Raw genomic sequence first — 72,089 nt, 5'->3', positions numbered from 1 at the left:
AGCGGGACAGTCTTGATACCAATCTGGTGTTGAGATGGAGTGATGGGTGGCTCACAATCCTCGAGCTCGGCGTTCTAGGAGGTCGGGCCGCGACAGCGCCAGCAGGACCCGATGTGGCAGTAGGTTTCAGAGGGCCGCGGCAGCGCCAGCAGGTCCCGAGAAGGAAGTAGGTTGCAATGGGCCGCGGCAGTGCCAGCAGGTCCCGACGAGGTTGTAGGTGGCAAAGGGCCGCGGCAGCCCCAGCAGGTCCCAACGAGGATGTAGGTGGAAAAGGGCCGCGGCAGCGCCAGCAGGTCCCAACGAAGATGAAGGTTGCAGGAAGCCGCGGCAGCGCCAGCAGGCAGGACGATGGTTCACAAGGCAGGGCTGCGGCAGCGCCAGCAGTCCGTCAAGGATGAGTTCTTCACGGTGTCTCTCGACTCCAGGATACAACTGCCTTCCTGCTCTGGAGCTGCCCCAGTTATAGGTCTGGCCCCCTTTGATGTCCGGACCCTCGCACTTGGAGGTCGGGAGGTCCGGGATGAGGGAGTCCAGACACCCAGCAGGGGGGTGGAGCCAGCGCCCGGGGAGGTTGGGGGCGATCGGCACCTGGTGGGGGAGAGTCATCGACACTTCTCTCTCCCATTGACATGCCAAGTGGTCCGTTCACCTCCTGGGTGGATGGTGGTGCCGGGATGTTGGGGCCTGGTCAGGCCCGGGGTTGGGGTCGAGCTGAGCCCACGCGGCCTCGTGGTGCAGTGTCCAAGATGGCGGCTGGGCAATGGTGCCGACGTTGTCCCGGGCCAGTGACACAGAGATGTCCGGGAGCAGGGGTCCCGTAGGGGACGGGTTGTGCGTTGCTTCTGTGGGTTGCACCGGGAGAGCCGGTGTCCGGGCTCTGTCATGCGGGGGGGGAGCGAGCCCTTCCTGAGGCCTGTCCAACACCCTCAAACTTGTGAATGTTCTGACCCTTCGTTTCATTTGCATGCACGGGCACTCCCTTTCCATGGCCCGATTCACAGAACTAACTGAAGACAAAATCCTAAAGTTACTACCTTTGGTATTCACAGAAGTTAGGATTTTGTCTTAAGAAAGATTTAAGACAGACTTAAGACACACTTAAGTTAGGATTCTGTCTTAAGTCTGTCTTATGACGAACTTAAGACAAACTTAAGTCAAAATCCTCACTTCTGTGAATACCAAAAGTAGTAAGTTTAGGATTTTGTCTTAAGTTAGTTCTGTGAATCTGGCCCCCAGTGTCTAACACTAGAATTAGGACTGTGAAAACATAGCTAGCTGTTATTTCAGATTTTCCCTCATGTTCTGTTCACTTACATTTGTAATAATAGACAAATATGCAGAGTTTAGCTTTACAAATTGCTTTTCTGTGCAGTAATTAACACGCAGGTGCGCAAAAACTTTCGTGAATCATAACTTTAGAAACCACCACAGTTCTCGGGCTATGCATGGGAGAAGCAGCTTACCAAATGAGGCACAAAAACACGTGAACTGTAGATTCTAGGGTCAAAGTTCAGAAGCTGAAAGAGCATCCTCTATTCTTGTAGCCCTGCAAGACCCGTTCTTTAAATCTTCCCTAAATAAACGGAATATTTATGTTTCTTTTACAAACAAGTGGATGCCAGCTAGCGGTGCCCGCATCCTCTTTCATGTCAGGACATTTGGAATGCAGATGTCACGCGCGCGGGGCGCTCCGCCTGTAAGCCACCATTTGCGTCTCTTCCAATCTGCCACCGCGAATCAAAGGAGCTGACACGCGGGCTGCGAGCCTTTCTTCGGATATCACTCATACCATTTCCAGGCTGCCTGGTGACAATAGGCTATAATTAAGGTGTCAGCATATCATTTAGCCTTTTCACTACCGAGCTGGGAGACAGGCTGGGAAATCGCGCGGCTTATTTAATAAGAAATATAGGAAAGGGAAAGGGAGACGATGAGATGGAACTTGGCAAGTGAGGAGACAAAGCGCGCCAGTACCCAGTCGCTCGCTCTTCTAAAGGGCACCCTCTTGTTACTCTGTGATCAGTCACTGCCATCTTGGAAGTAGGAGGCTGCCATACACCGGCTGATGGTTTTGTTCTGTCCGGACATTCAAATGAGGGTCTTTCCCTAGCTGTTTATTGTCTTCCTGTCTGAGAGCGCATTTGAATTTATTTTCGGATGGGTGACGGAGTTTGTGATGCTGGCCTTTTATGTATCAGCCCGTTTCTCCATAGACACAGAATGAGGGGGAAAAAAACTTCGGCACATCAAGCCCTTTATCTGCACAAGTGGTCATATACTTCCTGGGGTATGCTAATATCTCCTTCAGATGCATGTGTGGGAGTGTGGCCAGGAAACTGGGAGTGGAAGGACCTGAACTGCAAAAAAAAGTCATAAATAGTCCACCTCCGGTCTATGACCTCACCTGGGTGCAGATTTACACATTTTTGGAATTCACAAGGCAGGTATAGAAACCTACAATTATCATTTGCAAATGAGCACATGTGACTGTGTAAGGGCATTTCTGCATGCGCAATTGAAAATATTACACAGATGTGCAATGTGAAGTACCCTTGTAATCGCACAGTGACACTTTTTTTCTTCACATCATTCCCCATGGAAAAACAACTTCCATTCCACCACTACTAAATTTGGGCATATGCATATACCCTCCTATTCTCAATAAGAATGGGAGCACATTTTATTGCGAAGGAATAGTCGGAGTAATTTAGGTAATTCCACGTTACTCTTTGGCACACAATTATTAATAATTAAACAATTACACCGGCTCACGTAATTAAGAGTGATTTGGGGGGAAATTAGCTGAGAAACCACTAATTAACCAACTCATTTTTTGGAAGAGAGGGGGGCATTTTTGTCCTAAGAAATAGCACTGAATGCAACATTACTCTTCTTGCATAATTACATGTAATCTCACTGAATTGTTAGGTAATCACGCGAGTAACGCACTCCCCAAATTATCACCCTTTAAATGTATTTACTTCTGTCCTTGAAAGGAGTAAATCTCAGACCTTTCAAGGGTTAGAAATGGCTAAAATAAAATTCGAGTGCACCCCAATCTGAAACGACTTGGCATAGGATTTTCTCAGGCACAACATTACACCGCTGAATAGTACTATTGCATATGAGTAAGGTGAGCAAACAAGTCGAAGTGGGCTGGATAAAGCTCTAGTAATTATACATGTAACATAAATTTTTATTGATTTGGCTGACCCTCCTTTGGAATTGCTGCCCTTTGAAAATTCCCTGCCTTGTTTAGGCTACAGTCAGAGAGATGAAAGTAATGACGGATGGAAACACAGTACTTAATAATTTTTACTCCTGTCAATCCCTCCTCTTACCAGACCTCCATTTTTAAGTTGAGCCTACAACGCTTGCTCTGAGGTGATCTGTTGTATGTACTTTGCGGGGTTAGACTCCTCCCATGGCTTTTGATTTGTCTATTCTGTTGTCTTGTAAAACTCCGGCTTTGTCAGTGGGTATTTGGACTTACTTGTCCTCCTCTTTTTGTAGCTGTTCACTCCCCTGGAGCACTGATGCAGAATCTTCAGGCTTCCGCTTTTTCTTTATTACACTGTTGAGGGACTTTTTTAGTACAGGTTTGTACAGATGCATCTGTGTTCTCAGTCATTTTGTATGCAAGCGTGTTTTCAAAGGCTTTGTGCGTGTCTTTGTACAGCTACTGTACAACAAAAACATCATTTGACTCGGGCCTCCCTGCAACAAGCACACACCTATGGTTTCGGCGGCATGTGCAGTCAATAATTTGCATTTTAAATGTATTGCCTGTGTTGCTTGTTTCAAACCCCAACCAACACTTCTCTGTGCTTCTGCCCCTGTCCTCATAAGCCCCCACCCCCTATCTTGCACACACACACAAACACCACTGTCTTTTTCAATTAGTTATTGCTGCTTCTTTTGTTTCCCTCGACCTCCCTGTAACACGCAGACACCTCCAGACGGGGCACTAGACGCAGCGAGTAATCTGCATTTATTAATTGAAATAAGAGTTTCTCTGGCCCAGACAGCGCCCGGCTCTAACTCAATCCCCCACATACCCCATTGCTGCTTCATCTTGCACCCCCACCATTTCATCTCACTTTTCCAGCCCCTTCCCCAACCAATCCGTGCCCATATTTCGTGCAAGAGGTGTATACAGGCTCACGTATCACGTTCAGCGAGTAATCTGCATTTTTAATACAATGCATGTGTTGCTTCTTTTAAATGCCAATCAACAGTTTTCTGTGTTTCTGCTGCTCTTACCCCACAAGCCCCCCCACCCTCCATGTTTGCATACCTACCTACCCACGTATTTTTAGTTATTTATTGTTGCATTTTTGTCGCCCACGACCCCCCTGCAACACACAAACATCTCCGACCTGAGTAATCTAAGTAATTTCATGGGCGATTCTGTTTTAAAAGGCTCAGGTCGCAGCAAGTAATATGCATTTTTAATGTATTGCCTGTGTTGTTTCCTTCAAACCTTAACCAACACTTCTCCCAACCAACACTTCTCTGTGTTTCTGCCCCCCTTTCCCACAAGTCCCTCACCCACCGTGCTTGCATATTCACCCACCATGGTCTTTTCTATTTATTTATCATTGCTTTTTTTGCCTCCCGTGACCTCCCAACACCGAGTTGGGAGACCTCCCAACACTGAGTAATCTGCATTTATGAACTGAAACAAGCATTTTCCTGGCTCAGCGCTGTGCCTGGCTTTATCTTAATCCCTGATGCATCCCTTTCATCTTGTTTTTCCAGCCCCACTCCCAACCAGTCCATGACGGTTGTTAGGGACAGGAGGTGGATGGTAGGCACACGTGTAGTGTTCCTTGTTTCTGTTGTTTTTTGGGTGGCCCAGGTGGCATGCATAGGTCCAGGAAGTTCATAGTACACCTCTTAAGTCATCCAAGACTTCCAGGCACATTCCAAGGAATGCCCCAACATAGTCCCTATGGACAGGCCGCAGGCAGATTTACTTGAGGTGTATAAGGGGCATTCAGAGTTCAGCTGGAGGCGGACAGGGAGGCTCATTAAACTACTGTTTCAGGCACAGGCAGAATGTGGGCTGTGCCTAGTAGGGCAAAGAAAACAATCCAGTGGGGCTGTTCATCGCAGGAGGCAAATGCAGACTTTACTTACAGTGAAGGGATGGTTGTTTGGCTCAGAAGCTGCAGTTCACAGCGTGCCAGCAATTTGTTTTCATAACATTAGCACTAGTTCTTGTTTATGAGTCTGACATGATTGAGTGTCTTTCTGACAGCAATGCAATGTTTCCTAGGTCAAGGCGTATCTAGCTCTTCAGTCCAGTTGTTTTAATTTGCATTCTGGGACTTGTAGATTTTTTCATAGTGCACAGCTAAATATCACAGAATGCAAAGAAAAAGCATTCCTGACATTGCTACTGACGTGGGAAACTTCCTACAATCAAGAACTATTTTGCCTTCCAGTACCACCCAAAATATTATACTGCATAGCTAAAAACTTTAAAAGTCCCAAATGCAAGACCTATTGCATTGAAAATGCTTCTTGTATTTGAATTCCATGTTCTCTTGTTTACACGTGTCTATTGAACACCTTCCATGCTGAGGATAGAAGGGTTCCGTCCTCAGCCACTGTGGTCGTGTGCTGAGGACGGAACTGTTCCATCCTCTGCACACAACCAGGAAATCCCTCTGCTATATGCAGCAGAGGGATTTCCTTTTTTGTTTATAACCCACTGGAGCTGGGGAAGAGCTTCCCCAATCTCTGACGCATTTTTTCAATGTAATAATGATGGTGTGTTGATGTCCTTACATTGAAAATGAAACTGAAATGAGCCTATAGGCTCATTACACTTTCACTGCCTACATGATTGAAGGGCTATCTCAGTACCTGGAGCACCTGAGCAGACATGAGAGGTATCATTAGAATGGGGAGAATCTTCCCTTTCTGACAGTGCCCTTCACTAGTGAATCCCTTCTTGAGGATAGCCAAAGGAGGGTGATCACTAAGCAGGGATCCACCCACTAGACACCAGGGAGGGGGAGGTGGCCCCTTGGGCAAGGACTTTTACTCCCCTGTAAATTATGGCCATATTCAGTCTTTCTGCCCCCCAGATCAGGGGCTTCTGCCCACATCTGCTCCACCGGGCAACGGAAAGCCCACTAGGAATCAGGGATTTAATTTTAAATATAGTTAGGGGTCAAAGCTGCCTTGATATGGAATTATAATGCTTCCACCCCTCCCAAAAATTGCCAGTGTTTCTGCCCTTGGGGGCATATGGGGCAGTAGCCCCCGATCTGCCCCCCAGGGGGGCAAAAAGCCCACTAGGAACCAGGGTTATTTTTTATATATATATCCAGGGGTGGGGGCTGCCCTGAATGGGCATGCCAATGTTCCCACCCCTCCTAAAAAAGTAGCTACAGTCTTTATGCCCCCCCTTAGGGGCAGGTAGAAGCAAAAGACCCCGATCTGCTCCCATGGGGCAGAAAGCCGACTAGACACCAGGGATTATTTCTTTTAGCCAGAATAGGGGTGGGGGATGCCCAGAATGGGCAGGCCAATGCCACCAACCCTCACAAAAACAAATGGGCACAGTCTTCCTGCCCCCCAAGGGGCATACTGGGCAATAGGCCTTCAATCTGTTCCCCCTGAGGGGTAGAAAGCCCACTAGGCACCAGGGATGTGTTTATGGTCATGTCAGGGAGCGACACCTTAGGCAAGATTCCCTCCCCTTGTTATTGGGCACATATTTTGCTGTTTCTGTTCCCCTTGAGGGCAGATCTGCAATATTTTTAGGCTCATATACCTCCAAGGGGGGGGGGGGGGGGGAGTGGGACAGAAAACCACTACACACTAGGGAAAGGTTTTGTGTAGGTGTGAACTGGAGTATGCCAGACAGTCTGTGGGTACAGGCATTAAACAGGATATGTGTGTACTGCCATTTTGCTGGCATGTGTGAGAACTTGCACTTGGCTGTCAGTGTGTTGAACTAGAACTTGACTGGCAGTCTGTGTGGACAGTTGCTTGGCTAGTGGTCTGCGTGGATGGTGCTTGGCTGACGACGTGCATGGACTGTCGCTTAGTTTGTGGTGTGCGTGTACTGTTGCTTGGCTGGTAATGTGTGTGGATGGCTCTTTGGCTGGCTCTGTGCATGGATGGCACTTGGCTGGTGGTGTGCATGTATGGTGTTTGGCTAGTGGTGTGCATGGAAGATGCTTGGCTGGCAGTGTGCTGGTGGTGTGCGTGGATGACACTTGGCTGGCAGTGTGTGTGTACTTTCACTTGGGTGGCAGTGTGCTGATATTGTGTGTGGATGCCACATGGCTGACTATGTGCGTGCATGGCACTTGGCTGGTGGTGTGGCTTGCGTAGATCCTCCAGCGTTTTATTTCCCAGAATCCCCTGCAAACCTCACATTTAGCTAAAAATTCAACCTTCCCTCACATTTCTGTGTGGAAAAGTTGTGGGATAACCGCACTGGCACAAATATTCTACTGCCCAGCATTTCCCTCGGCCTCCCAATAAAAATGATATGTCACTTGTGTAGGTGCCCAAACCAACAAATGTAAGACAGTGGGTAAAATGCCCTCTAGTTCACATGCTGGTATGGGTACCCATACATTCTGAGTTGTGAAAATAACCACTGCTTCTAAGCACAATATATTATTTCCATTTCAAAAATAAATAGGTTTCCTTGATACCTATTTTTCACTCTTTATATTTTACTAAATGAATTGCTGTGTACCAGGTACACAATGGAAAACCATTTCAAGGTAAAGCTCAGGTAATGCCTCTGGGTGCCTCGGGTTCTTGATGAACCTACACACCCTATATATCCCAGCAACAAGAAGGGTCCAGCAGACATAACAGTATATTGCTTTAAAAATTCTGCAATAGTTAGAAGAAGTTACAGTTGGAAACGTAGGCACAAAGGGCTGGTTATTTTTCCAAATCAATTTCAATATTTTTTGTATTTCAACTGTTTCTTTCTCTAAGAAAACCTTTAAAAATCTACACAAATGACTACTTACTGACTTAAAAATGATGTCTACTTTTCAGAAATGAATAACTTTCTGGGATTCATTATTGGTTTCATGCCCATTTCTATCACTAACTGGAAGGAGGTTGGAAGAGCAAAAAATAGGCTACTTCCCAGTAAAATTGCAAAACTGTGTAGAAAATGTATGTTTTCTGACAAAAGTCTGCCTGTTCCTGAAAGCTGGGAAGATGGTGATTTTAGCAGTGCAAACACTTTGTTGATACTATTTGCACAGAACTAAATAGACGCTTTCTTCTGCAGCACTTTCCACCCCCCCCAAAAAAAAACATTTACCCATATTTTGGCTAATTTATCAGTCCCCTCTAGGGGAATTCAGAAACCCTGGTTATCTTTAGAGTCCTCAAGATATTGGAAAAAAGGATGCACATTTGGCATGGATATCTTATGTGGACAAAAATGTATGGGGGCCTAAGCATGAACTATTCCAAATAGCCAGAAAAAGGCTTAGCATGGGGGGAGGGGGATCAACCATATGCAAAGCTTTTAAGTGCAGCCGAACTGCTATGCCATGTCCTCCCATGGCTATACTCAGGTTACTCAGTCTTCCTACATCTTCTCTTTTTCATTAGCGATCTGACTTGAACTTTCTAGACTCTTTTTAATTGGACTTTCAATGACCCTTGGCACTGGCCTCACACATTCTGACTGCATTGTAGCCTATTTTAGTAGACCCCTAATTAATGATTGCTTACCCATTGAACTAATACCTACTCACCTAATCTCGTTTACTACCTTTTCATGATACATGGTTATTTTATTATATTGCCCAGCATCCATCTTAACTGAAGTCAATAAGTGCCTCAATAATATCTCAAGACAACATTCAATCCTCTTAGCATAACAAATCACTGAATATGAGGACTTAAAAAAATAATTTAAAAATTAGGTTACAAAGGTGGAACAGGAGAGGGGTTGGACTGAGCTAAGTGTTCCATCAATCAATAGTTTTCATTGCTGAGAACATGTAGCACTTATCTGTTTAATGTGTACACTCCATTGTGCTGCAATTGTTATTGCCTAAGCCAATATTTTGGCAATGTTTATATATACATATCTACAAATTCATATTTATAACCATGTATACATGTCCATACATATAAACACATGTATATGTACACTATATATATATTCACTGAAAAAAACTAAAAGTTACAGGGATGTTATAGTTAGGCTCACATTTCACTCGCCAAAAACCAGGGGAATTCGGCAGTTAAAGTTACCTGAGCTAACAATAACTTAAGCACCTGCAATGCACTGCTTACCACCTCACATATTACATCAAATGACATCACTGATAACATCATGGAAGATATCATCCAATTGGTGTGAATGTTTTCTAAAGGTTTTTCTCTGTTAAACATATATACCAATGTACTACAAAAGTTAAAAGAGTATACTTTCTGTACTACTAATGAGTGATACTATTTATGACATATGTTATGTGAGTGACTGTGTGACTGTGAATATCATTGTGTGTGAGTGGGTATGTGAGTGCCTGTACGGGTGTTTGTGAGTGGCTGTATGGGTATATAAGTAGGTGTGTGAGTAGCTGTGTGGGTGAGTGAGTGGATGTGTGAGTGACTGTTTTGGTGTGTAAGTGGGTGTGTTAGTGGCTGCATGGCTGAGTGAGTGGCTGTGTGAATGGTTGTATGGGTGGGTAAGTCAGTGTGTTAATGACTGTTTGGGTGAGTGAGTGTCTAAATGACCAAATGAGTGAGTGACTGGCTGTGTAAGTGGTTGCATGGGTGAGTGAGTGCCTGCTTGAGTGGATGTTTGGTGAAGTGAGTTGGTGCACCAGTGGCTCGATTGGAGATTAGGTATTTGTGTGAATGTCTGAATGGGTTAATGAGTGGACGTGCAAGTGGTTATATGGGTGTGCGAATGGGTATGGAAGTATTTTTGTGTGGGTGTGTGAGTGGTTTTATGGGTGAGTTAGGGGCTGAGTGTGTAAGTGGCTGTATGGGTGAGTTAGTGGCTGTGCTGAGAGGCTGTATGGATCTTTGAGTGGTGTGTGTGGCTGTATAGGTGAATAAGGGTATGATTGAGTAGCTGTTTGGATGAGTGTGTGGGTGTGTGAGTGGCTGTAAGGGTGAGTGATTGGTTGTATAAATAGCTATATGGGTGAGTTAGTGGTTGTGTGAGTAACTGTATAAATGAGTGAGTGGGAGTTTGTGTTGACCTTGTGGATGAGTGAGCGGTTGTGTGACTAGCTGTATCGGTCTGTGAAAGAGTATGTGAGAGGTTGTGTGGGTGTATGTGTGGATGTATGAGAGTTGTTTAGGGGTGTGATCGCTTCTGTGGAAGTTGTCATCAGTGAGGTCATGAGTGATGTAATTTGAGATTTCATCAATGATGTCACTGAACATGTTATAAGTGATGTAATATGTGAGAAGATAAACAGTGCATTGTGGGCCTGTATGTTCTTAGCTCAGGTAACTTTCACTGCTGCATTTCTAGGTTTTGTATGAGTGAAATGAATCTATAATGTCCCTATAACCTTTGGTGTTTTCATTAAATTTCTAAGGTTTTTTAGATTACATTTCCTAACTATACAATCCTTGCAACCTCTTATTTTTTGTGAATTGTTAAAGTTTTATTTTTAATTGCATTTGCTAACTATTAAGTCCTGGTAACCTTTGTGTTTTTTCACGAGTGTGTAGGGTTTTGTAGGGTTATTTGGTAAGTGTGACATAACTTTATCATTTGGTTTGTATACAATTGATATGTTTTGAAACATTATTTTGTACCAATAATATTCGTGGACTCTGTGGGTGAGTGCATGAGTATGTCACTTAGTCTGTGACTGGTTGCATAAGTGTACGAATGGGACTGTGACTGAGTATATGAGTGTCTGCTTGTGTGTCTGAGTGGGTGCATGAGTATTTGAGTATGTTTGTGAGTGTGTGAAAGTGTTTGAGTGGGTCCGTGAGTGTCTGAATGGACCTGTGAGTGGGTGCATCAGTGTCTGAGTTGGTCTGTGAATTGTTATGTCACTGTCTGAGTGGGCCTCAGAGTTGGTACATTACTGTTTGAGTGGGCCTCTGAGTAGTTGCTTCAGTGTCAGAGTGGGTCTGTGACTGGGGATGTATGTCACAGAGTGGGCCTGTGAGTGGCTGTGAGAGTCTTAGCGTGTCAGTGAGTGGTTGTCTGAATCTCTTAGTGGGTCTCTGAGTGGGTGGCTCTGTCTCTGAGTAGATCTGTGAGTGGGTGTCTCAATCTCTGAGTGGGTCTGTAAGTTGATGTATTAGTGTCAGAGTGGGTCTGTAACTGGGTGTCTGACTCTCTGAGTGGGTCTGTGATTGGGTGTGTCAGTGTCTGCTTGGTCTGTGAGTGCATGATTCACTCTCAGTGCATGCGCCAGTGTCTGAGTAGGCCTATGAGTGGGTGCATCAGTGTCTGACTGGGTTTGTTAGTGAGGGTCACAGTCTCTGAACGGATCTGTGAGTGAGTGCATCACTGCCTGAATGGGCCTGTGACTGGATGCATCAGTGTCTGAGTAGGACTCTGATTGGGTGTGTCAGTGTCTGAGTGGGCCTGTGAGTGGGTGCATCAGTGTCTGAGTGGGTCTGTGAGTTGGTACGTCCCGTCTAAGTGGGTCTGTGAGTGGGTGCATCAGTGTATGAAATGGGTCTGTGAGTGAGTGTCTCAGTTAATGAGTGGGTCTGTGAGTGGGTGTATGTGTCTGAGTGGGTTGCTGAATCTCTGAGTGGGCCTCTGAGTGGGTGTCTGAGTCTCTGAGAGGGTCTGTGAATTTTTCTTGTTTTCCGCTAGGTTTGCGGCTCAGCCGCAACATTACCTGGCGCACCGTGCTAAGCATGCACAATGGAATCATGACTCCTCGTACACAGAAAAAAGATCATCACATTTTAATACTCATAACCGTACTCTTACTCAACCCTACAAGGCCCTATTGGGTCAAGGTACCCCTACCCTGACCCTTCTATAATACTTGCCATAAAATATCATCATTCCTGACACATGCTCCCACTCAACAAATGGCGGGAGCAACTTTCCTTTCAGAGTCCGGACAGCCAATAGCGGCATTGCCCTTGGCTTGTGGATCCACAACGCACCGCGTAGAAGGCCATGAAAGGACGGTGTCCCTACACCCCACAACCACTGAACGGATTTATACTGGATAACAAAATTGTTTCTTTCTGGATCAAGAGCTATCTTTCTGCCAAATTTGTGTAATTCCGTCCAGCCATATGGGTTGCATTTGTGTCTAAAAATCTGTACGGAAATTGACATTGCAACCACACTTTTTTTAGCTCACATTTTTCTCAGCCCCGCAACACAAATTGCCCCAAAAGATTCCACATGCATCAAGATTAACTAGTGAACGTTTGTGGGACATTTTTTGAAGATTCATTAAACAGCAGCAAAGATAGAGCCAAGTCGAAAAAGACTTTTCCTATGGAAACATGGTCATAGTAGACTGCCAGCAGGTTATATATATATAGATACATACATATATATTACCTACTGGCGGTCACAGTAGGTAGTTATAGTTAGGACCTATTTTCCATAGGAAATCTGCAACATTCTATTCCCAATATATTTGGCGCCTATTGATGAATCTTCGTGAAATTTTCAAAACTACCCACCACCACCCGCAACAGAAGCTGGAGCAAGATCAACGCCGACCTGCTCACCACCTCCCTCAGCCAGAACCCACCTACCAGCACACCGGACCCCAGCGAAGCAGCCCGCAACTTCACGCATTGGCTGACAGCCTGCGCTGACGACCTCGCACCACTGAAGAACCCCCCAGCAAACCGAGAAGCAAGAAGGCCCCCTGGTTCACCGACGAACTCAAGGACTCCAAGAAGACCTGCCGCACCCTCGAGAAAGCCTGGCTCCTCGACCGGACCACTGACAACATGACCGCCCTCAAACACGCGACCCGCAAGCACCACCAGCTCATCCGCACCACCAAGAAGAAATCACTGAAGGATCTACTGGACAACAACGCCCACGACAGCAAGGAACTCTTCAGCATCGTCAAGGAGTTCTCCAACCCCAGCACCGGCAACAACGACATCACCCCTTCACAAGATCTCTGCGACTCCCTCGCCTCGTTCTTCCACCGCAAGATTGCCGACATTCACAACAGCTTCGGCACACCATCCTCGCACCCTACCGTCGAACCAACGCACCCCGCCACGACCCTCCGCACCTGGACCACAGTGACCACCGAAGACACAGCCCGCACGATGAACACCATCCACTCCCGATCTCCGACTGACCCCTGCCCCCACCACGTCTTCAACAAGGCTGACTCAACCATCGCACCCCAACTCCGTGACATCATCAACACCTCCTTCGACACCGCCACCTTCCCGGAGAGCTGGAAGAACGCCGAGCTCAGCGCCCTCCTGAAGAAACCAACAGCGGACCCCACCGACTTCAAAAACTTCCACCCCATCTCACTCCTCCCGTTTCCTGCCAAAGTCATCGAGAAGGTCGCCAACAGACAGCTTGCCGCCTTCCTCGAGACGAACGGATCCCTCGACCCCTCGCAGTCCGGTTTCAGAGCCAACCACAGCACCGAGACCGCCCTCATCGCAGCCACCGACGACATCCGAGCCCTTCTCGACAATGGGGAAACAGTGGCACTCATCCTCCTGGACCTCTCCGCCGCGTTCGACACTGTCTGCGACTGCACCCTAGTCCAACGCCTCAGCAACACCGGCATCCAAGAGAAGGCATTGAAGTGGATCATCTCGTTCCTCGCTGGAAGAACACAGAGAGTCCGCCTCCCCCCGTTTTGTTCCGAGCCCACCGAAGTCATATGCTGCGTCCCGCAAGGATCATCACTCAGCCCCACCCTCTTCAACGTCTACATGAGACCTCTCGCAGCCATCGCATGCCAACACAACCTCAACATCATCTCCTAGGCCGACGACAGTCAACTGATCCTCTCCCTCACCAGAGACCCCGACACCACCAGAACCAGCCTCCACGAAGGGGTGAAAGACGTCTCCGAGTGGATGAAGAACAGCCGCTTGAAACTGAACTCAGACAAGACGGAAGTCCTCATCCTTGGACCATCACCCTCCGCCTGGGATGACTCCTGGTGGCCCCCAGCCCTGGGCACCGCCACCGAGCCGACAGACCACGCACGCAACCTGGGCTTCATCCTGGACTCCTCCCTCTCGATGACCAGACAAGTCAACGTCGTCTCCTCTTCTTGCTTACACACCCGCCGCATGCTCCGCAAGATCTTCCGATGGATCCCGATCGAAACCAGCAAGACGGTCACCCAGGCCCTCGTCACCAGCCGGCTGGACTACGGCAACACCCTCTACGCCGGAACCACAGCCAAGCTACAGAAAAGACTTCAACGCATCCAGAATGCCTCAGCCCGACTCATCCTGGACATCCCTCGACGCAGCCACATCTCCAGCCACCTGAGGAACCTGCACTGGCTCCCCGTCAACAAGAGGATCACCTTCAGGCTCCTCACCCACGCACACAAGTCTCTCCACAACCTAGGCCCCAAGTACCTCAACGACCGCCTGACCTTCCACACGCCCACCCGCCAGCTACGGTCCGCCAGCCTTGCCCTCGCCGCCGTACCACGCATCCGAAGAGCCACCGCCGGAGGCAGATCCTTCTCCTACCTGGCGGCCAAGAAATGGAACTCCCTCCCCATCCACCTTCGGCTGACCCAGGACCACATTACCTTCAGGAGACAACTCAAGACCTGGCTGTTCGAGCAGTAGCGGCCCCCTCCCCCCAAGCGCCTTGAGAACCTTCCGGGTGAGTAGCGCGCTATACATGTGTTTTGATTGATTGATTGATTGATTGAAAACTAGTGGGGCACTCCGGTCTACTTCTATCCTGAAAGTTTGGGGGTGATTCGTCAAGCGGGGGCCGCGAAAAAAGGGGGTCCCAAAACATGTTTTCCCCATGGAATTTTCCGTAGGAACCTTTACCCACAGCTACAGCTCGAACTGCTGAACGGAATTATATCAAATTTGGCAAAGAGGTAGCCCTTGGATCACACTCCTGCCTTTTGGTTAAATGGTGTATATCTGTTCGGTAGTTGCAGTGAAAATCAGAAGTAAAATCATAAATATATTTATGAGAATGGTGGATCCGCGCACCCTGCGCACTCCCTTCTGATCACGAGCTGCATGCTAATTGGCTGTCAACTGGCTGTCAACACTCCAAACCAGGAAGTGTTGGCAGCCATTTTGTGCCTCGGTAGAAGCGAGGCTCAAGAAATCAGTGGAACAAGTGCACAAAATGTATAAATACCCTGACCCTCTAGACCTGCTTAGGGGGTCGCACAAGGACCCCCAGGGCCCCAAATGTTTTTTTTTTTTTTTAAACAGCAAGATGTGCGCAGGGTGTGTGGATCCTGCCATAAAAAAAAATTCAAACGAAGCACGTGCTCCCGTGCTTCTTTAATAAATAGCCCCTGGGGGGCAAAAATATTAAATTTGATGGTGGGTCCAGAGGGGCCCCCCAGCCCAAGGGACCGCCACCCCTGGGGCTACAAAATGAATGGATTGGGGGCTCAAAGGCCAACCACCAGCAAAATATATGGGTGGGGGGCTCAAAGGCCTCCCAGTCCCGGGGACCACTACCTCCGGGGCTATAAAAAAATGGGTAGGGGGCTCAAAGGCCCCCCCAAGCCTCGGGGACCACCATCCCGGGGTTTTGTACATTGTGGGAGGGGAGCCGTCAAGGGACCTGGGGACTGCCAACCCCCAGGGCTGGCTCCTTCAGTGTCTCGAGATGCCCACTCAAGGCCACTGCTGTTTGCTACGGCAGGGCAGGAGCCTCGCGGCTCCTGTCCTGCCATAGCAAATTTGGTAAGGATTTTGTTAGAGAGAGCAGGGAAACATGCCTTCTCTTTCAAAATGCAAACCAGATTGCTTTTCCACACGGGGAGCTGCATGTTAGCAGCTCCCCATGTGGAGAAGCAATTCCGGCTCCCGAAGGACGCTGGAAGATGGCGGGACCATGGGGGCATTGGGGCTCCCCCAACGGTCCCCAACGTTATATATATAGGACCCGGGGGATGGGGTCCCTGGGGATGATATCATTTTGAGGTAGGTGCTAAAAAAAAATTAGGGTCAAATTAGGAGACGCGCACCCAGCGCGGCCCTCAGCGCGGGCCCCTGGTGTGCACGCGCTGGGTGCGCAACTCCTAATGCATTGGGTGCACGACTCCAAGCAAAAAAAGTAATATTTTTCAGATATATATCAAGCTTATGTGTTTAGATATTGGGTGGCTCTGAAAAGAGCCCTTGTGTTTATTGAGAGATTTTGGTACCTCTAAGTAAGTACCAATGCAGAGTCTAAATTTCATGAGGAAGACTCTGTTACCCTCGTCTGTAAAATGTAAACCATCTCTTCTATAGATGCCATCCATATTAAACGCAGATTTTTGTGGGAAATGGACCCCATCCTATAATCTCGGAGATAATCAGAAAGAGCTTTATTGACATGTTTCCTAGCTTTCTCAATCTGTGGACAAAATTGATTGGACCAGTTTCATTTCTGTCTTTGGCATATGTTAGAATAGACTCAATTCTCCAAAGGTGTTCTTCATAAGCATTTCCAGACCTACCCCAGTCAAAGTGCCTAGTTCATTGCCATCCCAGTGCACAATTATGAGGTCAGGGCATTGGAGCTGCAAAAAGGATTTAACCAATGGCATCAATTGGTGCCACTTTAATCCTCTCTGACCAATCCATTTAATGTCTACATTTGGCAAAGCTAGGTCTTTGTCAAAACCTCTGTTTTCTGCATACCTTTTGCTACAGAAAATATAGCTGTGTACCACAATCCACACTCTAAGCATCTTGAAGGGAGGTCTGGATGCACTCAGAAGGTGTCTGTTTGTGAAATGGCAGTTTGAAAACTAAAATTTTTCTAAAATGGTGGATAAGATGCAGTTTTGAAGAAAGAATAGAAACAATTGGCTGTTTGAGAACATTATAGACTGAAAAGTAGGGTGGATGTTTCTGTGTTTTAAAAGCATGTTTCTTATTGGTCCGTAAAAACTGTTTGAAAGGAACATTAGATAGGATAAGCTGATATTTTCGAAAGACAAGCATACTTGCTGTTTGGATTAGCAACATTGTGTGCTGAACTTGTGACCTGTGTGTTCAGATGAGTGTTTTCTATGAACTGTTACTATGGTAACAGGCAGTAAGCAGATTGGGGGTAGGGTTCAAAGTTATGTCAATTGGAAAGGGTTAAAATGTGTAACCAATAGAAATATGTGTTAGCTTTTGAATTAATGTGGGAAGCTATGTGATTGGATATTTACCTGTATATGTGTGCAGAATGGGAGGGAAAGTTTGCCATTTTTCGGTTTTGCTAAGAGCAGTGCAAATCCGGTGTGTGATTGAGATACTTCTCAATCTACAAATTAATTTGAAAGGTGAGTTATTAAGTTGTGAGGGGGGGTATGTGGTGCCTTTATTTTTAATAAGACTAATGTGTTTCTCCTGCTAAAGTCCAGGGAGTAGTCTTGCTTGTCTGGAATCACACTGTGAGTCAGTGTGCATTTTGGCAACCATTGTGTGAGAAGCATTTGGTTACTTCATGTCTTTGCAGACAGATAACTGCTTTAAAACGTATAATGTTGTCAAGTTTATGTAGTATTAGAAGCCAGTCATTGCTTATGCATTCGCAGAATGAGTCAGGCTTTCACACTAGAGTGTAGTTCTGAACTATGTAGAACTATGTAGAATGCATGTAGTCACCTTACCCCTTCCAGGCCAGCGAATGTGTTTTGGTAAAGTCCAAGGAACAGTGTTGCTTGTCTAGAATCACACTGTGAGTCTGTGTACATTTGGGAAACTATTGTTAGAGAAGCATTTGGTTACTTCATGTCTTTGCAGACGGATAACTGCTTTAAAACCTGTCATGTTGTCAAGTTTAAGTAGTATTAGAAGCCAGTCATTGCTTATGCATTCGCAGAATTAGTCGGGCTTTCACACTAGAGTGTAGTTCTAAAATATGTAGAAGGTGTGCAGTCACCTTACCCCTTCCAGACTAGTGAATGTGTTTTGGTAAAGTCCAAGGAACACTGTTGCTTGTCTAGAATCATACTGTGAGTCTGTGTGCATTTGGGCAACCATTGTGAGAGAAGCATTTGGTTACTTCATGTCTTTGCAGACAGATAACTGCTTTAAACCTGTCAGGTTGTCAAGTTTAAGTAGTATTAGAAGCCAGTCATTGCTTATGGATTCGCAGAATGAGTCAGGCTTTCACACTAGAGTGTAGTTGTTATATATGTAGAATGTGTGCAGTCACCTTACCCCTTCCAGACTAGTGAATCTGTTTTGGTAAAGTCCAAGGAACAGTGTTGCTTGTCTAGAATCACACTGTTAGTCTGTGTACATTTGGGCAACCATTGTGAGAGAAGAATGTGGTTACTTCATGTCTTTGCAGACAGATCTAGTCACTAGGAGTTTGAAGCAGTCCGTGTGCTAAGGCCCTAGTAACCAGAGTCTCTTTGGTTAAAGTCTACAGAATAGTGTTGCTTATCTAGAATCACACCGTGAGTCTGTCTGCATTTGGGCAACCATTGTGAGAGAAGCATTTGGTAACTTCATGTCTTTGCTGAAACATAACTGTCTTAAAAACCTTTCCTGTCGTCAAGTTTTAGTAGTATTAGAAGCCAGTCATTGCTTATGTATTTGCAAAATGAGGCATGTATTCACATTAGATTGCAGTAGTAAAATATGTAGAATGTGTGAAGTCACTTTGCCCCTTCCAGACTAGTGGTTCTGTTTTGGTACAGTCCAAGTAATAGTGTTGTTTGTCTAGAATCACACTGTGAGTCTGTGTGCATTTGGGCAACCATTGTGAGATAAGCATTTGGTTACTTCATGTATTTGCTGACATATAAGTGTTTAGAATCTTATCCTGTTGACAAGTTTTAGTAGTATTAGAAGCTAGTCATTGCTTATGCATTTGCAGAATGAGTCAGGTATTCACACTAGAATGCAGTAGTGAAATATGTAGAATGTGTGCAGTCACTTTACCCCTTTCAGGCTAGTGAGTGTCTTTGGTTAAAGTCCATGGAATAGTGTTGCATGTCTACAATCACACTGTGAGTCTATGTGCATTTTGTGTAACCATTGTGAGAGAGGCATTTGATTACTTTATATATTTGCTGACACATAAGTGTTTCAAAATCTATTATACCACTTGCATTTCTCTAGTGACCCATTCAGCATCATGTACTAATTCATTCACTGCGCCAAAAACCCAACCACTTATAAATTCCCCCAGGCACTCTCTATGCAGTACTCTAATAATTCAATCAGTACCTAAGTACTCATGAGGTGATCCAGGGACTTATCATATGGACTGCTACAAACTTCTATGCACTATGCACGTAGTCCTCTAACCACCCACACACTTGTTTTTCAGGCCTTCAATTCCCCAGTCAGTATCCATACACTCCTGAAAGCACCCTGTTACTCCCTTTTCGCTCCTCTAGTGACCCTTTCAACACCATGTACTAATTAATTCACTGCAGTAAAACACAACCAATTATAAATTCACCCAGTGTCTCTCCTTGTAGTACTCTAATCATTCCGTCCGTATCCAAGTACTCATGCAGCAAGCCAGGCCTTAGCACATGGACTGCTTTAAACTCCTATGCACTATGCACGTAGTCCTCGAACCACGTACACACTTGTGTTTCAGGCCTACAATTCCCCAGTTAGTAACTATACATCCCTGCAAACACTCTGTTACTCCTCTTGCACTTCTCTAGTGACCCATTCAGCACCATGTACTAATCCATTCACTGCAGTAAAATACAACCAATTATAAAGTCACCCAGAGTTTCTCCTTGTAGTACTCTAACCAATCAGACAGTATCCAAGTACTCATGCAGCGAGCCAGTTCTTAGTACATGCACAGCTTCAAACTCCTATGTACTATGCATGTAGTCCTCTAACCACCTACACACTTGTGTTTTAGGTTTACAATTCCCCAGTCAGTATCCATACACTCCTGCAAATGAAATCAAATCAAATGAAATGAAAATTACATTTCTATAGCGCATATACTACCCTGAGGCCTCGCAGCGCTAGTATCTGAATCAGAAGAGTACAGGGATTTGTGCTAGCAGGATTTACCAAATAGGTGGGTTTTTAAGAGCTTTCTGAATGCCAGCAAGTTATTGGTCCTTCTAAGCGAGAGGGGGTGGGAGTTCCACAGCTTTACAGCATTGAATGTAAATGAGCGGCCTCTCCAACGGGCTTTGTTTATCTTGTTCGAGGTGGCCAAGTGGAATGAACTGGAGTGCAAGGCTCTGTGGGGGAGGTAAGGGGTAATCAAGGGGTGCATTATGGCAGGACCGGTCCTCCAGATTGCTTTCTGTGTAAGACACATAGCTTTGAACTGAATCCTTGCTGTTATAGGCAACCATTCCCCAGTTAGTAACTATAAATTCCTGCAAACACTCTGTTACTCCTCTTGCACTTCTCTAGTGACCCATTCAGCACCATGTGCTAATCCATTCACTGCAGTAAAATACAACCAATTATAAAGTCACCCAGAGTTTCTCCTTGTAGTACTCTAATCAATCAGACAGTATCCAAGTACTCATGCAGCGAGCCAGTTCTTAGTACATGCACAGCTTCAAACTCCTATGTACTATGCATGTAGTCCTCTAACCACCTACACACTTGTGTTTCAGGTTTACAATTCCCCAGTCAGTATCCATACACTCCTGCAAATGAAATGAAATGAAAATTACATTTATATAGCGCATATACTACCCTGAGGCCTCGCAACGCTAGTATCTGAACCAGAAGAGTACAGGGATTTGTGCTAGCAGGATGGACCAAATAGGTGGGTTTTTAAGAGCTTTCTGAATGCCAGCAAGTTATTGGTCCTTCTAAGCGAGAGGGGGAGGGAGTTCCACAGCTTTACAGCGTTGAATGTAAATGAGCGGCCTCTCCAACGGGCTTTGTTTATCTTGTTCGAGGTGGCCAAGTGGAATGAACTGGAGCGCAAGGCTCCGTGGGGGAGGTAAGGGGTAATCAAAGGGTGCATTATGGCAGGACCGGTCCTCCAGATTTCTTTCTGCGTAAGACACATAGCTTTGAACTGAATCCTTGCTGTTATAGGCAACCAGTGTAACTTCTTAAGAGCAGGCTTAGCAGATTGCCTCCGTGGGAATTGGTAGAGCAATCGGGTGGCACAATTCTGTGTGACCTGAAGTTTATTAATTGTAGCCTTTGGGGCTCCCAGATAGAGAGCATTGCCGTAATCCAGGCGAGAGAGTATCAGGGCCTGAACCTTGACTCTCCTCGCCTGGAACGGAAGAAGAGGGAGGATCTTACGGAGCATCCTCATCAGACCGTAACAGGTAGATGAGGTCTTAGTGGCCTGAACCATAAAATCCAGGAAGCTATCTAGCCAGACTCCCAGGCTTTTTATCTGTGTTTTTGGGGAGGGAGGGGGTCCCATACACTTTGGCCACAAAGGGACCAGAATGTTGGGTGCGGGGTAGCCTAGTAATATAATTTCAGTTTTTTCCCCGTTGAGTCTAAGGCAGGAGAGCTCCATCCACTTGGCGACCGCCTCAAGACAAGGGCCCAGGGTGCTAGACGACCCCCCAGCCTGGTTTAATGAAACCACAAGCTGGGTGTCGTCTGCATAGGTGACAATTTTGACGCCAAAAGGATGGAACACCTCCGCCAGAGGTCTCATGTAAATATTAAAAAGGGTGGGGCTCAGGGCAGAGCCCTGAGGCACCCCACACATAAGTGGCTGCTTAGTAAGCATGGGCGGAAAATCCGCTCCGCTCGCGGATTTCGCAGATTTTCGGTAAATTTGCAATCCGCGAGATTCGCGAATTTCCCGCAAAATCCGCGAACGGAAATCTGCGAACGGGGATTGGGTCAAAAGTTCAAGCTGACTTTTGTAACTCTTTTAGAATGGCGCCAGCAAGCTGCCAGAGCCATTCTAAAATAGTTACAAAAGTCAGCTTCAACAGGAAGCTCTAATAGATAAAGTAAAGCAGGTGCTGCTCAAATTCAGTTACACAATCATTAATCACCCCCAAACTTGGGGTGATTAATGATTGTGTAACTTAATTTGACCTTCAACTGGAGCACCTGCTTTACTTTATCTATTAGTGCTTCCTGTTGAAGCTATTTCTAGCTATTTTAGAATGGCGCTGGCAGCTTGCCGGCGCCATTCTAAGTGGGGCTGAGGGCAGAAGGGCACAAAAGTGGGACAGAGGGCAGAAGGGGACAAAAAATGAGTGGGGCAGAGGGCAGAAGGGCACAGAAACAAGTGGTACAGAGGGCAGATGGGCATAAAAAACAAGAGGGTGGCAGTGATTAGGCAGGCAAAAAAAAAAACCTGCAAAATTGCAAAGTGCCTCGCGAACACCCGCGAACACGCAGAGCGCCTCGCGAACACCCGCGAACAGGCAAAAACAAAAAAATCCGCAAATTTGCGAGAATTCGCGAATTTTGCAGATTGCCAATTCGCAAATTTGCGAATTGCCAATTTGCAAAATTCGCCCATGCTTACTGCTTAGTGGAAACAATGTCTCCCTCAAAGATCTGGAAGAAACGCTCCTCCAGGAAGGAGGTCAGCCATGTCAGTGCCACGCCCGACACCCCCATGCCACTAGACGATGTAGTAAAATGGCATGGTTAACCGCGTCGAACACGGCACTGAGATCTAATAGGATGATGGACGCCTTGCCTCCCCGGTCTAGCAGACTCCTTGTCTCCTCTATCACGGCCAACAGAGCTGTCTCGGTCCCGTGCTGGGGACGAAACCCCGTCTGAGATGTAGAAAGCAGTCGGTTTGATTCCAAATGCTCGACCAGTGAGTTGTTAATGTGTTTCTCCACCAGTTTGCTCATCCAGGGCAAAAGGGAGATAGGGGGATAGTTGGACAGATTGCTTTGGTCCAAATTGGGCTTTTTTAATAAAGCCCTGACGATAGCGCATTTCCATGATACAGGAACTATACCTGAGGCAATTGAAGATCTTCCGGTGGATCCCCACCGAGACCAGGAAGACCGTCACCCAGGCCCTCATCACTAGCCGACTGGACTACGGCAACGCCCTCTACGCCGGTACCACCGCCAAGCTCCAGAAGAGACTCCAGCGGATCCAGAACGCCTCAGCCAGACTCATCCTCGACATCCCACGAACCAGCCACATCTCCGGACATCTGAGAGACCTTCACTGGCTCCCCGTCAACAAAAGAATCACCTTCCGCTTCCTCACCAACGCACACAAAGCCCTACACGACCAAGGCCCGAGCTACCTCAACAGCCGGATCAACTTCTACGCTCCCAAACGCCACCTCCGATCAGCCAACCACGCCCTCGCCGCCGTCCCCCGCATCCGAAGAGCGACTACAGGAGGAAGGTCCTTCTCCTACCTGGCCGCCAAGACCTGGAACTCCCTCCCGACCGACCTGCGCCTGACCCAAGACCACCTCTCCTTCAGGAAGAAGCTGAAGACCTGGCTGTTCGAGCAGTAGCGGCACCCCCCCTCCCCCAAGCGCCTTGAGACCCTACGGGTATGTAGCGCGCTCTATAAGTGTCTTTGATTGATTGATTGATTGAAGTGTTAAGGACATCAAGGATTACTGGGCGAATCGTGTCGATGACCTTAATTAGAGATTGAGGGGGCGCTGGGTCTCTCGGGGAACCCGAGGTGACCCTGGGATTTATTTTCTCCAAGGAAACGGGGTCCATAGGAGTGAATTGTTCCAACATGCAGATGGCCGGGGAATCGGAGCTCACCGTTCCAGCTGTTCCAAACTCGGCACTGTTAGGGGTAAAGGAAGCATAGATAGTCTGTATTTTTTGATGGAAGAAGGTTGCCTGGTTATTGCATCGTGTCAGTGCTCCCTCTGTGGAAACCAATTCTTGGGGCGGGGAGATCAGTGATTTAGCTATCTTAAAGATCTCCTTGGGTGAGTTGGCAGCTGTGTTGATTTTGGTTTCATAAAAGAGGGCTTGTGCTGCCTTGCTTTCAGTTTTGTAGAGACGGACCGCTGCTCTGTAGTCCGCTTTCCTATCTTGAGAGTAGTCCCGTCTCCACCCCCTTTCCATCTTACGGCAAGATTGTTTCATGTCTCTTAGTTTAGATGTGAATGAATGAAAGCAGTCTTGTATTGCGCAGACTTAGCCCGTGGGCATCAAGGTGCCTAACAGAAAAAGTTCTGAAAATGTATGTACCCGGAGCCAACTTATGGATATGCCTATGAGAAAAGCCATGTTTTTAATGCCCTCCTAAAGGGACCGATGGCAGGTTGAATTTTTAATTCCAGGGGAAGAGTGTTCCACAGCCTGGGGGCCACAACCGAAAAGGCCCTTCCTCCCCACCTGACTTTCCGAACCCGAGGGACAATCAAGAGGTTATTACTGGCGGAGCGTAGGTTTCTACAGGGAGTATAGGAGGCTAAGAGAGATCAAAATTTTCAGAGCCATCTCCAAATAGAGCCCCATGGACCAAGCATAGGATCTTAAAGGAGATCCTGGCCTGAATCGGGAGCCAGTGTAGACTCTTCCTGGCTAGAGTAGCAGATGAACGGCTGGGGACATCCAGAATAAATCTAGCTGCTGAGTTTTGAACAGTCTGAAGACATTGTATCAGGCCTAGGTTAATACCCGAGTAGAGTGCGTTGCAGTAGTCTAGCCGGGAGGTAACCAAGGCCACTACAGTCTGTTTACGGGCTTTCAGGGATAGGTAATGAGTGATTTTCTTCAGGGTCCTTATGACACCCCAGCAGGTAGAGATCGTTCTGTTTACAAGCTGGTCCATGGCAAGAGAGGAATCAATCAATACACCTAAATTCCGGGCCTTGGGCATTCTCCGAGGGATGGGGGCCACCAGTCGCTTGACCAGGCATCCTGGTCTCCCCCGAAGATCAAAACCTCGGTTTTCTCCCTGTTCAGCTTCAGCGAGTTGCAGATCATCCACCGTGCAACTGCCTCCATGCAGTTCCTGAAGCTGAGAACGGAGGTACTCACCGAGTGGGAGAGAGAGACCAGGATTTGGGTGTCATCGGCGTATGACACCAACTCCATCCCAAAAGATCGTACCAGCCTGACACAGGTTTGGAAGGGGACACAAAATCACCTAGCTTGACCCTCTGCTCTCGCTGGTTGAGAAAGGAAGACAGCAGACTGAGTGCAGATCCCTCTACCCCTATCTCCCTAAGACGCGATGTTAGATTTGAGGGAGATAGGGTGTCGAAAGCTGCTGTCAGATCTAGCAGGACCAATAAAGTCGTCTGCCCTTGATCCACCTTTGTGCGAATTTTGTTAACGACCACAGTGAGGGCTGACTCAGTACTATGGTGTTTCCAAAACCCATGCTGCAATGAATCCAGGAGGGCGGTGGAATCAAGAAAGGCAGTTAGGTGTAGGTTGAGATGAGGTTCCAGCATTTTTGCTGGAGCCAGCAGCAGTGATATTGGACGGAAATTCTTTAGAATCTCCGGGTCCAATGATGGCTTTTTCAGTAGAGGCTTAGCTTCTGCCTTTTTCCAGGACACTGGAAAAGTGCCCTCCTTTATGGCAAGGTTCATCACTTCAAGATGGAGAGGCAAAAGAACCTCCCTACAATCCTTCAGAATCCTAAGGGGGCAGGGGTCCAGTAGAGAGCCAGATTTGGTCCTGTTCAGGAGCAAGTCCAGTTGCTGGAGAGTAAGGGGAGAGAAATTGGACAGAGTCCGGCAATCCGTAGGAGATGGATTCGGTAGGGGTAAGGGATCCAGTAGATCCCCTTTGGGATTCCAGAGAAGCGTAAATATCTGCTATTTTAGTGTGAAAAAACAGCGAGATCTTGTCGCACAGTTCTTGAGACCCAATAACGGGGTCAGGAGTATGTAGGGTACACAGGGAATCCACAATTTTAAACAGTTCCCTTGGTGAAGTGAGGGAGGCCGTAAGGTTGGAAAAGTAGGCCTGCTTTTCCTCAATTAACATCCTCTTATACTTTCTCAACAAGATTTTGTGCTTTTCCCTTTCTCTGGAATCCCAACCAGTTCGCCAGAGCCTCTCATGCTTCCTACAGTCCTGTCTGAGAAGCCTAAGGGTCTCAGAAAACCACGGGGCTGAGGGTTGTTTCCTAGCAGAATAGCCATAGGAAACAGTGGCTAGGAGGTCTACCGCCCTAGCTAAAGCATTAGAAAGGTCTAATGCAGCATCATGGGACTCCGCCAAAGGAGTTACCCTGATGTTAGACATAAGGGGGGCCAAGGTGTCATTAGAGATGTTCCTAAAGTTCCGCTTGGGTTCCCTTCTCCTGGGGGGACATAATCTCGTGGAAGCAGAGGAAGATATTAATTCAAGAGGGACAGCCAGGTGATCTGACCATACCAGAGGGATGGGGGGCCCTGTTTTTAGTCGAGGATCATTAGAAAAAACCCCATCCAGTGTATGCCCTGCTTGATGAGTGGGGCTGTCCACTAATTGCAAAAAACCATATGCAGCTAAAGAGTCCACCAGGCATCCGGTGTCGCCAGGACCTGAATCCTCCAAATGGAAATTAAAATCACCTAAGATCGTCAGGTTAGACCTACTAAATTAAGGCTCTAAAATACTAAGTAACTTGAGACAAAAACCCGATCTTGGGCCCGGGGGCCTATAAATCAGGAGGCCTGAAAAGGAGTCCGATGAAGAGATGAAGAGGAATTAAGGGAATAGAACCGAGCCTGGAAAGGATCCGAGGGGGAAGAAAGGGTTTCAATACGGCAAGAGACCGAGATTTTATATAAGATACCCAAGCATCCACCTCTACGACCAACTCTATCCATTCTGGCTAGAGCATAGCCTTCAGGAACAGCGTTAGTCAATTAAGGACCGGAAGAGGCGGTGGCCCATGTTTCTGTGATAAAAACCCATGAGGGCTTCCTGGCTGCAACAAAATAATTGAAGACTATGTTGTTTTTTTATCAATGATCTAGCATTGATAAGAAAGCCCTCTTCCGTAGTCATATTGAGGGTCACCAGAGCCTTAAGTGATCGTGTATCAGGCGTAACAGAAGGTAGAGGCTCCATGAAGCCAGTATGACAGCCGCAGTGAAGAGACCCTCGAAGGGCCTCAGGAGGAAACTTATAATGGCAAGGGAGTTTTGGAGGTTTCAAAGCAACTAGGTCCTGCCATGAGTAGGTACCACTTACTAGAAAACCTCCCGGCATGCCCCCACTTCACCAGCCCCCAGCGTGTCTGGCGCGTCCTTGGCGCGTCCGCTGATCGCGGAGAGAGACATCGATGATTAAATAGGGGCCGACCTAGTAGGCAAAGCCCTCGTGACCCTAGCAGCCAATCAGGCAGGAGCAAGGTTTTTCGCCGCCGCCCTCCACAACAAACGGGAGATCCCATGGTAGAACGAGGCGCTGGCAAGGAGGCGAAGGGAGAAATGCCGCTTCAGACCTTACAGTGTAAGTGCAAAGAACACAAAGTAAAAGTAAACAATTTACACAGTTTTAAAATTTAGCATGCCACATCGTAGTCATGCAGCATGGGAGGAAAAAAACAGAGCACAAAACGCTACAGCGTTCCCCACAGGCAACCAAATGTAGCCCCAGCACAATCAACTAAGCAGCGCCAAGTGCAAACATCGATGATTAAATAGGGGTCAACCTAGAAGGCAAAGCCCTCGTGACCCTAGCAGCCAATCAGGCAGGAGCAAGGTTTTTCGCCGCCGCCCTCCACAACAGACGGGAGATCCCGCGGTGGAACGAGGCGCTGGCAAGGAGGGGAAGGGAGAAATGCCGCTTCAGACTTACAGTGTAAGTGCAAAGAACACAAAGCAAAAGTAAACAATTTACACAGTTTTAAAATTTAGCATGCCACATCGTAGTCATGCTATTATTTAACAACAAGGGGTGGTGATGGACAGAGTTTCTGAATGAAGCAGAATACTCTCACCCAGTCAAGAGATCAGGGCTAGATCCAACACCGTTATTTAGCTCACTGCACCATCCCAGCTCAGAACCTGGCTATATGCAAATTAGTCTGTTCCTGTCCCAGTGCATGATGGGAACAGGGCAAACCAAACTACCAAGCCAATTCTTACACTGGGAAGGAAACAAGCTTCCGGGGACCGGTTAAGGCATTTCAGCCGTCGTCGGCCCAGCTTGCTTGAATCCTGATGGTGCAATGAGCAAGGGACTCACATCTGAGTATACCCTTCCACGCTTAGGGTGGACAAAATATTTAACAACAAGGGGTGGTGATGGACAGAGTTTCTGAATGAAGCAGAATACTCTCACCCAGTCAAGAGATCAGGGCTAGATCAAACACCGTTTTTAGCTCACTGCACCATCCCAGCTCAGAACCTGGCTATATGCAAATTAGTCTGTTCCTGTCCCAGTGCATGATGGGAACAGGGCAAACCAAACTACCAAGCCAATTCTTATACTGGGAAGGAAACAAGCTTCCGGGGACCGGTTTCTGGCATTTCAGCCGTCGTCGGCCCGGCTTGCTTGAATCCTGATGGTGCAATGAGCAAGGGACTCACATCTGAGTATACCCTTCCGCGCTTAGGGTGGACAAAATATTTAACAACAAGGGGTGGTGATGGACAGAGTTTCTGAATGAAGCAGAATACTCTCACCCAGTCAAGAGATCAGGGCTAGATCCAACACCGTTTTTTAGCTCACTGCACCATCCCAGCTCAGAACCTGGCTATATGCAAATTAGTCTGTTCCTGTCCCAGTGCATGATGGGAACAGGGCAAACCAAACTACCAAGCCAATTCTTACACTGGGAAGGAAACAAGCTTCCGGGGACCGGTGTCTGGCATTTCAGCCGTCGTCGGCCCGGCTTGCTTGAATCCTGATGGTGCAATGAGCAAGGGACTCACATCTGAGTATACCCTTCCACGCTTAGGGTGGACAAAATATTAGTCATGCAGCATGGGAGGTAAAACAGTTAGAGCACAAAACGCTACAGCGTTCCCCACAGGCAACCAAATGTAGCCCCGGCACAATCAACTAAGCGTTGTGTGAACCATGGAGCTACTTTTTGTCTTTTGTCTCTTTATGTGCTGCAACCGTTCTTTTTGAACGACTAGATCAAGGGAGTTCTGGATCCAGTTGTCAAAATTACTCCTGGCCTGGGTGGGATTGAAGACCTTTACTGGCTTGAGATCAGCAAGGGCAAACTCCCAATAACTAGGGGAAAGTTTTGACCACTTCCTACCCCATTGTTTTCTTGGCTCCTGAATAGACATGGAGCTCCCTGTTACCCAATTCAAGGGAATCAGGTAATGGTCAGTCCAGGGCAGAGGGAGAAGCATTTCAGTGGTTAATGTATCGATATTACTGAATACGTGATCCAGTAAATGGCCCTTATTATGTGTCGGGGGAAACCTTTTTGTGCCAGATCGATTGCTTGGAGACTCAGCCGCAAAATATTGGCCGAGGGGTCAAAAGAGTTATCCAGATGGAGATTTAGGTCGCCTAGTACCGTGTAGTTGGCCGACACCAGTGCTGAGTCGGCGACTAGGTTGACCAAGTTGGGGATAAACTGACCCAGGGCTCCAGGTGGACGATAGACCAGGATACCCGAAAAGGTGTTTATTGGAGAAAGTTCTAATGCAAAGGACATGTTTTGCAGTCTGAAAGTATGGTGGAAATGATACGACATTGATATCTCTCTCTATAAATGATAGCTAACCCGCCACCTCCTCTGCCAGAGATGCGGTCGACTCTTTTTATCGTGAAACCTTGCGGAGTGGCCCAGACAATAGTTGGGTCAGCTTCCGGTTGGAGCTATGTCTCTGTCAAAAAGAGAACATCAGGCTCAAGCTCCTCTATCAGTAGGGATTCCTCAGTGTAGTGTTTAGGCAAAGATCTACAATTGAGAAGGAACAACCTGCAACGCCCATGGGTAGTGTGTTTTCCAGAGGTATTGGGAGATAGTTTCAAATTGCAATGTCTGCAGTGGGTCGTAATGTCTAAGTGTATGGAGTGTAGGCATTTAACGTTGACAGCAGGTCTTAAGTAATTATACTGCTTATACTTTATATTATAGGATCGAAAGTCTGGGGCACTGGGCGCGGCTGGACGCAGACTGACGCAGACTGGCTTCTCTTGGGCGCCTCTTCGGCGTATCTGCGGCGTGCCCGCTGCGCGACAGCATCATGTGCTTTAATGTAGATTGGGTTCTTGGGAAAGCTAGAGCGTCACCTTACAAGATAGCCGCCCGCTAATTGCACTACCAGGAAGTGCAATGCACTGTATTCTCCCTCCACAACAAACAGCACAAATGAGCTGTGGTGGAACGGGGAGTCAGCGTGGAGTTACAAAGTGCACAGAACAGTTTAAAATGTGAGTAGCAATTTAAAACAATGGCAACAGTGTAACGGATAATACCCCCCAAGCGCTAGCGCATCAAAGACCTGAGGCTTCAGAATCAAACTTGCGTGTCGGTGCTCTGCAGCTATATATAGTCAGGGTTCCTGGGAAAGCTAGAGCGTCACCTTACAAGATGGGCGCCCACTAATGGCACCACCAGGTAGTGCAATGCACTGTATTCTCCCTCCACAACAAACACCCTGCTACTTCCCTTGGGCTCCTCTAGTAACCCATTCAACACCATGTACTAATCCACTCGCTGCAGTAAAACACAACCAATTATAAATTCACCCAGTGTCTCTCCTTGTAGTACTCTAATCATTCAGTCACTATCCAAGTGCTCATGCAGCAAGCCAGGCCTTAGCACATGAACTGCTTCAAACTCCTATGCACTATGCATGTAGTCCTCTAACCACCTACACACTTGTGTTTCAGGCCTGCAATGCCTAGTCAGTATCCACACACTGCTGCAAACACCCTGTTACTCCCCTTGCACTCCTCTAGTGACACATCCATCACCATGTACTAATCCATTCACTGTGCCAAAACCCAACCACCTATAAATTCACCCAGGCACTCTCCTTGCAGTATTGTAATCATTCAGTCAGTATCCAAGTACTCATGCAGTAATCCAGGGCTTACATAATGGAGCGCTACAAACCTCTGTCCAATGTGCATCTATTCATTTAATCAGCTTTACATTTATCTTACACAGGTTCATTTATCCAGGCATTATCCATATACTCCAGCAAACACCCTGTCACTGCTCTTGCAGTCCTACAGTGACCTGTTCAGTACCATCTACTAATCCATTCACTATACCAAAAGTTAACTATTTATAAATTCACCCATACACTCTTGTTGCAGTACTCTAATCATTCACACTGGTACAAACCTTTGTCCATTAAACATGCAGACCTATAATCACCTATACAGTTATCTTTATACCTTGAGTTACAATTTCAATTAGTGATTACAAAAGAAAGTGGTTATATGGTTTTTATATATAATTTGTTTGTATAGTAATAGAAAAGTATAATTTATAAATGTATTAAAATACATTTATTTATGTTTATTTTTTACAGAAATTGTTTATCATCATTAAAATAACGTTATCATGCCTGAAAAATCAAGAAAGAAAAAAGGACAGAAAAGGGACAATTATTTGAAGAAAATTCAACAAGTATTGGATGACCAACATCATGTGGGTAAAAAGAAAAAGTGTAAGACAACAAAACAATTCATTAAAAAACTTTCAAAGCCTAGAAACAGTGTGCAGAATGTGGAAACTACTGAAAATGGTTCGACCAGAGAAAAGAATATGAATAACAGGAAAGGAGAAAAAGAAAAATTCTATTCTAAAGATTCAATATATAGAAAAGAAGGCAAAATCAGTATAAAAAAAGCCGTAAACATTTTATTTTGATAATAAAGTGTTTTTTAACTTGCTTAAAGAGGTAAAAAAACAAAGAAAATGAGCATTATTTTATAAAAAGAAGAAGCATATTGAATCCATTGTTCAAAAGACTTTTGAAGTACAAAGGAAACTATTCATTTTAGTTTTAAACAGAATTTGATCACTAGATAAACCAATCCATTTAATGAAGGCCAAAAGTAAGAGGAAAAGAGTAATTAACAGAACTACTTTTTGTTATTTTTTTGGGTGAATGGAAACACTGTTCATGTTCAGAGCCTTTCTTAAATGAAGACAGTTATTTTCAGACCAATAATTTATTGCATGCAGTTGATATCAGTGGTCGAGCTTATGAGGTTAGAAATGGTTGTCCAATTGAGAAAGAGAAGATGGTTCCCAGAAATGCAGAAGAAGTGCTAGCTGATGAAGTTTTAGGGAGACGTCCTGAAGCCCCAGTGTACACTTGGGATTGCAGTAGTATTTGTAGTGTACGACAAGAATTAATTGATATTTTACGCACTTTCTTATGAGAATGTAGTAAAAAAAGTGTTAAACAAAAGATTAAGATATTGCAAGGTATCGCCGACGCCTTGATTCCTCTTCAGCGGCTCTCAAGGACCTTCATTGGCTGCCCATTTCCCAGCGCGTTGAATTCAAGGCTCTGTGACTGGTCTACCGGGCTCTTCAAGGCCTGGGACCGATTTCTTTGCGGGAGATGTTCTCCTGGTACACTCCCACCAGATCCCTTCGTTCTGCCTCAGCTTATTTAGTGGCAGTCCCTAAAATCCGGAGGATACGGATGGGCGGTCGCTCCTTTGGTTACGCGGCATCCAGGTTGTGGAATGCGCTTCCACTGTCTCTCCGGAGTATGGGAGACCTTTCTGCTTTCAAAAAGGGACTAAAAACTCACCTTTTCCCAAGGACAATATAGATGGCTGTTAATGTAATGTTTCTTGTGTTCAGGCCATGAAAGATCACAGCGCCAGGATACACGTTGGGTGACAGCTGCGCTTTATAAGTGTGCCTTACAATACAATACAATACAATACTAGACCCTTGCAGAGTGAGAAAAAATACTGGTTTGCAAGGTCATTCTCTGGCTTGTCTTTCTAGAAAAGTATGTCAAAGTGTTTTTCACCATTTCAGGATGTTAGCAGTACATCATTCTCAAATGCGGAAATTAGTAAGAAGATTGTATTATGTAAAAAGTCCAGCACTAATGTTAAATTAGTTGAACAGTGCTCTTTTGCGTGATCAGTATCAGATGTGAAGAAGGTTTGTGATGAAATTGAGTTTTGTTACTTTGGTCCTGAACAAGAGAGCGCAGAAACTGACACATTAATAGAAGAAAATGTTGAAGATAATGTGCAACATAGTACTACAAACATTTTTGAAGAACAAATTACAAAGTTTGAGTTGATTTCAGGTGAAAGGCCAAAATATTCTTGTATTTGTTGTCGGCGAACTCACTATAAAAATCAGAATAGGACTGTTGATCTGTATTTAAAAAGTGAAAGAAAAAAAATAATGATAAGTGGAAGGAGTTTGCAACTTATTTGTTGGTAGAGAATTGTTTTGATTTGGGTTCTGATCAGCGTATTTGTAGATTTTGTTATTATATATTAGATGAGAATAAAATACCCGCTAGAGCTGTCCATAATAATCTAGAGTTGGTAACTATTCCTCCAGAACTGATAGATTTAAATACCTATGAGTCTATTCCCATTCAATGTGTGCACCCATTTCAAGCTATTGTTCGTATGGAGCCTAAAACAGGTAAATTGCCTCCTTCAGATTTACAGAGAGGATTAAAAGGAAGAGTTGTATATTTACCTCTCGATTTAAAGAAAAATATTTTAACTGTTGGTGTAGAGAATGTAGAAAATGAACCACTAGTTATTCTAGTTAATGGCGTTCCTACTAAGAGTAAGAAAATCTGGCAAGAATTAGTGGATGTTAGGGAAGTGCAAAAGGCAACATTGTATCGATAAAAATAGTGCTATGAGTACTATAAAAATGTGTATGTGGGAGAAGAAGAAATACTTTTAGCAGAAGATACTGAAACATCAAGTGTGCAAATTGAAAAAGTGGACATGTCTAAAAGTGAAAAAATCTATGAACATTATAGTGTACATCCATTTCATTCAAAAGAAGTGATGGGGAATACTATTGAGTTATTCCAAATGAAAAAAGCAAAGGGAAGTCCCATGAGTATAAGGGAAAAAAGCTTGGAAGCTCGTTGTTTTCCGCAGTTGTTCCCAACAGGAAAAAGTGGACGATATGATGAACGACCTGTGCAGATTCCTACATCTGAATATCGGACAACAAGATTGTATGCAGAAGATCCAATATTTCGACAATGTATCCCATATATATTTCATCTTTTGTTTGAGAGTGACTTGTCTGGACTTTCATATGCAGTCAATCACATATTGAAAACAGGAGTACATCTTCAAAATGTTTCTGCAAAGGAATTTATGGATAAAGTGCATCAGGGAGATGATCATTTAGAATCTCAGCTGATTATTCTGATGGCATGTCAGCGTGGCACTAATGAGTATTGGTACCATCGTCATGGAGAACTTAAATGTATGCTAAAGAACTTACGAACTCCTACGCTGTGCTGAGTAAGCTTGAGATGATTTATTTAATTTTCTTCGAGAGGCAAATTCGAATATAAAAATATTGAATACAAGACACCTGGAGAATTGTGCTCTTTGGATCCCGTTAATGTATGCAGGTATTTCAATCATAGATTTGAAGCTATGATGTCTTTTATCTGCAATAAAAGAATCCTCCACTTGGAAAAGTTGTGGATTTCTTTTGGAGAAAGGAGTATTAAGCTAGAGGTTCTCCTCATATACATATGCTGATATGGATCAAGGATGCCCCCAAATTCGGAACTGATTCCGATGAAACTGTTTTTCGTCTTTTATTGAAAAGTATGCCACATGTGCTATACCCAAAGGAACAGAAGAAAACAACTTAAGACAACAAGTCTTATGATTCCAAAGCCATTGATGTGGAAAATACTGTTGACGAAAGTACAAGTCTAAGGAAAAGTTTTAAACCAAATGTCATTTTGGATTTCCACGTCCTGTAATATCCAAAGGAAGAGTAAACAGTTTTATGTCAGCTTTGAGACATACCATCACTAGAAATTCTCCCAAAAATATATACAAATTGAGAAGAAGTGAAGAATCAAATTACAAAAATGATTACAATACGGTTATTCTCTCAATGTGGAATGCTAACATGGATATTTAGTACGTTGCAGAAAATTCCATTGCTGTTGCTCGGTATGTAACATCTTACATTACAAAATCAGAAAAGACGGATTTGAAAGAAATGTGGGAAGAGATTTCTCACGAGAAGAGTCTAAGTAAGAAATTATACAATTTCAATTTGAAGATGTTATTTCGTCGAGAAATTGAAGTACATGAATGCACAGATCGGTTATCATCTGCAAGTTTATACTCAAAATCTAGAAGAATCATTTGGATGAGTCTAGGTCTTGCTGCATCGCAAAATTGAGTACTTAAATATGTTCAAGAAATCGAACATTTAGCAGAAAAATATCTGGAAAGTACAGATATTGTGAAAACAAACATGTTGGACACATAATATCCAAATAGAAGTCATCATCTTGAGAACATATGTCTCTATGAAGTGCTGTAAAACTACACTTTTAAACGGAATACTACAGAAAACATCAATGATGGAAAATATGCAGTGATTGGTTCTGAAGGATGTTTGGTGAAACAAAGGAAAGGAAATTTGAATAATCACAGAAAACTGAGTTGCTACATCTTGATAAAAGGGAATTTTACTATTTAGCACAATTCCTTGGAGATTTTCAGAGCTACGAAGATTCCTTCAATGCTTGTAAAGATAGCATAGAATGTACTGTTTTTGCAAATTATGTGAAAATGTTGAACTATGAAATTGATCAAGAAGCTACTATTGCAGCTGAGATTGCTAGACACAGTTCTCAAGACAGTCAAAGTTATGTTCTACTGAGATCCACTAGGACAACCAATTGTTGAAAATGAAGCAGCAATCACCATGAATGAGGTGGAAACAGCAATGCATCAAGCTCAAGAAGATATTATGGACTTAGGAAACTTGGAATAACAACTAAATGTTGAACAGAAATAAATAAATCAGCAAGTGAGACAACAGATTGACCATGGATTTCTTCATGAAAAGAAAGAATGCACATGCACATCATTTCAACCTATCCCACTGTATGTCAGTGGTCAAGCTGGAACAGGAAAAAGTTTCTTAATTAAAGTATTGACTAGTTATCTGCAGCAAACAACTGATTCACATTTGTCTTGTGTTGTAACTGCTCCAACAGGGTTGGCAGCACATAACATTAAAGAAATCACATTACATAGTTTACTAATGCTACCTGTAGAGCATAAAAACAAATTGGAATATCACAAGCTATCTGGAGAAGTTTGTTATGAAGAGTGCTAAGGAAAAATAAACTTCTGATTATTGATGAGGTAAGCATGGTCTCAAACTTAATGCTTGCTTTTGTGCATTTAAAAAAGCAGCAAATTCTTAAAACAGAATACAATGTCTTTGTTGGAGGAACACATGTCATAGTTTTTGGAGATCTACTACAACTTACTCCTGTAAAAGGACAACCAGTATTTAAATTACTTGTGCATGAAGACACCAGAAAGTCTTTGGGAAGTGTTGAAAACGTTAATATTTGATCAGATTTTGAATCCAAAGAACTCATTACAAATTTGCGACAGGCAAATGATGTTGATTATGGAACTATTCTTCAAGATATAAGAATTGGAGTTCCAACAGAACAAGGCAAACAAGCTTTGCAAAGTCGACTACTTACGAATTTGTTTCCAAACGAAAATATAGTTCCTGAAAAAATATATATGAAAATTGCAGAAACTGAATCTATAATCTGTTTAATGCCAACACTGCACAAGTGTTCTATATTCAATGAACAACTTTTGAAGCTTGAAAATGAAGAAATACTAAAAATGGAAGCCATTGATAAAATAGAGCATGAAAGAATCACTATTATTTTGACAAAAAAATTTAAAACAACATTGGATTCTCTAGAAAAATCGATATCTAAAATTGCTGGTTTAGAAATGAATCTATACGTATGTATAAACTGTTGGGTAATTTTTAGGCGTGACTTGAATGTGGAAAAAGGTTTAGTAAATAGAGCAATGGGTAAAGTTGTTGATTTTGTTAATTATCAAAATAGAGATGGAATTGAATTTTTTAAAATCAAATTTGATCAAATTGAAGAAGTAAAAAAAATTGGTTATTGTTCAGTTCATGTTTTGCTTGTTAAAGATTTATATGTCCGTTGGGCGCTAGGTGGCGCATGAGCGGAATGGCCGCAGATCTCTGGGGCTCCCGCTGTCCGGCTGAAATTTCTCCATTTACCCTGGCTTAATGACCCAGCTGACAACTGTTCAAGCGGCGATCTGGTGCCGTACAACGTGCTGCAGGCATCGCATGGCAGATTGACGAGCGAGGTGCGATTTGAACTCTGACTGATGTCTGTGAGAGGGAGCGCGGTTGGCACTGGCAGATGCGACGGAGCCTGAGGGCGGCGATCAAGGGTTCGCAAGCACCGAGGCTCACATGTGGGATATGGGTTATGCGCTCAAAGAGTCCTGAAAAATCGGCGAGTGAGGATCTGCGACCTGACTGTGCTGTATACGGTGGTGAGATCCCTACACTGACGGCTCGGGAGACTCGCCTGCTAATATCCGACACACAAGTAAGGAAGGGTGACTTTGGAAGTAACGTGGGCAGCGGCGACAAAATGGCGGACATCACCGGGGCTATTGAAATGTGACTGCCTGAGGGACCGCTGCCTTACTATCGCAGTAACTTTATATGCACTACGCTTCTGGGGCTTACTGATCTGCTGACTGGTACTCTGCTGTATGCACATAAAGTGCCTTTTTTTGCTGGCAGAACTCTTTAAACGCCTCATAACTCCCTGATGCCCCTACACATATTGCTCCCGGCTGCCGACTGATACCGCTGACGCTGCACACATTAACGGTGAGGCGTCTATGAGGATCGCTGACATTTGGTGGCTGACTGCTGGAAGTGCCATTACCAACTGACCCCTTCTAACAGTATGCTTTATTGAGCAGCCAAGGCTATAGAGGCTGTTTCTAGATGGCGGCTGGGGCTGCACTGTCCTGAACGGGCGTGAAACGATGATATCAAGGACGCCTGATGCAGCTTGGGTGGATTGCCTGCACTCTAGCAATTGTGCTGATTGAAATCCTAAATAACCCTGCTGTGGCGAATTGAGGCTTGCTTCTTTGTGCTGCTGTACCCCGGCTGCTGAGAACTTTCCTCCTAGTCATTTGAATTGCTGATTGTATCCCTGGTTCTACTCCTTGTGCCCTCACAGTTCCTTCCCCTGAGGCACTGGTGGCGAATATTTACGGCCCCACCGCATGGGCTTGACCTGGCTTATTGCTGCCGACAGGTCAGTTTTCGACGTTATTCCAAACTCTTTTGCCTCTTCCAAGCTAACAGATCCTTTGCTCCCGCAGTGTAATATACACTAGTAGGGGATTGATATTCTCAGAGTCTTGACGCTTGGGATGCCATGGGAAGACCATACCTCAAACAACCGCGCCTTACTTTCAAAAATAAAAAAAACTGCCAAAAAGGTACCTGAGATTGAGGAGGAACAACCCAATGAGACAGCAGGTGCGTCATCTCCTGCCCCGGACTCCGACTTATGCACCGTCCTTACTGAAATGCGACAGGGATTCGTGACCATTGCGGATAAGGTGGACACGCTGAAAACCCATATGGACAACATAGCACATAAACTAGATGCGCACAAGGGGTGACTCAAGGAGGCTGAACGGCGCATATCTGTCTCGGAGGATGTCAATGACCAGCTCAAGAAGGCAGTCACTCAAATGGATAAGCTGATGCGCATCATAGATGCTAAGAATGAGGACATAGAGGCACGCAGAGGAAGAAATAACGTTCGAATTTTGGGTATTCCCGAAAGCACCAACACTGGATGTCTGGAGAACTATGTTGAGAAGCTACTAATGGCCGTTGCTGATAAAGGGACCCTATCAGCCCAATTTATAATTGAGCGCGCGCATCGTTCGCTCGGCCCGAGACCGAAACCGGGAATGACTCCGAGACCCATTATATCGCGACTGCTTAACTATTGGGACCGTGATGTTGTCCTTCGGGTGGCTCGTTAGAAGAAGCAGCTCAATTATTAGAGCATCTCATTTACCATCTTCCCTGATTTCACTGCTAGGGTGCAGGAGGAGCGTCGAAAATTCGCTGCGGTGAAGCAGAAGCTGCGGCAGGCCCAGGTGGACTACGCCTTATTATATCCGACAAGATTGAGTATCACGTATCAGGGAACACAAACTTTTCACACCACGCCGCAGTCAATTGACAAGTTCCTGAAAACACTTAAGAAATGTTCTAACCTCCGGGATGATGCTGATGCACTTGATGAAGAGTCACTATCTGGGGTGGAGTGAGAGAGGTTGAAGGAGTTGCTGTGGACTGCTTCTCTCCGTGTGCGTCTGGGACTCTGCTGCTGCGATGCAGGCCGATGGAGTCCTCGCAGATACCAGACTGTAATGTATAGTTTTTGTTCTGTTAGCTGATATTGCGCACCGGGTTGGTGCCCATATGCAAAGGTTCTTTCTGAATATGGGGTTTGAGGGCCAATGTCCTTATGGTATGTCGGACGCCCCTGCTGACATTGGGACTTGATAAGACCCGAGGTGTCGCTAAGTACCAGCAGGGTTAACGTATGCCAACTAGGTGTTTACCCCAATGGGTGTACCCCCTTGGCGTTTTGAAATACCTTTGGAAAGGGTGGGAGGGGGAGGGATGGGTTGCTGCTGGCATGATTGGGATGCAGCAGTGGGAGGGGGGAGGTGTAATTCTGTTGGGGTTTTTTTCTTCACAGGGGGGGCGGGGAAGCTGCATGTTCCATATGGGGATCTGCTTCATTGGAGGAGAGACTGTGCTGAGAATGCATACATGGCACATCATAAGTATATGTTGTTCTTTGAGATATGGCAGGGATAGTGACGGGCTCACAATTGAGATGTATGTCTTGGAATATCAGGGGGCTTAATGATGCTCGGAAGGGCCGAAATGTACTTGCATATTTAGAGCGCCATCAGGTTCACATCAACATGTTGCAAGAAACGCACTTGACACCACATTCACGCGCGACATTTGCTAGTAAATGGGCTAATGCTCGATACTTCTCTTCTTATTCCGCTTATGCTAGGGGGGTTGCCATCTTGATTAAGCGTACTGTGCCATTCCAGGTGATAGGTGATATCCTTGATAATGCTGGGCGATATGTCATTGTATGGGGTCTCCTTGGAAGTGATACTGTTACTTTAGTGACTTGTTATGCCCCCAATGTTGACACACCAATCTTCTTCACAATGTTATGGGGTAGGATTGTGGATATATGTTCCCAGCACATTATTTGGGGGGGTGACTTCAATGTAGCACTGATTCCTGCACAAGACAGGGCAGACAGGACTGGATTATTTTTTGATGACCAGGGGTATTGCTTCGGGCTGTTGAGGGCAGCATATCTGCCCAGAACATACTCTGATCACAGCCCGGTCCTGACTTATGCATTCCGGGGTGGGACAATCCCAGACCAGAATGGCGACTGCAACAAACGGCCTTGTTAGATGACGTATTCCGTACGGAACTTGGGGAGGAAATTGCTGACTTTTTCCCTCGAAATAAGGTTACGGTGGACACTGTTGAAGTTATTTGGGAGGCCTTCAAGATCACGATTAGGGGATACTGCATATGAAAGAGTTTTGGCGTCTTACGAGATATACAGAGAACAATACGCACCCTGGACCGCGAAATGAAGGAACTGGAGAATCGTTTGTTGGTGGGCGAGTGGACACAAGCACATGCAGAGTTTAGGGACAAGTTGACGAAATATGAGGAGGAGGCTGCGAGAGAAGCCAAATTCAGGGTAAATACTGGACGGCGAGAAAGTACTGCGAGGGTGACAGGCCTGGGAAGGCCCTAGCAGTTTTAACTCGTAATCCACATCTTAATAATACGATTCTCGAAATTACTGATGGGGAGGGTCAGGTTGTCAGGTCCACTGAGGGTATTTTAAACATATTTACATCGCATTATAGTACCTTATATACCACTACCAATTCAGGTGATATGCAGTATGATGACTTCCTTGGTGATGTTGCTCTTTGTTGGCTTAGCGACGTTCATAGGACCTTCTTGGGCGCCCCCTACGAGCTGGACGAAATAAGGGAAGCCATGATGTCACTGAAAAATGGTAAAGCTCCAAGCCTGAATGGACTCCCTGCGGAGTTCTACAAGAGATATATCTACACAATGGCCCCTGTTGTTCGTGAAGTCTTTGAAAAAACCCTGGGTGAAAGGATTCTGCCCTGCTCTATGTGGAAGGTCATAATAACATCCCTCTTAAAACCCGGTAAAAACCCTAGCTCCTGTGATTCGTATCGTCCACTCTCGCTGATAAATTGCGATGCAAAAATACCAGCCAAGGTACTGGCCACTAGACTGTCCCTCTTGATGACTAAAATCATATTGCCAGATCAATCTGGATTTATCCCAAGACGTTCCACTTCCCACAATCTCCGAACCCTGTTCTCCTTGATTTGGACAGTGGCTCCTGACTTCTCCGTGGCAGCAATATTCTTAGACGCCTCTAAGGCGTTTGACTCGGTAGAATGGAACTACCAATTTACTGTGTTGATCCGCATGGTATTCCCTAGATTGTTTATATCCTGGCTTCTACTGCTCTATACACAACCTTCTGCGAAAGTGCTTATTAATGGTTGTCTATCCCCCTTGTTTGCTATTACACGAGGTACTAGACAGGGGTGCCCACTGTCCCCCCTCTTTTTCGCTATAGCCGTGGAGCCGCTTGCCTGCCGTCTGCATCAACAACACCCGGAAGGGGCATTTCGATGCTTCCAGCATCAGATTGCTGTGTCACTTTATGCAGATGACATGACGCTCTTTGTCACAGACCCAATTCACAACCTAAATCCCTTGTTGCTGGAGTTTGTGGTATTTGGTAGACTGTCCGGGGTACAGATTAACTGGACCAAATTGCAATTCTATCCCCTCACTGATGCAGTTGCAGAATTCTCTTTGGATTTCCCCTTGGAGTGGTGTCACTCAGATCTAAGATATTTGGGTATACAGATTTCTAGAGATAGAGACTTGACACTTCAGCTTAACTATGGTGTTGCTATCACCAAGTTGACCACATCGATTGACCGTTGGCTCTCCCTTCCTTTATCTATGGCGGGTAGAGCATCGCTTATTAAAATGGCGGTGCTGCCCTGGTTCCTGTATCTGTTTTTAAATATTCCCTATTATCCGGGTGCCTTTTTCTTAAAAACATTGAGAGCCGAGTTGTGTTGTTTGTTCTGGGGGGGTGAGCAACCGAGGCTTCGGTGGTCGGTACTGGTGCAGCCATATGACAGAGGGGGTTTCGACCTTCCTGATTTTGAAGTTTACTACATCTGTGCTCAAGCGCACTACGCTTATCACTGGATGATACCCAAGCCCTTTATGCCTCAGCTGGCGGCAGAAGACTGGGTGGCAAATCCTCTTCCTCTGAGTGGTCTTATACACTGCCCTGTGGCGGCCATAGAGATGCCATTCACAACTGTCACGTGTACGATTGACACATGGCGGCGCATAGCCAAGACGCTGTGCTGTACCTTGTTATATTCGGCGCGAATGCCCCTGACATATCATCCCAGATTTTAGCTTCTTCAGAAAAAGGGTTTTCAATTGTTGTGCCAGCGACTGAAAGTGAACACATGGGGCGATCTGTTTACTGATGGGCAATTTAATACCAGGGATTTGTTTTTTAAAACTCATCAGCCCACCCCACTTGACATTTTTTATTATATACGGCTGCGCCAGGGGATGAAGGAGATATTGCCGGAATTCCCCAAGGAGCCTGAAGTCTTGACCCCCCTGCAATTTATGCTAGGCTCACAGGATGGCTCGCACCTTGTATCGGGCATGTATGGACATGTCAGGGCGGCACGATAGGGCTATGAGGGATCTGCCCGCTCACTTTGGGATGATGATTTGACTCTCGAGATCACTGATGAACAGTGGTTTTATTGCTGTAACATTAAGGCTAGAATTTCTGCCAGCTGCAGACTCAAGATGATTCATTATAAGTTATTACAGCGATTATACTACACTCCTGTAAAAAAATATAGGTTTCATTTATCTGATGACGACAGATGTGAGCGCTGTCACGTGGAGCGTGCTGGTTTTCTTCACTTGTCCTGGAAATGCCCCGGTGTTCAGGATTACTGGCAGCAAGTACATGAGGCACTGGATGTTGTATCGGGTTCCCAAGGCCTACATGTTCCGAAGATAACCCACATACATTGGAAGAACTGTTGGCACGGAAACTGTAAAAGTCAAAGAACAAGTTTATTAAGACCCCATGGGGTGGTGGTACACTCATACAGCACCCTTCGGTAATGCAAGAGGTATCACACCGAAAATCGGTGTGACCCCCTCTTTTATACAATTCTATAGGTAATAAAACGAACACGCGGCACAAAGTTACAGAACATTATGTACATATAAGGGCATGTTTTGGAATACTGCCAGCTCATTGGAGGGTTTCAAACCCACTGGTCAGTTTGCGGCACATTCCTAAGGAGTGACTGGTCAGTGTGAACTGCGCATGTGTGAGCTTGACCAATACTAAAAATAGCCTGTTGCTGGGCAGACTCGAGTGGTCAGTGGAACGGACAAAGGACTAAAGGGCACGCTGGCCACGAGGCCGCTCATGATCTAAGATGGCCGCCACTACATACAAAATGGCGTTTCTATGTATAGCTAATTTCAGCGAGAAACGTGTAGCAAAGCTAAGCGCTAACCCAGCCATCGTCAAAATACGACAGACGACCCTTTTAGCGTTTAGCTGAAGCTACCTCATAGTGGACATAGTCAGGGTGTTCATCTTCTATATCAATTAGCATTATTTGTGTTACTTCTTTATGAAGCATCATTTTGTCATGAGCAAGAGCTCGTCTCGATGGTACACAGACTGATAAGCACATATAACATAAAGCTGGACCACATTGGATACATAAGCATACAAAGAACAGAATCCCCACAATGATACATAGAATCGTTAACAGTTTCCATCCCCAGGTGGTGAGTATTGACCAGAACCATCCTGACAGAGTCCAAGTACCATTATCCGGATGTATTTCAGCGGCTATCTTATGTAGCTTCGTGATAGCATCGTATACAGATGGTGAATTGTCAGGTATATAGACACAGCAGCTACTTCCGATAATTCTACATGCCCCCCCACGGTCAGCTAACACTACATCTAGAACCATCCGGTTCTGGAGCGCAACAATTCTAGAAATCTGTACTTCTTCAGTGATATTTCCAAGTGCTATTGCAGTATCATTAGCCACAGCCTCAACAACACGGGTTAGTCGTCGGATCTTTCGACTGTTCAAAGCTGCCCCAACGAAAGAAAACAGGCCCAAATTAAAGTCCACATACTGCTGCAAAGTAGTGTCCGTTTGATCTATATTATCCAAAACAACAGAGCGTTTGGCACGGTTTAAAACAAAGTCATGATATAAAATGTAGTTATTGTGATACATTGGTGGGGCAATGAATACAGGAGGTAATACAAAAGACACGTAGCAAGTGCCTGACCATCCCAACGGAAGCTGATGATAACCCTTCGTTCCACAGATGAAGTAAGTATTGCGGGATGTCACAAACGATATACCATTAGGACTGTCAAATGTGAGTGTGGTGTTGCATTCACTTTTCCCAACAGAAATGACACCTTTATTGCGTATACATAGGTCCGCTTTAGTAGCAATAACATTAATGACATGTGCATTCGATACATTGATATTTCGCTGATTGCTGTAAATTCGTGAAGCAGACACATTGTCAGGACGGTATTCCTCCCATTCGAATGGAGTACCCTCAGCTTGTGGATACCCATCCCGGTCATGGTGACACAATTTATTCAAATGGAAAAGCACTCCCCCTTTTGTGGGCCATCTCAAAGTAAAGAGGAGAGTGTAGAACGCATTGCAGGATCCATTATGCGAAAACGGGAGAGGAATGAGTGGAGTACCCCCTTTCTTCTGGTGCCCAGGCAACATCCCACACACCCAACAATTTGAGGTATTTGTCATATTGTGCGTATGATGTAGGATCTGAATAAAGCTATTGTTCAGATAAGTCTGTCGGTGCCGTTCTTCGTGATAGGGCAGGGTGAAATGAAAATGTTCAGATGGGGCCGGGGTAGTCGGCAGCAAATGTTCACGTGCAGGTACCACAAGTTCAACTACCCAGGCTATTACAGCAATCACCACAATAGTCAAGACAAAGAGAATGGCACCCAAGAGTCGCTTATCCCGTGATGCTGATGATGCCATAGTTCAGAAAAGTTCTTGCAGAGTCTCAAATAGTTCGAATTGGTCACAAAGTCTCAAATACACATGCGTGTATACCTAAAAAAAGAAAAATATGGTGCTGAACTCCGAGGTAGCCGTTGTTTTCTTCTCCGGGCCAAGACGGGTGTCGCTACACTGGCAGAACTGATCCCCCCCCCTTGGAATTCCCGGTTTCCGTTTCACAAACCTGGAGCGGTAACCAACCAGTCATAAAAACACAAAAAGAAACTCTTCTTTATCGTGGCCATAGATTGTAACGCTCTCGTCCAGAAGCAGTGTGGTCCGGGAAGGCTCCCTCAACTTCGGCCGACGTCACAGCTGGGCTCTTTTCCTTTTCCAAAATCTCTTTGTAATCGGTCAACACAACAGGATTTGCCAGATCAGGAGAAACACGACGGCAGTGGGTTGAATGTATCCACCGCTTCCTATTGGTCACTCGTACAGCTGTCCGAGTGGCGAGAAGGACTTGCTCGGGGCCACGCCACCTCGGTTCCAAGCTATTCGTCCTCTCAAACGACCGAATCATCACAAAATCCCCAGGACGAAGATCATGGCCCTCTCCAGTAGAGTTGTCAGGGAGCGCTTCTCGAACCTGTTGATGAATAGAAAGCAAATCATTTGTTAATCGTGCCAAATAGTCGTTCATCATTACACAAGGCACATCATGTATCAATCGCGGCTTAGGCACCCCCCAGATATTCATCGGCCTTCCGAACACCACTTCATATGGTGTGAGGCCCGTTCGAGAATGGGGTATTGATCTGAGGGAGAGCAATGCTAGCGGTAAGGCATCCGGCCATTTTAATGACGTGGACGCCACGATCTTGGCCAGTTTTAATTTCAACGTGGCATTGTACCGCTCAACAAGACCTGCCGACTGAGGGTGGAACACAGCATGGAACTTCTGCTGAATCCCTAACCCCTTCAACACATATTCCACAATTTTCCCGACAAAATGAGGCCCATTGTCGCTCCACAGATATTTGCAAATTCCAAATCGAGGGAAGTACTCCTTGAGCAAAACCTTAGCTGTTGTCAAAGCAGTATTGTCTTTCGTGGGGAAAGCCTCAACCCATTTGCTAAAAGCACATACCACCACTAAAACATACTTCAGGTTATTGCAGCGCTCAAGCTGGATATAATCCATTTGGAGTACCTCGAATGGTGCAGAAGGTGGAACGAACCCTCCTTTCGGAGTATGGGTCCCCTTTCCAGGGTTGTGCTGCAAGCATATCAGGCAGGTCTGCACTACTCTCTTAGCAGTATTGGCAATCTCGGGATGCTCCCAAACTCGTGTCAACAGTCGAGTGATTGCAAGGGCCCCCACGTGTGCCAACCCATGTGCCATTTGGACCATCACCTGCAAGTAAGCTGCAGGCAATTTCCATTTCTCCATGTCTTTGCTTCTCCAACACCCTTCATCATCTAGCACCCCATCTACTGCCCATGCCGCAAGTTCAGCTTCAGTAGCTGATTTCTGAATATCTAATATCTCAGCTCTAGCATCATTCCATCGTTCAGCTTGAGACTTTGTCACGTACATGGGGGAGTCAGTTCGAAACATAGCCGTTTGTCTTGCTATACTATCCGCAAAGGCATTTCCCTGACCCACTTTATCAGTGATCTTCTTGTGGGCGCTACATTTTATGATCGCTACCTTCTTTGGACAAAGCAACGCATTTAGGAGATCACGCACCAGTTCTCCGTGCATAATATGTTCTCCATGAGAAGTCAGAAACCCACGTTCTCTCCAGAGTAGCCCAAAGTCATGCGCTACTCCGAAGGCATACCGGCTGTCTGTGTATATGTTCACACATAAACCAGCGCTCAATTCGCAGGCTCTTGTTAAGGCTATCAGCTCTGCTGCCTGAGCAGATTTCTGTGGTATTCTAGCTGTTTCCACCACTGTCTTAAGTGTCGTGATCGCATAAGCTGCGGAAGTCGTGCCATCTGGCAGCCTTAAACACGATCCATCGACCCACAGTTCCCCATCCACATCTGGAAGTGGCATATCCTGTAAGTCGATACGACCCTTTGTCTGTTCCTCGGTCAGGAAAACACAGTCGTGATGTTTTTCTTCCTGACCCTCCTCGACCGGATAGGGCAATAAAGTGGCAGGGTTCAAAGTAGCACATCTTTTCAGTGTAATATGTGGCGCCAACAGTGTAAGCTCATATCCTGTTAAACGTGCACTCGTGAGATATTGGGTTTTCGTTTGGTTTAGCAGGGCATCTACTGCGTGAGGAACTAACACCAACAGTTTATGTGATAACACTATTCCCTCACTCTGCCGTATGGCTACTGCTGTTGCTGCTACCGCTCGGAAACACCCAGGCAATCCTCGTGCTACAGGATCAAGAATGGCAGAGAAATACGCACATGGTCTCTGCTTGTCCCCATGTACTTGCACTAACACTGACAACGCGCACCCATCGTTCTCGTGCACGTACAATGTAAAAAGTTTCGTGTAGTCTGGTGTGCCTAACACGGGTGCAGAACAAAGGGCCTGTCTCAACTGTTCAAAAGCATTCTGACATTCATCTGTCCATTCAAGGGGCATTGGTGTAGCTTTGGACAGTAACGCTAGCAAGGGCTTTATAATATGTGAAAAACCCATGATCCATTGTCTACAAAAGGACGTTAACCCTATGAAGGCACGTACATCTCTCTGTGTGCGGGGGACTGGTGTGTCTAAAATTGCCTGAATTCGATCTGATGTCAATGCACGCCCCTCCTTAGACAAAAGATGACCGAGGTAGGTCACCTTGGGTCTACAATATTGAAGCTTTTTCTTGGAAACTTTATGATTATTCTGTGCCAGAAAAGAAAGCAGCGCAATCGTACTTTCTTCACATTGTGCATAAGAATCAGCGGCAAGCAGGAGGTCATCCACATATTGGATAAGGACAACCCCCGACTGCAACACAAAAGAGTCAAGCTGTCTTTTCAAAGCCTGGCTGTAGATACTCGGGCTCTCAGTGTACCCTTGAGGAACACGACAAAATCTATACGATTTATTATTTAACGTAAAGCCAAACAGGTATCTGCTATCGGGATGGACAGGAATAGAAAAGAAAGCATTCTTCAAATCAATTACACTAAAAGTCGTAGCCGTTGGTGGTACCATCGTAAGCAAGGTTGTAATATCAGACACCACCGGGTATTGGGGAACGACAATTTTGTTGATCTCTCTCAAGTCAATAATAAACCGATAAATTTTGTCGTCAGTATCTCTCTTCAGAATCGGCAGAATAGGACTATTACAAACATTGTAAGAAACCTCTTCTACCACCCCAGCCGCAATCAGATCTTGGACAATATGTGTCAGGGCAATTTCTCCTTCCTTCGAAATCTTGTACTGTGGCACACGTGGCAGAGAAGCCCCTTCCTTAACAGTAATGTGAATAGGTGGAATACGCATCTCTCCCACATCCGTGTCTGAGGTCGCCCATAACGTGTGCGGGAGAGAGGCCAAAGCTGAAATATCCTGTATAGTATAAAACCTATTTGGGTCAGGATAGTTGTCATTGAGAATGACACGCACTCCCTCCGGAGCGCACCGTATCGTTGCTCGAAAATATTTAAGCAAATCAATGCCCAGGATATTATCTGGGGTGTAGGGCGATAACAAAAATTGGCCAAAACTAAAAGATTTGTCGAGACAAAGCGCTAGGGGTTTTGACAATGGGCTAGGGGAGGGTGTGCCATCAAACCCTACACATGTAATCATTTCGCCAGACAGGGGAGCCCTCGGAACCAACCTTTTAGACAAAGCGCTACGGGTAGCTCCGGTGTCAACTAGGAATTGATCAGTAGAACCCAAAATACCCGCTGTTACATATGGACCCTCCTGATCTTCAGGCACTTCAATTGGTTCCGCACCCCATCCTACGCAGTCCTATGCATGTACATAATCCTGGTGTTCCACATTCTCGCTTTCCGATATCTGATATTGGTTTCGTCTATCGAAAGTATTTCGTTCATCCTGGCCACGGCCCCTGCCCTCAACCCTTCCACGATCACTTCCGCCACCTCTTGCTCCCGTATAACCTCCTCTCGACCTACCACCTCCTCGACCACGCTGACTACGCTGCTCACGAAGTACCGGACAATCATCAGCCCAATGCCCAAACTCCTTACAGTAGGCACACTGATCCTCCGCTATATCCGTACGACCATACGACGTAGTACCTCCACCTCGTCTTCCTCTATCACTCCCTCTATACTGAGTCCCACGGACCTGTGCCAACATCACCTTCGTCTTCAAGTCTTTCGCTTTCCTATCAACACTTTCTTTAGCCTCTATCTCCTGTCGCTCATAATACTGAACCATCGTTAACAAAGAAGCAGGGGTCACAGTGGCCCAGGAACTTTCACTCGATTTCAATCGTTTTGCAATCTCCGGTAGGAGATTAGCCACATACTTATCTACGAACAAATGCCGGCCCGTATCGTCTGTTAAAGATTGACCACTGTAATCATGGAATGCCTCCTCAAAGCGTGTAAAGAAATCTGAAACCGTTTCATCGGGCTTTTGTTTGCACGAAGTTAACATAGTCCATTCGATCTTTTTAGAAGGAACAAGCGTTTTTAATTTAATCAAGATAGCCGCCGGAAGGTCTAAAATCAACTGACAAGGTTTACATGCCGGTTCCCTATCTAAATCGGCAGCATTTATTTCTTTCCATGTCCCCCCCAATATTGTTTCATCATTATTTTTACGAATTTGTCTCCACATATCAGGTGGAAGAATTAACCCAAAAAACAAATCTATGTCAACAAGAGTCATCACACAAGACGAGATAGCCCCTTCCACTCCTTCATAAAATGCCGCTGGATTTTTCCGAAGATCAGGTAGAGAATTTTTCAATGCCATAACATCTGCTCTATTCCAGGGCGTGTACACCCAATTGTATACAAAATACCCCTTCGCATCCTTTGACAATTTATCCTCATCTGTACCTTGCCCTTTAGGAGGGACATACAAAGGTGCGGCTTCACGCATAGGCATAACATGCAATGCAGAACTCTTATCTGAACCCCGGAGAGAACACTCCTTAATCTGCTCGCTATTCTTCGACTCGGACTCCTTTTGCCTCCTTTTTCGCTCCTCCCGCAATCTGGTTGTTTCATCCCGCAGCTGGATCAGTTGCTTGAAAAGGTCGTCGACATCTGAAAGAGCAAATAAACCTTTATCCAAATTCTCACGATGTACTGACACAGATTTAGGTTCTAACGTGTCTGAAAGGTCACGGTACGTGGCAACAACTTCATCCGCCAAAGTAGACAAGAAATACATTAATTCAAGATCCGACCACTTACTCCTCTCCGCAATCACCTCATCCTGAGAAACACATTTCTTATTCACTTTACGAGCCCAACTACGTAAATGTGCGGACCTCTCCGTAGTAAACCTGAGAGCGGATATACCCTTCTTTTCCGACTTATCCTGCCCATCATCTCCCGAATCTTCGGCTGGAGCCGTTGGTGAAACGTACGGAGGCGGTGACCGATCTAGCAATGAAAAATCATCAATTTCATTATTAAGGACAGGATAAAGCGGTCGACGAATAGGGAATTGACCCGTCGTTTGCAATTTACGTTCCCGTTCCTCCCTCTCTCTTTTCTCCTGAGCTTCTTTTTCCTCAAGCTGTAAAGCCTTATCCCGAGCAGCCTTGCGCTGCTCTTTGTCCGCCAAGGCAACTTCACGTTTCATTCGCTCACGCACCGCTTTCTCCCACATTCGCACACAATCAAACATGTTTTGTCTAGACCTGCGTTGAAACAGACATTGCTCCACAAACTGTACTTTTTGCAAATCGAACGACCCATGTAGTGGCCATTGCAATTCAGGATCCGACTTGGTATACTTGTGCCAGAGTTTACTGTACATTATAGGGGGAAGGCCATGTTTAATGTACATTTCGCGATTTGGTGTTCCCTCTGGGGGAGCCGGCTGTGATTCCGCTAACCTAATTGTGGTACCATTTCCAAGACAGCACATCCCTCGAAGCGTGCTAAAAACAGGCATGTTCAAAGAGTATCACGAAAGCGTGACACCGTATAAAATGGCACTTAGAGTACTTCACACAAATGTGCCGCTCAGAGGAAAAAAAACAAAGTTAGAGAAACATCTATACATGCCTGCCTATGTGAAGTGCACTACACATATAGATTCAAAGTTCACAAATTCACAAATTCACAAGTTCACAAATGTTAGCTAACTCAAATCAAAGTCATAGGTCACAGAATTTCGGCAAGCGTCCGAGGACTACCTTACCGATCACAAATCATAGAACTCCAGTAAGCGTCCGCAGACTACCTTACCGATCACAAATCTTACCCAAAATCTCAAAGGTCCAGATTCCAACTGCCAAGGTCTTTTAATCGAATCAGCCAAACGGCACTTTATCCAGCAACACAGACGATCGAAACTCAGTCGGAGACCGGCGCCACCTGGAAGGTCAGATCGGAAGGAAAGGAAAAAACACCGTGGGAGCCAAGACTCGGGTCACTTAGTGGCAGCGCGCGTCCATGGCGAGTGTCCAAACCTTCGTCACGACCTCTCCTTCGGGCATCCGAGTCGCCGATGAGTCCCTCCGTGGTCGCCAATTTGTTGTATCGGGTTCCCAAGGCCTACATGTTCCGAAGATAACCCACATACATTGGAAGAACTGTTGGCACGGAAACTGTAAAAGTCAAAGAACAAGTTTATTAAGACCCCATGGGGTGGTGGTACACTCATACAGCACCCTTCGGTAATGCAAGAGGTATCACACCGAACATCGGTGTGACCCCCTCTTTTATACAATTCTATAGGTAATAAAACGAACACGCGGCACAAAGTTACAGAACATTATGTACATATAAGGGCATGTTTTGGAATACTGCCAGCTCATTGGAGGGTTTCAAACCCACTGGTCAGTTTGCGGCACATTCCTAAGGAGTGACTGGTCAGTGTGAACTGCGCATGTGTGAGCTTGACCAATACTAAAAATAGCCTGTTGCTGGGCAGACTCGAGTGGTCAGTGGAATGGACAAAGGACTAAAGGGCACGCTGGCCACGAGGCCGCTCATGATCTAAGATGGCCGCCACTACATACAAAATGGCGTTTCTATGTATAGCTAATTTAAGCGAGAAACGTGTAGCAAAGCTAAGCGCTAACCCAGCCATCGTCAAAATACGACATGGAGGCCATGGTTGGGGAGATCTAGATTCTAACCCCCTATTGATGCTGATTGGGTATACATTGCCTGCTCCTAAGACTTATAGGAAATTCCTTGATATATCTCTTCTGCTTGCAAAGAGGAGAGTGGCATGCCGGTGGGGGCGGGGCAGGGCTCCGAAATTTAAGGATTGGCTTTCCGATGTGATCTACTGTCAGGAACAGTCTGAATTTTTTGCTGAGATGCAGCCGATATCTAGCAGGCCTAGGGACATATGGGGACCATTGACCACCTATTTACTTTCATGTGGGGGTGAGGATGGAGAATCAGCCTGTGAGGAGATGCGTAGCTCTGGTAGTGGGGATGTGGAAACCTAGATGCGCTAATACATCACATTTACTAATATTTCCTATTGGGCTGTTGCCTTGTCTCACCATTGTATATAATTTTGGATACTTCCTTGCCTCTGATATGACTGAGTACACGGTGTGCGTTTGGCCCGTATGGTGCTTCCAGGGCAGGCTATGTGGTTAGTCCTAAGATATTTGTTTATATGACAGCTCTGTTATGTACTTGTGCAAATTATTGTTCTTCCCATGTACTCTGATTCCTGCCTATACTCATATAACCATGTTGCCTTGATATGTATCATTCATGATCTGTGATGAAGCAGCTGATGTAATACCCCAATACAAATGTTCTACTATACTGAAAATTTTAAAAAATAAAGTTTATAAAAAATTTAAAAAAAGATTTATATGTCCGTAGAAAACAGTTTCCACTTTCTCTGGCATATGCAGTTACTTTTCATAAATCTCAAGGATTAAGTGTAGACAGTGCATTGATGAACATTGGAAGTACCATGTTTAAATAGGGTATGGCATATGTTGCTTTGTCCCGAGCCAGAACTTTATCTGGATTGTACTTGATTGATTTTGATGAGACAAAGATTACTGCAGATGCAAACTGTGTAAAAGAGTATAATAGGTTAAGAAGAGCGTATGCTTCCAATTTAGGTCAATATCCTGTATTTGAAAAGCGTGCGGTAGGTCGAAAAAGAAGATATGAGAATATCTGTAGTGAAGTTATAGAGAAGGAAAAAAATCAAGATAATGTTGAGATTGCAAGCAAAAAGAAAAAGGACACTGTTGAAGAGATTGAGGTTATCAGTTTGAAAATAGTTCAGGTATCAACTGCTATGCTAATGTAGTGGTCAATGTTGGCTTTTTTCTAGAAAGTTTGCAGCAGGAAAAATATGGACAATCTGGAAAATAGATTTTGTTCCTTGTTGCATTGTATTTATGAAACATTGAGAACTGATAAAAGTAAAATGCAAAGCATTTCTGATATTCGTAATTTTTGGGATTTATGTTCTGATTCTACACAATTTATGCAGAATATCCAACAAGCTGCTCGGGAATTTCTAATGTATATACTTGCAGTATTGGAAAATGAAGGAATAGAAATTGAAAATCTTTTTGGCCTTCGTTATAAATGGGTACATCAATGTGAAAATTATATGTTGACATCTACCACTAACATAGACACTGAAAGATGTATATATTTGACATTACCAGACTGTAAATCAGTGTCTTTCAACAAACTAGTTAAAGCAGCAAATCAAAACATGGAGTGAAGTCAATGCAAATCAGAAATGTTATCAACATTATTTATACGAAGATATGGACAATATATAATGTTAATGATACAACGTTGTACAGCTGATGCAAGAAATTTGGAAACTTTAATTAAACATTTTGTAGCAAGTCAACTATCAGTATCAGGAAGACCTTTTGTAGCAGTAGCAAAATTATTCCAAGATGGTCCTTCTACAACATCTGGACATTATACTGCCTATTTAAAATGTGAGAAGGGATTGGCATATTATAATGATGCTCAATTGGTTTTTAAACAACGTTTGCTTAGCGAATTACCAAATTCCTACCTAATATTTTTAAAGCCTACGTTTTAGGAACATAATTCGGCTTCTGAGGAAATTATTAATATGTATTAATACGATTACTATTGAACAATTTCAATATAAAGGATTTCAGTAATACCATTTAGCCTAGAGGAAAGGTATATCTTTGAATTATGGACTTTTTCTTGCACATTCTCTCAGCGTATATTTTTAAACAACAACATTTACAGTGTATAGAAATTCAAGTAAGAACATTTTCTTAGGAGAAAGCATTTTATATATGTGTGATTTGTATTATATGGTATGTTATTGAGGATGTAGTTTTTATGGAATGTTCAGATATAGTTGAGTATAATAAAAATATTTTATAAGTACTTTTGTTTTTTTTAAACAATCTTTTGATTGTTTTTTTTTGCCCGCTGTTATGTGATGAGTAACATTTAAACCACTGTTTGTAGTGAAATTCAATATATTATAAGAACAGCAAAAAAGGCAAAGAAAATAATTTATAAAATGTTAAAATGATGTTGTGTTGTAAAAAATATAATATTATATAATATAACTGTATTTTTTCTTCTCTTTCACAGATCCTAATCCTACAATATGAAATTTTCAGAAACTTAAGTTATAAAAAAAATTGAAAAAACTGTTTTGTATTTTTTATATCTATTACTGTGAAGGTAAGATTAACTAAGTATTAAAATGGACAATGGGCTTCGTTTGCATGCTGGTGAAGAAAGGGGGTATGGACGGAGTAGATATGCGTGCAAGGATACTCTGTGGGCGTTTTAAGTTACGGGATAAAGTTGCCTTGAATTCAGAGTGTCCCTGGGGGCCAACTAACCCACCAGATATGTGCAGAAAGTGCCAGAGAGTTGTATTGCAGACAGGTGTAAAACGGGACATGGCTTCAGACCACCTCTCTGCAATGCAGCTGTAAGGTGTTCAATAGAGAGACATGGTAGGCTAGTAGGACCCAGGGACTTTCAAGATTAAAAGTGACTAAATTCCTCAACTTAAAACACGTCACAGAGAGTGTTTGCACATGTCACATGATGCCCCATCCCTTCCCTTCATAACTCTATAAACATATCCTATGACTTTGTCAAAACCTAAGTACTTATACATTTATGTTATTCTCTGTTTGAACTATTGAAATTACTCTACTTATTAGTCATATAGTTAAGGTTTGGCCTAGCCACTAACCCTAGTACAAGTCAATTTCTTTATATACTATGCATGCAGACCTGGAAGACGCTACAAAGTATTAATACAGTCTTTAAAATACCTAGTTTATACCTATGTAGTTTTGGAATTACTCTGTCATAGGATCCCATGTGACCTGAAAAAAAAAGATTTTATTGGTTCAAAACATTTCCCATTGTACCTATTGAAGGACTGCAATCATTTCAATCATTATTCTTTGAGCATCTTTGGAGAGCTAACTCCATGCTTACCTCCTGTCACTCTCATGCAATTTTTCGAACAATGAATTAGCAATATGTTCTTATTTTAACAGTCTGCCAATATTTAAGCACTTATGGGGCAAATTTAGAAGCATCCTGTGCCAACAATATGTCACTTTTTGTAACATAGTGATGGTGCAAGACACTCATATTTACAAGGAAAGGAAAAGGCACTCTGTGTATCTTTTCTTTTCCATGTAAATATGACCTAATCATACACACCACTTTGCGTTGAAGGGGCGTTCTATAGGTGTTGCTGTGCGTATTTGCACAGAACACTCATAGAAGAAGTCACATCTCCAGATTTATCAGAAAACATAAATCTGGACATGTGTGTGAATGCTGCACCATTCTCCAATTGGTGTAGCAAGGCTCAACAAGGAGAATTGTTTTCATTTCTCCTCATTTTTTCTCTTTCAATATATTCTGCATTGCACATCATACATTGAAGGAGAAAAATGCCTTCACTGATTGTTTTTATGCAGGAAGCTGTGTCTTCCTGCACAAAAATAAACTCCACACGACACAGATATCCTTACACCATGGTGCAAGGCTACCTGTGTCATCACATGGCTGCAGTTTAAGCAGCAGTGCAGAGGGAAGCATAGACTTGCAACATATGTACAGACATATGTTGCATCCCTGTGCTTTGGAAGTACCACAGCACACTGCAGCTAAAGAGGTTACAGTGTCAAGCTGCTGCACTTCCTTATAGTGCTGCACTTATACATTCACCATACACTACTAATGCATTCTTTCAATCAATTATGCACTACACATACATTCAAACAAACTTTCACACACTATCAAACAAATATAGCTCTTTTTTTAACCAGAGAAGTTAGTTCTGAAAATAACTTTTTTTTATATATATATTATTTTGTGGTTTTCTGAATGATTTTGTTATTTTTTGGTGGTTTTTTGTTAAAGAAAAAAGAGAACAGGATGAACAAAACAGTGAACTTCAGGGGGAAAAAATAAACAAAAGTTTAGCACCAGTGATTTTTCTGCGCTCTGCAGATAAGGTCAACTGACTGCTCCCCATAGCAGAGCAGTTTGTTGCATTTAATGCAACTAATTTTAACATGTCCGAATTCTAGACGTATGTCCGGGTGACAATGCCGCAGATGTGCTTGCCACTGCTGGCGGAGGGTTGTCACGTAGTCTTCTGCACTCCTCGTTCACCAGGTTCACGGGGTGCAGAGTCTTGAGGTGCTTCATCATGCTTGCGGTCCCTCAAGAGTACTTTTTGGTTGGATCACCTCTAGACAGGACCCTTTGGCAGATTTTGCAGGTGACTTTAGTTGTGTTGACCTTTTTTTGTCCTTCAGGAAAGGAAAAAAATTCCACACCACTTAGGTGTATCTCTCAGGGCATGGAGGTTCAGGAACAAATCCATCATCAGAAGAGTGTTCTGAGTCTGATAGTGGCTCCTGTCCAGAAGCCATTGTCTTGAGATGGAAATCAATAGCAGCTGTGGAAATCAGCAAAATAAAGTTCTTCTCAGCTCTGAGATGTCTTTCCAAAGAAGGTCTAAGAAGAATGGTTGAAATGGGTGGGGTCCTTCAATAGTTAAAATAGGAAAGGTTATGAACCAAACAAATCTTTTTTTTTCAGGTCACATGGGGTCCATGCACGGTGCGCACAGGCAGCACGCACTCAACGCAACTTTGCGTGATGTCATCAGTGATGTCACTGACCATGTCATGAATGATGTAATATGTGACATCATCAGCAGTTGATTTTGGGCGCTTGAGTTATAGTTAGTAGAACTAACTATAACAGAGGAATTTCAATGGTTTTGTTCGAGTGAAATGTCCAGCTAACTATAAAACCCCTGAAATCTATGGTTTTTTACAGTGGATTTCTAAAGTTTTTTTAAATACCAATTCATAACTATAACATGTCTGAAACCTATGTTTTTTTTTCAGTGAATATATATTTGTATATTTAAGTCCTGAACCATTTAATAAACCATCATGGTGGCAACAAAATAATGGATTTTACCGCTGTAAAACCTGCAAGGCGTGTGCCATGGAGAAAATACAAAAACATACATGGACGGTTTCACTGAAGTCCCTCGCCCTATAACACAGGTTTTAACCTGTAAAACCGAATTTGCGGTTTATATTCTCCAATTCCCCTGCCCACTAAGATATGTGGGCAGCACAAAGCTTGCAGTACACAAGCGTATTTTACAACAACTACGTGCCATTACTAATGGTGATAACACCTACCCAGTAACCCGACATTTTAGGGAAATGCATCAGAGCAATAACAGCTTGCTCAAATACTGGGTAATTGATTCTATCCTATCCAGCAGAAGGGGTGGAGATAGGGAAACCAAACTAAGGAGACTTGAGACCAAGTATATCCTTTTACTCAACACCAAGAGTCCGGGGGGGCTTAATGTTACGGAGGATCTGTATACGTGTTTACCTTAATTTATCCTATAATAATACAGTATGAAATGTGATTTCTAATACTAGGGTAATTTTAGCCCGGCTGGGAATTATTCAATGTAGCGTGGACTGTTTAAATCTCCCTATATGTTCAAGTTTTGGATTGCTTGAATCTGACATTGACCTGTACTTACTGCCAATTGATTAAAAGGCTGATTTCACTAAGATGGGTATGGCTGAGTATGGTTGACTGATTAGGTCCTTGGTCCCTGGTAGTCATTCATACTCATCTCCTCGATGCACTTTATTCACGGTGTTTTTAAGCATAATAACATGAAACAGAGATAAAATAGAATCAGCAATAATCTAAGGACAAACATAATGTCATTGTTTCTCATCAAAAACATGATTGGGACTGTTGATTTTAATATTCTTGTATATACTTGAACTATACTTGAAGGTGTATTAGTTTAATAAAAGAGATACAGTATTCCATGATAGGACCTTGGATTTGGATAGGTAACCTGTCATGTGATTACGGATATTATTTGCACTATCATGCAGATTTTTGCACAATTGCTATTTTTTGCACACTGTAAATTGCACTATTGCGAATTTTGCACATATAAGAACAATAATCATTTGCACTTTATCGTATCAGAATGTGTAATCAATACTGTACTGTATTTACAAATGGGTATTTTACCATGATTTATTCTCTTCAGTCCGAAATGATTTACTGGGAATAGATCATGAAATTCATGCATTTATTTTATGATAATCTTTGTTTGTACCTAAATGTGAAAATAATTTATTTTTATTTTCATTTTTCAATCTGGTATTTTACCGTGATTTATTTAAAACTATCTAAATCTGTTTTCCAATTATTTATATGTTGGAACACTGATAAGTATCTCTTCTATGGTTATTATGACACTTTGCCCTCCCATGTGACGACCTTTATCCAATCACTGGCATTATAAATTGGTGTTTCATGCAAATGAACATTGTCATGGGAACAAGGCTCTTGCGAGCCAAAACGTCATGAGGCTTTTTCTGCACCTTAATTAAAATTGGAGCACTTCAAATGGTCCGTGTCCGTTGGCTTTTTTCCTGGCTAGAGTTGGTCCAGAGCGCGAGGAAGGTGACGGTGTGTTTGATGTATATTTATATATGCAACGAGAAATCTCTGCTGATAAAGCAGAAAAGACGGGCCACACCTAACTGCAGTTTGTAAAATATGCAAGTTTGTTCGGCAAGCAAAGGACGACGCGTTTCGATCTCAGGTGAAATCTTGGTCATATGACCTTCCATAGAATCCACACAACATTTAAAGGTGCAGTACTTTTGCATGACACAGGGTGCATAGACATAAAAGAAACACTGTGAAAATCGACAGTCATCTTATGTTCAGTTGACTTTGTAAATAAAGTTTTATACAAATTAAGTATTTACAAAATACATTTATATTTATTAAACATCCAGTTGATTGCTGTATGCTTGTACATTAGTGAATGTATAGTACAATAGCCATTAATTCCAAAATGTGTGTGGGGCTGAGATTACGGCTTACTAAGAGCCCACATGGTTCCGAGGAGAACGTCAGGAGACATGTATATATATATATATATATATATATATATATATATATATATATATATATATATATATATATATATTACCTACTGGCGATAGCCAGTAGGTATATATAGTTAGGATTTTTTCTCTATGGAACTTTTGAAAATTCTATGCCTAATAACTTTGGCGTTTGTGGACGGAATTGGCTGAAATGTTCAGGAAAATGGCACATTTTGTTTCTGAGCAGCTCCTGGAAATTTGGGGGGGGTTCGTCAAGGGGGGGCTGAGAAAAAAGGGGGTCCCAAAACGCGTTTTTCCCATGTTAATTTCCATAGGGCGGTTGGCCTCACTTTTAGCCCGAACGGCTGAATGGATTTCCACGAAACTTGGCAAAATTGTAGGGACTGTTAGCCCGATGTGCCTTTGCTAGGTCTCAATATATGTGCTTCAGTGGATTTTGAGAAATTAACGTTTAAAACAAGATATATATCTGTAACAGCGCTCCGGGTAGCGCTCCGGTTCGCGAACTTTTCGCGTATCGGAACTTTGCGAAGCGAAGCTGATTGGCTCTCCGGTGTCTGTCAACATTCTAAACAGTCCGGAGCGGCCGCCATCTTGTCTCTCGATAGGATCGAGAGACAAGAGGAGGCCAAAACAAAGGGGGAAATGAAGGAAAGGGGGCAAGGTAGACCCCTTCTGACCCCCTAGGATTGATGAGGGGGATATTATAAAGCCACGCGGGGCCAAAAAAAACAAAAAAAAAACGATTTTTTCGCCGTAGAGACGCGTCTTGGTACGCGAACCGGGCAGCTAACCGGGAAGCTAACCGGCAGTGTAACAGGAGTCTGAGGAGAAGCTGATTGGCTGTTATCATTGTAAACAGTCTGGAGCGGCCGCCATCTTGTCTCTCTGTGGGATCGAGAGACAAGAGGTGGAAAAAAAAAGGTGTAAATGAATGAAAGGGGTAAGGCAGACCCCTCCTGAACCCCTAGGATTGATGAGGGGGCTATTAAAGTTCCCTGCGGGGCAAAAGAAAAAAATAATTGCGATTTTTCGCGGTAAAGGTGCTTCCTGGTACGTTAACCGGGCAGCTAACCAGCAGCGTAACGGGAGTCCGACATATTGTGTTTTTTGAACGTTTGTGATATGTGCACGTGTGGATTTTGTCTAATTAAGGTTAAAAAAATATATATATATATTTAAGCGTGTTCTGGCGCGCTTACGTTTTGGGTTTAGTTTGCGCTGCAGAGACGATACGTCACGGTTATGCAATGCATCACGAGGCGTCTCACGGGCTACGTGATACGTCACTTAATAAAGAATATATTTTACAGCTATAGATATTAGCTTTTAAAAAACCAATAAAATTCACAGAAAAAACCATAGGTTATAGACCATATATAGTTAGGAATTTGCATTTACAAAAGCTTGAAAATTCACTGAAAAAACCATAGGTTATAGACCATATATAGTTAGGGATTAGCATTTAAAAAACCTTATTTTATTTGCACAAAACCATTGAAATTCCATATATAGTTAGTTGCACTAACTATATATCGCGGACCCGCAATCCACTGCTAATGATGTCACATATTACATCATTCATGACATGGTCAGTGACATCACTGATGACATCACTGATGACATCTCAAATGACATCACTGATGACATCACTGATGACATCTCAAATGACATCACTGATGACATCACTGACATCTCATTTGGCATTACTGATTACATCACTGATGATATCATTTATGTGATAATACATCTTCAGACTCTAATATAACCTTAGATACACTCAGTGTAAACAGGCACTCACAGACTGTCACACATCCATGGAGTTACTCACACACCTAGTCAGTCATGGAAAGAATCAATCACATCTCCATTTCCTCAACTATACAGTTATACACACCTTACTTATTCAAACATATAGTAATACATATTTACTCTCTTATACAATCCTTGATACAAGTTCACAATGATTCATACAGCCACTCACACATTCACTGGCTCTTATGTTCAGTTATTTATATATGTCAACTCTCACATGGAGTGTGTTTTACATATGTACTTACTTTGACATGTAGCACTGAGATATCCATTCACTCACCAATATACTCATGCACACAGTCAACTGTCCATACAGCTGTTTCTACATGCACTTTTGAACCCATACACCTAGGGAATCAACTGCTCACACATCTATGCACAGAGTTATACACCTCCCAGCCACCCACACACATACTCAGTCTCCCATACAAATACTTGGGCAACCATTCAATAACCCATATAGTTACTGATATAGCTACTGATTTAAACATGCAGCAGTTTACAGAACAACATAAATAATGATTGCCAAATTAAGACACTTTAATCACTAACCCATACACTCAGTGAGACACATTTAATCATTCTCTCATACAGTCAGTCATGCACCTACTAAATCCTTCATCCAGACACTTATACATCCACTCATTCTTCAATATGTAAGACATATTTTAACTTTACAGAAACATACAGTCACTGGGTGTTGTCATCAGTGATGTCATCAGTGATGTCATCAGTGATGTCATTTGAGATGTCATCAGTGGTCATCAGTGATGTCACTGACCATGTCATGAATGATGTAATATGTGACATCATTAGCAGTGGATTGCGGGTCCGCGATATATAGTTAGTGCAACTAACTATATATGGAATTTCAATGGTTTTGTGCAAATAAAATAAGGTTTTTTAAATGCTAATCCCTAACTATATATGGTCTATAACCTATGGTTTTTTCAGTGAATATATATATATATAAACAAGCTTTCTCCAAACCAGGTAGGTTAAGAAAGGGTTGGGACACTCCGAAATGCTTTAAGTGAATTTATTCAGCAACAAGGTTCACAAAAGCCGACGCGTTTCGCCGTAAGGCTTGGTCACGGTAAAGATTGCTGTTTGCACTCCGCTATTCCTACACCCAGTGAATACAATCAAAATAGGACTGGCGCCCTCTGTGTCTTGAAATGCGCCGCCATCTTACAGTGGTTAGTGACTACTTGTCAATCAATCGCCACGATTACATCTTGCCCAAGTGGGCGAAAATAATGTAGATCAACATTCATTACATCTCATTTAGCAATTATATATAAGACATGGCTAGGCTTGCTCGTGTCAACAACTGTTAATTCAAATAAACATGTTATTTGCACAACCGTCTCAAAGTAAGAGATAGGTTACTAACGGCGGCTCAGCTTACAAGATATACATCAAGTTCCGCGTTACTCATAATATACCGATATATATACAAAAATACAAATATGCACACGAAATGTATTTCTCAAGGGTTCTCGCCCAAGTGGGCTTAGACTATTTGGAACCTGCACATTAGTTCATAATGAATAACATTACAGTTGAATAATACTGGGCATGATGTCACTGTCCAATGAATATATCTCTAATGTTGCCATGGAGAATTTTTCAACAATGCCCGCCGAGTTTCTTCAGTTTGTAGCCACCCCACTGCTGGCCTGGTCCTAATATAAGATAATACAAGAAAAACAGTGCTTACAACCAATTTTACAAAAGATGGGAAAAAATCTAAACTGTGCTACAAAAGCATCAATGTATATACAATAAAAATGTTGATGATTTCATAAAATTATTCACAAACAGAGTCTCGCTGATACTGCCACACTATGTGCTTATTACAAATGTACTGAAAGTTCCTCACTCGAATTCAGGCCAACAGGTATTAGAGTTTCAAAATCAATGATATATTTTGATTCCAATACTCTCAATCGGTGTTCTCTATCACCTCCCCTTAACTGAGGTTTAATTGCATCTAACACTACAAAGGATAATAGTTTGTCATTCTGGTTGTGGTACCCTTTGAAGTGAAGAGCTACTGGGTATAATTCGTTGTTGTTTCTAATGGCTCGTTTGTGCTCTAGTACTCTCAGTTTCGCCTTTTTCTTCGTACTACCGATGTAAAATGTATTGCATGGGCAGATTAAGCAATACACACACATTTCTGTGTTGCAATCGAATTCACCTCTAAATTCAAATTCCCTCTTACCCGTAGGTAATTTGATCTTGGAACAATTCCTGCTGTATGTGCAGGCCTTACAGCGCATGCAGCAGGAAAATCCTGACAAATTTCTGCCCTGCTTGATTTTAGTTATTAGGGTACGATTCTGGCTTAGTTCATCCTTGAGAGACATTGGGCATGAGGTGGTTTGTGATAGTGTTTCTCACTTGACACATTTATTTGTCTGGTATTTTCAGTTCAAGTATTTCTATTCTTGAAACAGAGCCAATTGTTAAGATGCCTACGATTATTGATGAGTACATTTAACTTGAAATGATTCCATTTCCCACACTAAGTGCTTCTTTTTTTATACACATGGCATGGCAGGATGGATTTTTTTAGGGTTCTTTATTTTTAGATAGAGTCTACCAGAGACCACAGCTGTCTGGTTGTAAAAGACATATTGCATATTGTGAGCTTACCAGAAACATACAGAGGCTTGGAACCCGCACATTGCTTACCATTGGTTGACTTCCCTCTCATTCTTGTTTGCCAGGTTCTTATTCATGTCCCAACTTGTCAATCTTGTGTTTGTCCCTTCCATGGGTCATAGCCTCTGTACCATTGGTTTTGACTAGCTAGCTTCTATGCTTCCTCTTCTTGTTTTTCCAGCTCTACTATTTCTTTTTGGTTGAGCACTCCATGAGAGTGCATGTGTATTCCAGCTGTCTCTCTCATGTACTGCCCCCTGCACTCCTTGTGCTCCCTACATTTCTTTTGAGTCAGTCTGCTTCTCTGCTGCCTTCTCCATATTGCACTTCCACCTGTTGCTTATCCTTCTCACCCTCACCCTTCACTTTCCTTCTCTCCCCACCTTCTGTGTTGCTTCCCCTTACCTACACCTTCCTTCTCTGTGAGCTGTTGCTCCTCCAATCTACCCGCCCTTCTTGCTTCATTCACCTGTGCCCTCCATGTTGTTCTCTTCCCAGTGCCTCACTAGCGCTGTCTATGTCGCTCCACCCACCTGCGCCCTCCGTGTTGCTCCCACCACCAGTGCTTCAAAAAATCACTTTTGCACACTTATTTCTTTCTTTTTGCCAATACAACTTGAATCGGAAAATATAAAATAGCCACATCATTTTGTATGCACCCGGTGCATGGTGTGTGCAGCTACAAAATGACGCAGCAGGCCAAGTCATATGCCATGCGGAATTGCTAAAAACCATTGACAAAATCAATAGGTGTCAAGGGGGAGACCTATGGCCATGCCAATAGTTGTTTTCAATGTGTTTCCTAATATGGTGACAGCATTATAGTGTTTTCATTCTGAGATATATTCACAGCATAAGAAATCAGAGACTAGGGAGGCAGCACAATAGAGGAAACTAGACCCCAGTTTGGCTCCAAGTCTTTGGGTTTTGAATTAATGAGGACAGAATGGGTTGGCTTTTCAAATGTGCATTTGGCAAGGCAGATAAACGACCACGTTCATTGTGTTGGTACACTTGCAATCCTCCCTCTTCAGACAGGACCTGAAAAGCATAAATGTTGCTGTCTCTCTCTTGGGTACCATCGCTATATTGTTTTGCAGACTTGTTTTACCTATATTTGCCACATTTGCAGAATGTGCTTATTGTCAGTCAGATGGGTAAACTGGAAATAAGCACTGGTTGACGTATAGGCGTTAGAAAGTACCTATTATATAGATTTATTGGGGGCTAAATCACCAAAGCATTTATAAGTACAGGATTTAGTGTTATAGGTTTTCTCTTTTGCATTCTCTGACATGCCTTTTTGAATCAGCCTTGACATCTCCAGCCTTCTGTTAGTAAAAGTGCCATGCGGGCACTATCTTTTCTATTTTTACTAATTGTATATGAATATTTCCAATTTATTTCCATTGGAACCAATTTACAAAGGCATATATGGCCACATAAAAAAAGAACTACAGGAGAACTCGTTTTGGTACTCCAAATTCCATGGACCCATTAGAGCAGGGTTCTTCAAACTGTGGGGCGCGCCCCCCTGGGGGGGCGTGGCACCATCCCAGGGGGGGCGCGCGCTCCACTCCGATCTTCCCTTTGTGCAGCGTGATGTAGAGACTCTCTGTGAGGGCGGGCGATTTCCTTCAGAGTGGGGCTGCAGGGGCCTACGAGCTGAACAAAGCTCTTTAGCATGCAAATGGTCTCTTAAAGAGGTGTGAAGTGCTCGGGTGCAGCTGCCTGGCTGAGTGTGTGTGTTTCCAGAAGCTGTGTCAACCCGGCACACACAGGCATGGTGAGATGAAGAGAGGGAGGGAGGAAGGAAGGAGACAGACAGAGGGAGAGCGAGGGAGGGAGACAGGCAGACAGAGGGAGAGCGAGGGAGGCAGAGTGAGGGGGAGCGAGGGAGGGAGACAGAGGCTGACAGAGCGAGAGGGAGGCAGCGCGAGGGAGACTGAGGCAGACAGGGAGAGCGAGGGAGAGTGAGGGAGGGAGACATGCAGACAGAGGGAGAGCGAGGGAGGGAGACAGGCAGACAGAGGGAGAGCGAGGGAGGGAGACAGGCAGACAGAGGGAGAGCGAGGGAGGCAGAGTGAGGGAGAGCGAGGGAGAGCGTGGGAGACAGAGTGAGACAGAGTGAGACAGTGAGAGAGAGCGAGGGAGAGCGAGGGAGACAGAGGGAGACAGAGGGAGGGAGACAGGCAGACAGAGGGAGAGCGAGTGAGGCAGAGTGAGGGAGAGCGAGGGAGAGCGAGGGAGACAGAGGGAGAGCGAGGGAAACAGAGGGAGAGCGAGGGAGGCATAGCGATGGAGACATAGGGAGAGCGAGGGAGACAGAGGCAGACAAAGGGAGAGCGAGGGAGACAGAGGCAGACAGGGAGAGCAAGGGAGAGGGAGGGAGACAGGCAGACAGAGGGAGAGTGAGGGAGGGAGACAGACAGAGGGAGAGCGAGGGAGGCAGAGTGAGGGAGAGCGAGGTAGACCGAGGGAGAGCGAGGGAGGCAGAGTGAGAGAGAGCGAGGGAGACAGAGGGAGAGCGAGGGAAACAGAGGGAGAGCGAGGGAGGCATAGCGAGGGAGACATAAGGAGAGCGAGGGAGACAGGCAGCTAGAGGGAGAGCGAGGGATGTCGGGTGAGCCGGCCACCAGACGTCCGTTATGTTGCCATGTGGGTGAATAGATGTATGGGTGGAGTGGTGGATGTATGGGTGGAGTGATGGGTGGAATGGTGGAATGGTGGATGTGTGGGTGACATGGTGGATATATGGGTGGGGGGGTGGATGGATGAGTGAGGGGATGGATGGATAGGTGAAGGGGTGGATGGATGGTGGGAGAGGATGGATGCATGAGTGGAGGGATGGATGGGAATGGATGGATGTGTGTATGGTTGGAAGGGTAGGTGGAGGGATGGATGGATCAGTGAAATGGTGGATGGATCGATGGGGGGTGGAAGAGTCGGTGGGGGGGTGGATGGTGGACGAGTCGGTGGGTGGATGGATGAGAGGTGATGGATGGATGTATTGATGTATTGATGGGTGAAGGGGTGAATGAATGGATGGATGAGTGAAGGGGTGGATGTGGGGATGGATGGGTGATTGAGGAGGGTGAATGGACGGGGGATGGATGGAGGAGTGAAGGGGTGGGTGAGAGGTCAATGGATGGATTCATGAGTGGATGAGTGGATGGATGAGTGGGTGGATGGGTGAAGGGTGGATAGAGGGATGGGTGGCTGGGTGAGGGGGGAATGGAGAGAGAGAGAGGGGGAGGATGGATGGATGCATGAGTGAGGACATGGATGAATGATTGGCCGAGTGGATGGGCAGGTGTGTGCATAGATGGGTGAGGAGAGGAGCATGGAGATGGATGGGTCAGAGAGTGCATGAATTAGTGGGGGGAGGGTGGAGAGTGGGAGGGATGGATGGGTGGGTGGGTGGGTGGATGGATGAGTGGGGGGTTGAGTGGGTGGACGGATGAGTGACTGGGTGGATGGATGAGTGGGTGGGGGGATGGCTGGATGGGTGAGAGGGTGGGTGGTTGAATGAGTGAGTGGATGGGTGGAAGAGTGGATGGATGAATGGAGGAGTGGATGAATGGAGGAGTGGATGGATGGATGGATGAATGAATGGAGGAGTGGATGTATGAGTGGGAGGATAGCTTGGGCGAAGGGGTGAGTGGTTGGATGGATGAGTGGGTGGATGGATGGATGGGTGGAAGAGTGGATGGATGAATAGAGGAGTGGATGGATGAATGAATGGAGGAGTGAATGGAGGAGTGGATGGATGAATGAATGGAGGAGTGGATGGATGAATGAATGGAGGAGTGGATGGATGAATGAATGGAGGAGTGGATGGATGAATGAATGGAGGAGTGGATGGATGAGTGGGAGGATAGCTTGGGTGAAGGGGTGAGTGGTTGGATGGATGAGTGGGTGGATGGATGGGTGGAAGAGTGGATGGATTGGTGAGGGGATGGATTGGGTGAAGGGATGGATGGATGATGGATGGATGGGTGAGGGGGTGGATGGAGGGATGGATGGGTGAGATGATGGATGGAGGGATGGATGGTGGATGGGTTTGCAAGTGGTTGAAGGGGTTTGGATGTGGATGGGGCACAGATGGAGGGAAGGAATGAATGGTGGGGGAGTTGGTGGATGACAAGGTGTACATGATGGATGGGGAGGGTTGTGATGACTTCCTTTGCCTTGGAGGATTGTGTTTTGAGCTGTGTGGTACGCCTCTGTCGTTTCGCCACACCCACTCACAGGCCTGCAGTTTGCTAGGCACTCTTGTTGTTTTGAGCATTGTTTGCTGGATATGGCCCGTGGTGTGCGCGTTGCAGTCGATCATGTGGTGTGCCGGATTCCCGAGGTTTCGGTCGGGTGGTGGGGGGGCCCAACATCTGGGGGAATTCAGCTGGGGGGGCTCAACCTGGAAAAGTTTGAATACCTCTGCATTAGAGAAGCATCACTGACAATAGGGGACAGCCTTACCTTCATGTTCTTCATTTCAAACATTTCACTACAGGAGGATTACACAGGCGTAGGAGCAGAGGAGGGCAAAAGTTGTGAAACATCGTCAGCTCCTATTTCAGTAATGTGTGTTTTCATTTAGTGAACTATGGGGGTATAACAATGTTATTGTATTTAAAAATGGGGGCTCAAAGGCAAAAAGGGGCTTTGCAAAAAACTGTCCAGAAAAATATTTCTTGTTTTTGTCCACATACACCTTGTTTATCTCCGCCTGCCAACCCTAGGTCTCCTTGTTCCATCCCCTCATTCTGTCACAGAAGCCGTGAGCTTACAAAGCCTGTGAAAATTACAGCAACCCTTCAGATTCCACCCGTACAAACGTGGGTTTCCATGATCGAGGTCTGGTGTAATCATGGGACAATAAGGCAGTGGCTCTTTACCTTATCCTAATTCATTCCCCCATGTGATCAAAGGCTGCCATGTCTTAGACCTTTCTGCAGAACTAGTGTGTGTATCCATCTTTAAAATGTGCATTCCAGAATCGAGTCACTCGGATTTAGTTGGTGTTACCTTAGTTAACCATTTTCTACAAAAGTCTTTCCTTACCAAGAGTATCAGATGGATCAGCAACTTACTAATAATTAATCAAAGGTTTACCTTGATATCTACTAGGAGGATATCACTTATTGTCTTACACACTTCTCCCCAATATTGCTGTATCCTGGGGCACTCCATAAATATATGAATGTCACCAGCCTTTTCTAAACCACAGTTCATGTAATATGGAGAATCCATTTTGCCCAACTAGGACATCTTTTTTGGTTTCCAAAAGATGGTTAGTTCCAAAATAGGCAGGCCTTACCGTGCTATCAAGTGTATGCTTTGATACTTGTCATTAGTCTTTGCTCTGCAGCCTTTGCAAGTTTCTTCTCCATAACTCCTCAGGAAGTTCAAAGTCCCCACCGATGATATCCAGATTTGTTGTTTTTTTTAGCAAGAAACCTTTCCTCAAGGGTTAAGTTGTGTGAAGTTAACAAACTTTGGAACTTTGGTCATGGTGATTCCGTTGTGTGGACTATTGCATCAGCACCAGTATTGACATCATCTGATCCAAGGAGACAGATCCTTGAGACACATTGAGAGATCCTTTGACATTTCATGAAATTGTCAACACAATCACTCTCAACCAGGCACAGTAAAACACATGCCTCCCTTTTTTACGGATTAGCAGCACTGCAATCAAGGGCTTGGCCCAGGAGGATTCCCACACTTTCCTCTCTGTAAGGGGTTTCTGGACGCAGTTACGCAGTTGAGCAGTTGGTCTTTGAACATGGAGAAACTATTCTCTGTTCCTTCATAGCTTACCTGTGTTGGCCCAGTGAGCGGCTTCACCTTTTATAAAAGTGTCGAGCCAGGACGGGTTCCCCAGCGGTCTACAGCGCCACGACGCCTCAGGGCAGCAGTGCGCTTTACAAGAACACATACATTACATTACATTACATTACGAGAGGGATGATTCTTAGAAATCCCCAAAATGTGCTGTTCAGCTTTTCAGTAAGGCATGAGCTTCACAAGAAACCATAGTAAACCACTTGAAAATCCCATACTTTTCCCAAACTTTTTATGGTATGGGGAAAGTGAACAATGCAGCAATCTTGAAGGCACCAAAAGGGAATACAGTTCACTCATGTCCAGCTAATTTTGGATTGAAATAGAGAGATGATGAGTTGTTCAAATACCTCCCAAATAGTCTTTCCCAACGTAAAGTCACAGGAGCAGGCCCCCCCCTCCAGGGAATTTTGTAATGAGCTTGCAAAATTCTTAAATAATAAGGTCAGCCATATTTACAATTCCATTGGAGGAGATTCTGATCTGCATTCAGCAGCCAAGGAGTGTCTATTCGACAGCAAATAAACCCCATGTCTTTTGAATTTTCCCTGGTCAACAGCAATTTCATCTAGGAAGTAGCAAACACAGTTAAATCAGGTTCCCCTTTAGATCCAGTTGACGTAAATAATTAATTTACTCTCTTAATTTCTATGCAAGGTAAGTACTTAATCAATAATAACTCAGATCGGAAGAAAAAGACAGAGTCCGTGGTGTTAGAGTTCTTAGGGGTTTTATTCCTTAAAAAGGAATGGTCATGGCCAGGATATCATGTTCTGACCACCACAGGGGTGTCAGAAGGGATAGAGCGCTACATTTTATTAACAGTACATAGCTTATATACTTAATTCATGCCATAAGCAACAGTGCAGGAGGCGTAACAGCTGAGAGAAGACAAGATAACAGTATACACGTGGTACAAGTGCGTAATCAAGAGGCGTGAACTAGAGGTGTGTGCTAGAAACGTCACAGGTAAGTGTCACAAAAGGGGTGGCACTAACAGAAATGTTGCAATGTCAGCAGAAATCGGAAGCTTGGATGCGCACGCAGCTGCATGACGTGTGATGCACGTGAGACTAGAGGGTGCATGGGGACTTGACATTTACACTGACGGAAAGAGACAGAAGTCTGGCATGTCAGATCAACTTGTGCTTCTATCATATCTGATATCTGATGTTTAGGAACTAAGCTATCTGGACGGAAAGGTCTCTAGGGCAGAAGCTATTCTATACTTGCTGTGAGTGCGTGTATAAGCGCCTGGGTGTCTGTATGAGAAACGTGGGGGCATGGGCCTTCCATGGAAGCATGGCAACAAGGGCTATGAATTACTTGAATTACTTGCATAGAGACAGGCCGGCCCTTTGGCTCTACAGCTGAGGGGAATGTTTACTGAAACTGGCAGGCAGGAATGTATTTTCGGGGAGCGGAACAGATAACTCGAAGGTTATAGTCGATCTTGGCAGGCAGCAGGCTGAGCTGAGCGCGAGGGGCCGCGCTGAAAGTAAGTCAGAGTTCACGGGTACAGAGGCAGCCTGGGCAGAGGCCCTTTGAGTCAGAAGCCAGAAAAGAGGCTCGGTGGCAGAGATTCAGGGCCTACTCAGCCAGAGCTGAAAAACGTAGAAGTACACTACAAAAAGACGTTGGCATAGCATACTTAGGAACGGACCATTCAACCCATTCATGGTGGGTCTGAAAGAGGACATGTTAACGGTGGACGCAAACGTATTTGCGTCTTCATAGCTGGTACAGGAGGGAAGTTACATGCACTTTAACTCGTACATGGAGACGGTGGGGTACGCGCTAGGGAACACATCTTGACCATAAAATTTATATTTCCTCATTCCCTCCTTGTTCCCTACGGACCCTTCATGAT

This window comes from Lissotriton vulgaris, chromosome 11, assembly GCF_964263255.1.
Source record: "Lissotriton vulgaris chromosome 11, aLisVul1.2, whole genome shotgun sequence".
NCBI lineage: Eukaryota > Metazoa > Chordata > Amphibia > Caudata > Salamandridae > Lissotriton > Lissotriton vulgaris.
Note: the sequence above shows the minus strand (reverse complement) of the source record.